Source organism: Dasypus novemcinctus, chromosome 24 (assembly GCF_030445035.2).
Source record: "Dasypus novemcinctus isolate mDasNov1 chromosome 24, mDasNov1.1.hap2, whole genome shotgun sequence".
NCBI lineage: Eukaryota > Metazoa > Chordata > Mammalia > Cingulata > Dasypodidae > Dasypus > Dasypus novemcinctus.
In genome coordinates, this window is record NC_080696.1 from 66255184 (window position 1) to 66323330 (window position 68147).

The 68147-nt window shown below is 65.1% G+C and overlaps 1 protein-coding gene and 1 long non-coding RNA gene across 2 annotated transcripts; one reads left to right on the forward strand and one right to left on the reverse strand.

The window, feature by feature from the left end:
- The first annotated feature begins 10573 nt into the window (after positions 1-10573).
- NTSR1 (neurotensin receptor 1) lies at positions 10574-53011 on the forward strand. The gene is made up of 4 exons (XM_058287295.2): positions 10574-11650; positions 44573-44774; positions 48587-48677; positions 50934-53011. The coding sequence occupies exons 1-4, from the start codon at positions 10937-10939 to the stop codon at positions 51181-51183; spliced, it is 1257 nt and encodes a 418-aa protein (XP_058143278.1). The 5' UTR covers positions 10574-10936; the 3' UTR covers positions 51184-53011.
- Positions 29780-55276, reverse strand: LOC131275806 (uncharacterized). The gene is made up of 3 exons (XR_009183291.2): positions 55040-55276; positions 31134-31304; positions 29780-30016 (listed from the first exon to the last, which is right to left on the reverse strand). It is a non-coding gene; the product is annotated as an uncharacterized lncRNA (long non-coding RNA).
- Positions 55277-68147: the final 12871 nt, after the last annotated feature.

Here is a 68147-nt window from a genome sequence, read left to right on the forward strand (position 1 = left end):
CCCGGCCTTGGAAAGGAGTGCGGCTGCCACTCGGCCGGGAGCCCCGAGGCTGGGACGAGACCGCCTTCAGGCCGCGCTGGGCCCCCTTGCCGAGCCCGGCTGACCCCCAAGGCACCCCAGGACCCCCAGCGGGCACCGCCAGCCCTGGCCCCTCCTGACTGGGCTCTGCTGCCCTTGCCATTAAGGAAGGTGCTCTAACTACTTCAATTCAAACTGCGGAAGAATTAGATTCATTTATGACAATGTAACAAATGAATTGTTAATCCAAAGGAACATATGTAGTGAAATTATGTCTGGATTAGATGCTTTAGAAGCTGCAGGTATGTGGATGGGACAAGGACAAGAAATTTGAGCTGTACAAATCAAGTTGTCATGTGATTATAACTTTCCTCATAATTGTTCAATGCCCCTTTCACACGGTTTATTGAATAAAACCTGGAAAACTTTCCAGCATAAACTTAAAAAAAAAAAAAAAAAAGGAAGGTGCCGGAAGCGCCCTCCAGCTCCCAGGTGAGAACGACGCTGGGGCCCTTCCAAGGTTTGCCTCGTGGAACCAGCCTGAGCCACTGCATTTGCCGTGGAAATACTTCTGAGCAACCAGAGCTCTGGGTTAGCCAAGGGGAGCGCGCTTAGGCGCTCAGGAGAGCGTGCTAGAACTTGGGGGTCGCGTGTCCCTCGCGCCCGTGGGGGAGGGAATTCCAGATACAAGGAGGGGCGTGCGGGTGGGCAAGGAAGAGGCCAGGGAAGGCTCCGGCGCGGGGGGGGGGGGGGGGGGGGGCTCCTGGCCCTGCGGCGGGCGGGAACACACATTCTGGGGCCCGAGAACGTCCCGCTTGAGTTCCTCTTCTCTCTTGAAACGGGAACTCCTCACCGAGACCCAGAAAGCGCGGGTTCATCGCGTTTGGCCCGATTCAAAATAAAGCCCACCTGCCCCACACCCGCCCCTGGAGACGACAAGCCCTCGACCAGTGGGCAGGAGCAGCTCACTTCCTTTTGAAATCCTTGGCCTCCCCAGAAGCTCAAAGCTGCTTCCACCTTTGCGAGGGAGCCGCTTCCTTCCAGGAAGCCCCGGTGTCCCGAATGAAAGGCCGTGGCTGCGAACTCGACTCCGGTTTGCCTCTTGACACTGATATTAGCCAAAGGTGGCCCCGTTAGCGCTAAATCAGCGCGTGCGCTCACAAGTACCTGACCCGCCAGCTGTGTATGTGTAAGAGGCACGAACGCCGCCTTCCCCCAAGAGCAGAGGGGCAAACGCTGCTGTCCTGTGACTTGGACACGGGACGGTTGGTCCCCCGGTCGGAAGTGCCGTTTAGCGCGGTTTGTCTTCTGCAAGAGCGGCCCTCGAGAGAACCCGCCCTCCCCTGGGGGTGGCAGTTAGGGGGTCCTTCCAGCCCGGCCGGGGAGGAGGAAGAAGCGGGCAGGGAGTCATCAATTTCAGCAGGGCCAAAACCTGATCCAGAGAAGTCGGGGTACACCCAGGAAGGAAGTTGTAATAACCGTCCTCCTGCTGATCAGCCTGGCGTGAACGCCTTCGAAAACCCCATCGCAATCGCCATGGCAAACGCCACCGCAATCGCCATTGCAAACGCTTCCGAGAGAACGTCCGGGCGCTGAGCAGCGGCGCGGCGGGCTGGTGGCCGCGGCTTTGCTCTTCCTGTGGGCGATGAGCTCTGTGAACAGGACGCTTCCCTCCAGGCACCAGCTTTCCTCGCACGCCTTTTTATGCTCAAGTCTTTGGTGTCCCAGATGGATTTCGCCTTTGCTCAACTCCACCCGTTAGGCGGGAGCTTTGCTGCCCGAGCGCCCTTGGCCGTCCCTCTCCAAGCGGCTCTCCCCACAGGTCTCAGGAAAACGTGCCTGCGGCTCGCGAGGTTTGCTTCCGCGAGGGCGAAATGGCCCCTGAGGCGTGGAGCCGCATCCCCGCATCCCCGCGTCCCCCTGTCCCGCATCCTGCATCCCCGCGTCCCCGTGTCCTGCGTCCCGATGTCCCCACATCCCTGCGTCCGGGCAGGGCCTGCTCTGCCTCCTGGAGCCCACCTTCCCCTGGACCTCCGGCCCGCCCTCTGCCCCCTCCACAGGCCGCCTCGATGCTGGCCCCCTCCCCGGCCGTCACCCCGAGCTGGCCCGGCTGAGCATCCCACCCCATCCCGGCCTCCAGCCCCGTCCCTCTCCCCCTGCCTGTCCCTCCAGCTCTGAAACACTTGTCACTTTTAAAAACACTGTCTAAAACCTGCCATTTGGCAGCTCTGTGTCCTCCACGGGGCAGTGAGCTCCTGGAGCAGTGGCCTTCCCTGTCCCCCGGAGCGCAATCAGGGAATGCTGGACAGAGGGCAGGACGGACAGACAGATGGGAAGTCCTGGAGGAAATGAGGCGTACCCCTGGGGTACCCAGCAGCAGCTGAAGGGCCAGGAAGCTGCTCCTTGCTTATTTTAGTCTGCAAAGGGGCGTGTGAATTGAACCAGATTTTGTACCGCGAAAGGACAGGGGTCTGTGGTCTGAGGACCCCAGAGAAGGGCATCTTGTTACGGCCATCCCAGGGACGGCGCACCCACCTCTCCGCGCAGAGCCCGCACTGGGCGCCACGTCTCAACACCCGCTTCTCTCCAGGAGATCGTCAGCCTGGCACTGCCATCCAGCCAGCAGGCTGTGAACAGGTTGTGGGAGAAAGGGGCTGGGGGTAGTCAGAGGAAGGGAAGGGGCTGGGTGGAGGGGAAGGGAGGGGATGCAAGGGGGGGAGATGGGCGGAGGAGGAGGGGAGGGGGGGCTGGGAGGAGCAGGGATAGGAAGGGGGAGCTGAGGCGCAGGATGGTGGAGAGGAGGGGCGTGGCTGCATGGCACGCTCGCTTACAGTGCTCCCCCCCCCCACCCCGGTCTGGGTCCCACTGCCCGGCGCCCACCTGCTCTTGCCCCAGGCAATGGCGACAGCAGGGGGACTCACTGTACTGGAGCAAGAAACTCGGGTTTTGAGCCTGGCGGCCTCGTGGTCTGCAGGGGCCCAGCCGGGGCTCAGAGTGTGCTGCCCCCACCCCCACGCGTCTCCAGGGCTCCTCCGAGGGGGCCCCAACACGCCGGGCGGGGGCGGCTCAGCACTGAACACTGTGCCTCCTGCGCTGCTGCCACGTAAACGCAGGGGCCGAGGACAGTCACATCCGTCTTCTCTAGAGTCGCACGTGCGTCATCCTGGCGCAGCGCGGGGTCTCGGCAGGGCCTCTTCCAGCACTAGCGGCGCCTGCCCCGGGCCCTGCCGCCCTCCATCCCCGGTCCACAGCCGGTCGGGTCCCTCTCCCGGCCTTCGGGCCTTCTACCTGGAGGTCGCCTGGTGGGCAGCCTTAGCTCCCCTTTGCCACGTGGCCTGACCTCGCAGGACGGTCCTCGACATCCAGGGCGTTGGCGTCTGGGGGGGCTGGGCCCACCCCATCGTCTCAAGGACCCCGACAGTCAGCACAACTGATATCCATGTCGGACAGGAGAGGACCCCAAGGTGCAGGGCCACCCAAGGCTGAACACCTTGAGGTGGCAGAGCCAAGACTTGAAGCCACTGAGTGTCCACCTCGGACAAGAGCCACGCCCCGGCCACAAGTGGGTGGGAGAGGATGGCGGGTGGGGATGCCCCGAGAACCTAACAGCAGGTGGGCGGGCGCTGCTCCCTGCCAGGGGCTTCCCCGCGGAGCCCTTGCCCAGCCCTGGGGAGCAGCGAGGCCTTGGGGGCCTCGGGCGGGGGCCCCGCTCACGGAGGGTCTCTGAGCCCCTGTGCCTCGGCACCCAACACGTGTGTGCTTGCACACCACCTGCTTGCACATGCCTGCACACAGGCCCACGCCCACATCTGCACACATGCACACACATGCACACGTACTTGGCAGTACACATGCTTACACACGTGCTCGCACATGCTTGTGTACAGGCCTGCTTCCACACGGCTGCACTTGCACGTGCCTGCACACACGTGCTTGCACACATGCTTGTACATGCCTGCACACAGGCATGCTTCCACTCACGTGCACTTGCACACACAGTGCTTGCACATGTGCACTTGCACGCACACCTGCTCACATGTGCTCTTGTTTGCATATGCCCATACATGCACACACTCGCCCACATGTGACCACACACACACACGGACCCTGTGAGGCAGGGGCTCCCCAGTGGACCTGGGGCGCTGGCACCAGAAGGAGAGCACTGGCTGTTCCCTCCAGGAACGCAAGCCGCTCGACGCCACTTGCTCGCACCCACTGGGTACCGGCCTGTTCCTGCGGGAACCGCTCAGGGGAGGGGGCTGGGGCGGGAAACCTGGCGCGCAGGCGAAGGCAGTGGAGCTGCCCGCTGGGCGCATGCCCGGGGTAGAGCCGGAAGGGAGTAGGGGGCTGCCTCCTGGGGTCCCCGCAGCGGCGGAGCTGGGAGGGCAGGTGTGACTGGAGCGGGCTCGTGGTGCGCGGTCAGGGCTCCGACTAGAACGTCTCAGCCTTCCAGCCACAGCCGGTGAAGACGGCCACAAGGAGGGAGAACGGCCCGTGGAGGGCCAGGAGGCCCAGCAGCGCACCCCGAGCCCCACGGCCCAGCAGCCCAATTTATAGAGAAGATGGGGGAAGGGCCGGGGGGCGCAGGGGGCTGGGCCGGGGTCCTGGCAGAGGAGCCCCGGCAAGCCCGGAGAGAGCTGGAAGGCAAGCCGGCCACTTGCAGGAGACCTGGCTGCAGAGGCAGCAGAGCCCGTCGGGAGTGCCAAGTCCCAGGCCCCCAGGACCCCAGACCCCTGGACCCCCAGCCCCCACCCCAAGCACAGCGCGACTCCCTTGCTCCTGGGCAGCCCGCAGGCCGGTTTGCTCACGGAGCCTGCCCTGCCTGTGTCTGCCGTGTCCACGGGACCCACGGGTGCCCTTGGACCTGGGGTGAGAGTGACCGAGAGGCCAGGCAGCTGCGGGTGGCCTCCAGGTGCTGCGCTGGCCACACGGCCGTCCTCTGGGCATCCCCCCAGCCTCTTCAGCCACCTGGGCATGTGTGCACTGAGCCTGCGGGTCTGCAGCCGCCGTGGACGGAGCCACGAGGCTTGGGCGAGCCGTGCCCGCTTCAGAGACTGGGGACCCGGCGGTGTCGGGGCCACCATTTGCGTTTACAGGTGAGGAAACAGGACCCCTTGGGCAGGGTGGGGCAGAGCCAGGGCTCAAATCCCCCCCGTAGCCCAGCGCGACACCCCCCTGGCCCCACGCACTCTCCCTCGTGGCCCTGCCGTGGCCTGCCCGCCTCTGGAGCCCCTCGAGAACACGTCTCATTTCCAGGAAGCTGTGCGAGGGCCCTGGGGCGCCCTGGGGAGACGAGGGAAGGGGAGGCTGGACGGGCCCTGAGCTCAGCCTCCGGGGTCTGCCAAGAGCCCCCAATACGCTGGAAGCAGCCGGCATCCAGGCCGGGGGCCCCGGTAGCCCTCCCCGCGGCCCGCTGGCACGCTCTGCAGCATGCATCCGTGTGTCGCTCTATTTTTAAAAAGCCTCCTTGGAAGCCGTTCGTTCTGGAACACGTGCAATCTCCATGCTGAGGAGGGAGGCTGCCCGTCAAGCCCACAAATGGTGTATGAATGAATCTCCCTTTCTCTCCCTCCGGCCCTGGGAGGAAACCACGGCTCCCCGGCCTTCCCTGCGCTCCTGGGTCCCAAGCCTTGGACTTGGCCCTGCTGTTCGCTGGGGCAGGGACATCCGCGTCTCGTGTTGGCTTTCATTTCTTTAGACTGATTGGGGCTCGCTGCCCACTCTCTCTGGGTTGTCCTGAGACACAGCATCAGGCCCACAAGCTCCTGCAGGTGAACTCGCACTCGGACGTGTCCTTCCGGTTGGGAAGACGCTAGAAGGGGCCTGGCGGAGGTGGCCAGAGTCTCCGTTCCGTGGATATAAGCAACAGAAAGCCTCGTCGGGAACTCGAGCCAGTGGGCATTTGTTGGGCGGTTCCCTCAGAGCTTCCAGAATCCTCTGCAGGCCAGAGAAGCAGGCTTGGGGGGTGGCGAGTGGCAGGAGCCGTCTGGGGCTGAGGTTGGCCACCGCCTCTCTGAGCCCGGGGCACGGGAAGGGAGGGTCCGCTCGGCCCAGCTGCTGGGGGTGCCCGCGGTGGGGGCGACGTCCAGAGAAAGAGCAGAAGCCGGGGCCAGCGTGGGGGCAAGAGGCCAGGGCAGCAGCTGGATGCTCTGAGCCCAAGAGATGCCCGGGAGGGTCCAGTCTTCAGCCCCACAGCTTTCGCCCCAGGCCAGGGCTGGGGAGCCACTGGCCGTGGGCGCAGAGGTGGGAGCTTGGCAGGTCCACGCCCACTTCTCTTCCTCCAGGGCTCCCAGGAGATGAAGGAAAGAAAGAGAAGCTTTGGGAAGAAGGAAGGGAGGAGAAGCAGGAAGCCGTCCCGACAGACGTCCCATCCCGCAGGTGCCGCACGACCCTGGGAAACGACTGTAGGGAGGGGTGGCGCTTCCAGAGGCATGTTCCCTTTCTCTTCGTTGGAACTCTTAACAAAAGCAGTGCGGGCAGGGCAGCGGCTGTGGCGCCATCAGCTGGGCTCCCGTCTACCACATGGGAGGCCGGGGTTCGCGGCCCGGGGCCTCCTTGTGAGGGCCGCCTTACCCGCATGCCGCGGAGCGCCACCTGCTCACAAGCGCCACAGAGCGCCGCCGGCCCACAGGCACCACGGAGAGCCGACTCAGCAAGGTGACACAACAAAAAGGGAGACAAGTGAAAACACAGAAGAGCGCGCAGCAAATGTACAGAGAGCAGACAGCAAGCAAGCCACAAGAGGGGGGAGGAAGTAAAAATGTTTTTTTACGGACTTGGCCCAGTGGTTAGGGCGTCCGTCTACCACATGGGAGGTCCGCGGTTCAAACCCCGGCCTCCTTGACCCATGTGGAGCTGGCCCATGCGCAGTGCTGATGTGCGCAAGAGTGCCCTGCCATGCAGGGGTGTCCCCCACGTAGGGGAGCCCCATGCGCAAGGAGTGCGCCCCGTAAGGAGAACCATCCAGCGTGGAAGAAAGTGCAGCCTGCCCAGGAATGGCGCTCACTGCACACATGGAGAGCTGACACAACACAATGACGCAACAAAAAGAAACACAGATTCCTGGTGCCGCTGGTAAGGATAGAAGCAGTCACAGAGGAACACACAGTGAATGGACACAGAGAGCAGACAATTGGGGGGGGAAGGAAGAGAAATAAATTTAAAAAAATTTTTTTAAGTGCAGTCAGGGGCTGCGGCGGCTCTCACACGGCGCCAGTGACCCCGCGTGGGGGTGGCTGCATTTAGCAATGTGCTTCTTGGGGACAGGACACGGAGGTGGGCGGGTGCCACCTCCTGGAGCAGCTTACAAAGAGACCGTGGCTCCCATCGGGCGCGGCCGGGCCCCCTCCCGCTCGCTGGTTCTGCAGGAACCCAGGGGCCACAGGGCGAGCGGCTCTCTGAAGGCGTCCAGACGGCAGGAGCTGCGCTGGCCCCTGCCCCGCTGCCCTCAAAGAACCGCATGAGCGAGCCCGGGGGCCACTGCCCTCGGCCGCACCCTCGGGTGAGACTGCAGCCTGGTGCCTTGAGCCGAGGCACCGCGGAAGCCAGACGACCCTGCGGACTTGTTGTGTTACCCACTGAGCTTTGGGGTATTTTGCTACATGGCAACAGATAATTGATGCAGGTAATACTGTGAATTTAATATCTGTGCATTTAGTCAGGAGCCTCGTGCCAGCAAGTTGCCCGACACGGGTGTGGAGCCGAGGAAGGAGAGGACCCCTGGGAACCCAGGGCGCAAGCCTTGTCACCACAAAGGGAAAGCTCTTCACCACCCTCCTCCCTTCCCCAGACCCACAGCCTCCTTCTCCGGAGGCAGATAGAAGCTCTCCCCCCTCGCCTCCTCCCACCGCAGTCACAGGCTTTGGGGGGGGTACACCTTGGGCCAGCCCAAGAGGGTCTTAAAACATCCCACTGACCTTGGAAGTCCCCGAAAAACCCAGACGAGCACAAACAAGAATCCTGGCCTCGGGGCTTCCGCCCCATTTCTCGTCTGATGACTCACTTGAACTTGGCTTTCACTCCGGGGCGCGTGTAATTACCCTGTTTTGCAGCGAGAACGCTGCCTCACCTCGCCACACAGGGAGCTCGCGGGGGCTGGCGCCTCCCTCGGCGTGTGCGCGCTTTCTCAGCCGACGAGCAGACCCTCCTGCGAGCTCCGGGACCTCCCTGCACCCGGGCACGGGCCAGGCCCTCGTGGTGGCAGCTTTTGGAGGCTTGGGGTCGGGACAGCAGGTCCCCGAGTCCCCAAAGCAGGCCTGGAGCAAATGTCTCAGGCCGCGGCTCTCCGCCCCCAGCTTCCCTCAAGCTGGCGGTGCCGGGGGCGGTGGGCTTCGGCCGGGGGCGGCAGGTCCCAAGGGGCACAGCCGGGCCCGCCCACACCGCAGCGCCTTGGCCGGGTCTCATCTGGTGAAGGCTCTCGAGCGCTTAGGAGGCTCACGTCTGCAGAAACAAGGAAGAGACAGGCGGCGTGGGGTGCACACGTCCGGCTGCTGAGCCGTCCCAGGTGCTCCATCCGGGGCAGGGGGACGACGCGGACCGGCCCAGCGAGGCCACCGGGGACCCCGCCAAGGGCTGCGCCCACGTTTTGTAGCACGAGGTCTTGCCGGTGACATTTTCCTCGCTGTTCTTAAGCAAACGCCTTGTCATAATATTTGTGATGAGCTGCCTCTAAGCCCCTCGGCTGGCTCGGAAGGGATCTGAGCGAAAAGGGCAGCTTAGCCAAAAGGTCAGGGGGTGAAAACCAAACAGGGCGCCCCGCGGCGGCCCAGCACAAGCTTCCGCTGTCTTACGGCGCAGCTTCTGCTGCTGGCGGGTGGGGTTGACCCCGCGGCCACCAGCTGTCGCCGTCCCGGGGCAAGCAGGCGGCAGGGTCCAGCGTCAGCCCCAGGGCCTCGTCGGCCGTGAGCTCTGGGGTCTCGTAGGAGGGGACGTGGGTCGCAGCCCACAGACCTGGTCCCTTGGCAGGGGCCTCTTCTCCCAGAGAGCGAACCCTGCTGGCTGGCGCGGCTCTAAGGCCACCTGCACCGGCGCCTCCTGCACGCCCCCTCGAAGTCGGCTGACATGCTCGGCGTCCCTCAGGCCTCTCCCATTTCACGGACGGGTCAGTGGAGGCAGCGGGCGGTCAGAACACGCGCATGAGCCCTGAGCAGAGAGCAGGCCTCACCACGCTGGCCTTGAGCCCACAGGGGTGTTTCAAGCACAGGTTTAAGCACGTGAGCCAAGACCCCCCCGGCAGGAACAGCAGGTTTCCGTGGACCAGAGCGGAATGAGCCCAGAAGGGCACGTGGGTGGCGTGGCCCACTGGCCTGCGTGGCTCCCTGCGGCCTCCTCCGCTGCCCCATGTCCAGGCCGCGGCCCCGCCGCCAAGTGAACCCACCGAGAGCGGCCACATCCCACCCCTCGGCCTCTGGCGGGCAGAGCCAGGTGTCTGGGGCCACCTGGGGAGGCAGCGCCGTGGCCTCCTCCCACTGCCACTCAGTGGGTGATGGGGAGGGGGGCAGGGAGGGAAGAGGGCCCGGGGGGAGGGCAGTGCCCCCATCCTCAGGATTACAGCTTCTCCAAATTTCCCTGTCTGCAAATAATTCCCTGGAAGCCCCAGGGCAGCCCAGAGAGGGGGCGGCCCGTGGGTGCTGGGGCATCTTTCCCAGGCCCCCGGCCCGGAAAACACCAGGATGCTATCCCCACGCAGCGCCCAGGTGGGGCCAAGGGCAGCAGAGGCTGGCAAGAAGGACCCAGACACCCCAGACTGCCCCGCCCCAAACGTGCCCTGCCAGGGGCTCGGAGGGGACACCTGGTGACCGCGTGGTGACCGTGGCCTGAAGCCAGGGCAGGACTGTGGCCAGGGTGGGAGCAGAGTCCGGCTCCCCCTCCTCGGGTGAAGGCTGCCCCAGGCTGGCGCCCGCAGGAATCCCGCTGGGCGGGGAGGCCCAGTGCTTTGTTCTGCTTCCCCTCCCCCCACCCCCCACGGCCTTAGGCGGCTGCAGCCCCCCTGGGCGCGCCTCTGGCACCCCGTGGCTCCTCACTGCTTGGGGACGTGGAGGAGAGGGGCCTTCGCCAGCTGTGCAGGGCAGCCAGCCCAGGGGAGCCTCCTCCTGCCCCGCCCTCCCCATCAGCTCCTCTCCCGCCCCAGGGGGCAGCTCCCTTGGGGGAGGGGGGAGAAGCTCAGGAGACCAGAGGAGGCTGTGCCGTCGAGGGAGGGGGCTGGAAAGATCCGTGCCCCCAGGCCCGCGTCCCCACCGCCCTCCACCCACGATCCCGCTTCCCTGGGGCTCCCTCCCCAGCCCAGACTGGCCCGGAGGTGCACCCGGGCGGGGCAGGGACAGCGGGACTCCAGATTGCCGGGCGCAGTCGCTCAACCCACTGCTCAGCCCGAGGCGAGGCAGACCCGGAGGCTGGAGCGAGGTGGGAGCCGGGAGGGAGGGAGGGAGAGCGGGAGAAGGGGCGGGAGACAAGGGGGGCGGGGGAGCAGGGGGTGTGTGTGGGGGGGGAGCCGGGGAGCCAGGGGCGGGGCGCGAGGGCGGGGCGCGGGAGCGAGAGGCGGTGTGCGCGCGGGACCGGCTCGTGTGCGTGCGCTCTGCCCGGCGCCACAGGCTTCTCCGCCGCGCCAGGCTGCCGGGGGCTCCCCGCGGGGGATCGCGCTGCCGCCGGGGCGCCGAGGCGGAGGGAGCCCGGAGCCCTGAGAAAACGCGGAGCTGGGAGAGAGCCCGAAGCCCCGGGCGAACGGAAGCCCCCAGCGCTCCCCGGTGGCGCCGGCTGGGTCCGGCGCTTCCCGCTGGCCGGTGGGCCCCCCGGGCCTCCCCGCACCCTCCCTTCCTCTGCCCCTGCCAAGAGACCCGCCTCGTGCGTGCTCCGAGCCGCGGAGGCGCGGGGCAGAGCCTCAGATCCCGGCGAGCGCGGCGTCCCTGCCGGCGCACCCACCATGCGCCTCAATACCTCGGCGCCGGGTCCCCCGGGCGCGCCGGGCGCCGACCGCTCCCCGCTGCCGCCGTCGGGGCTGGAGGCGGCGCTCCGGGCCTGGAGCTGGGGCAACGGCTCCGGCAACGCGTCGGAGAGGGAGCGCGCGGCGCCCAGCAGAGACCTGGACGTGAACACGGACATCTACTCCAAGGCGCTGGTGACCGCCGTGTACCTGGCGCTCTTCGCGGTGGGCACGGTGGGCAACTCGGTGACGGCGCTGACGCTGGCGCGCAAGAAGCCGCTGCAGCACCTGCAGGGCACGGTGCACTACCACCTGGGCAGCCTGGCGCTGTCCGACCTGCTCATCCTGCTGCTGGCCATGCCCGTGGAGCTGTACAACTTCATCTGGGTGCACCACCCCTGGGCCTTCGGCGACGCCGGCTGCCGCGGCTACTACTTCCTGCGCGACGCCTGCACCTACGCCACGGCCCTCAACGTGGCCAGCCTGAGCGTGGAGCGCTACCTGGCCATCTGCCACCCCTTCAAGGCCAAGACCCTCATGTCGCGCAGCCGCACCAAGAAGCTCATCAGCGCCATCTGGCTGGCCTCGGCGCTGCTGGCCGTGCCCATGCTCTTCGCCATGGGCCAGGAGAACCGCAGCGCCGACGGCCAGCACCCCGGCGGCCTGGTGTGCACGCCCATCGTGGACGCGGCCACGGTCAAGGCCGTCATCCAGGTGAGCGGCCCTGCTCCTCGCCCCGAAGGGGGCCCCGAGTCTGTCCACCTGGGGGCCGTCCTGGGAAGGCTGGGGGGGGGGAGCGCGGCCAGACCCCACTGCCTCTGGCCGAAGGGGCCGGGGGCCTCCTAGGAGCCCACCCTCGGGCCTCGGGGGCCTCCAGATTCCCTGAGGTCATGGGTAAAATCGGGGTGCTGGAGCCAGGCTTTTCTGGCGAGTGGCCCTTCCGCCGGCATCTCGACACTTGGTGCCCCAAAGGTTGCACCCCGGCCCCACCCCACCCCCTGCTGGACCCCTCAGCCCCCACCTCCAGGGCCTCCCTGCTGCCCTGCCCGGCCCAAACCTGGGAGCCGGAGCCTCACCGGATGCCTTCTTGGGCCAGTTCTCTAACCCCTTTGAGCCTCAGTTTCCCCATTTGTAATGTGTGGGGGATCCCCTCACCCACCCCAGCAGGCCGGAGAGAGCTGGGCCCCCGGCGCACAGGGTGCGTTGGGGATGTCAGGGCGAGGTTGCTGCTGGGAGGCGGGAAGGCATTTGGGGGTGGGGGTGGGCGCCCGGGGCCCTGGAGGGTCCGAGCCCAGCGCCTCGGGCAGCCAGGAGGGTGGCCTGGGGGCGGCAGCGCTTGGCGGGCAGGTTCTGTGGCACCAAGGTGGGGTGGGCTCCATCAGTGGGCCCTGGCATTAGCGACACTTAGGACGGTGCCGTGGCCCGGAGACGCAGGGAGCCCCGGGGGGGGGTTCTTCCTCCCAGGTGAAGGAGGGGGGCTCCTGGGCCAAACTGAGGAGTGGGCGGGGGGCTGCCCGGGGCCAGCGCAGCCTCCGGCGCGGCTCCTGCTCCTGGCGCTGGAGACCGCTGTGCCCGGGCAGGCGCTGGCACCCACGGTCAGCTCCCAGGCTGCAACTGGCGCTGCAGGGCCCCCAGCGACGCGGTCGTGGAGAGGCCCCCCCCCCCGGCGGCCTCAGAGCCGGTTGCCCCCACCGCCCCAGCACTGCGCGGGGGCAGGAGCTGGCAGGACCCCCCTCGCTGCCTCCCTGAGGTCTGGTTGTCCTGGCCCAGGCTCTCGGGGGGCTGGCTCAGGGACCCCACCCACGTGGGGCGCCGCCCTTCTCCCTCCTCTTGGGGCACAAGCGACCCCGGCCATTCCTCAGGAGCAGGGTGACCTTTTGGGATCATCCAAAACAAGAGAAGAAAACGCGGAGGGGCCGTGTGTGCGCGGCCGCCTGGCGCAGCCCCGGAAGCCTTCCTCTCTCCCCACCCCCGCGGCCCTCTGCGGGCTCCGTGGAATTGGGCGGTTTCTGCGACATCGCTTGGCCTCCCCGAGCATCATTTATCTGAGGCTCGTTGCTCCGTGCGTCTGCTCTGTGCATCCGCTCCGTAGACGTCCCCTGAGCAGCTCCAACCAGGCCCAGTGCTGGCCCCGAGGCTGCTAGAAGCTCGTGGTCTTGGCCTTGGAAATGTCTTTTTCCTTAAAGGTCTCAGCCACGCGCGAGCCAGCGGCCCACGGCTGGTGAGGGGCTTTCCGCGGGCCCCGGCTGCCCATGTGTGCGGAGAACGCCTTAGCCAGGGGTGGCGGCCTCGCCAGCTGCCCTCCTTTGTGTGCCTCCATCACCATCCTCCACGCTAAGGGAGGTTTTCCTGGGAGGATTTCTCGCTCCCTGCGTGGGCTCCTGGCCACGGGGCAGAGCTGGGCGCCCTGGCACCGTGTTTATGCAGCCACATCGTCCCAGGAGGGGCCGGTGACCCTCGCCCACAGGTCTCCCCTTCGCCGACTGAGTTGGAAAGTGTCAAGGCTCTGGCCAGCCCGAGTGGCCCCCTGCTGAAGCAGAGCCTCTGGCCAGGCTGCCCCCGGCCTCTGGGATTCTATCCGGGCACTTGCAGACCGAGGCCGAGCTTAGAATTGAGGTTGTTGGTGATGGAATTTCTGAGCGAATTTGGTGACACGTGCACGTAGCTGCGCCTTTTCTGAGCGTGTCGCCTCAGGCAGGGTGGACGGATGGGCCGAGCCACACCGCGGTCAGGGCCGGGTGGTTCCCGTCACACTCAGCTCAGAGGCCCAGGACGCCGTACTTGTGCAAGAGGGACACGGCCAGGGGGCGGCTGGGCGGGGGCTGCCGGCTCTGGGGTGTCACTCCCTTCTCCCTGGGACCCTGGCGCCCCAGGAGTGACCCTCCCCCTCCCTGACCCTGTGTGTGACCAACTGCCGTTGACAGGGAGGGTTCTGCGGCTGCGGATCTGTGCTGGCCCCCAGCCAACTTCCTGTCATCACCTGGGGGACGTTAGGCAAAAGGCCAGGATGGTCCTGGTGGACAGCTCTGGCCACCCAATCCCTGTCCTGGGGCATGGCTGCACCCCTGCCCCCTCCCCAGGCACCGTCCCCTCCGCAGGCACCGTCTCTCCTCCCGGGGCTGGCGGCCCCCTCCATCCAGCACCACTGGGAGAGGCCCCTGGCAGGGGGCTGGGGGGGAACGACGCCCCGAGGGGGCCGAGAGCAGCAGCAGCGTCCACTCCAGGTCCGGCCTTGGCCAGGGCTTGTCCCGCCCAGGGACTGGCGCCACCCCTTGCTCTGAGCCCCAACTGGGGGCAGCCCAGGAGGACCCCACTCCGGGTTCTGGGCTGGGGCTGCCCAGCTGCACGGTCGAGGCGTCCAGACCTCGGCAGCCCCGTCACCAGGCGAGGGCACGGAGGGGCTGCGTGCCCAGGACCCTGCCGCACACACGCCCACGGCACATGGATGCAGAGCTGCACACGCCTGCACGCATGACGCATGCACAGTGCGCACTGGCACACAGACACACACGTGCACCGCGTGGGCTGGGAGTGATGCCGCACAGCCTTTCCTCGCTGTTGGCAACGGGGTCCGAGAGCGCTGCCTCCAACTCGCCTTGTCCCCCCAAAGCCTGGGAGCACCTGTGCTTCCCGGGGCCGCCCACCCGGGGCCAGCGCTGCGGTCAGCTGGGGAGGGGGTCCACATCCTGGGCGGCTCGAGTAAAGGTCGCTGCGGCCACACAGACCGCTGACGTCTGACGGATTCCGGGGCAGGCCGAGCCTGGAGTCCACAAAGTGCAAGAAAACACAGAATCCGGTCGCCGACACTTCTTAGCGTGCCCACCCGCTTCTCCCGGGGCTCCCGCGACACCTCCCGTGCGCCTCCTGACCCCGCCTCGGTCGCCCAGCGCTGGACTCCATAACCGCTTATCAAGAGGACACCTTGGACCGCGTGGTGTGGACCGACTCGGGCCAGAAGCCCCGGAGACGCTAAGGCGAGGAGTGAAAGCGTGACCGGTGACGGGCAGTACCCCGGGTTCTAAGGGCTTCCCTCGAGACACTGGGTCACCGCAAAGGGAAGCGGCCGCAGAGCCGGCGCCTCCAGCAACACTCTGCTGCACTCAGGACCCCAGTGGCATTCGCAGGACATTTCATCTCCAAGGCCACCAAGGCACAGCCTGAGAGGAACCGCCCAGTTCCTCGGAGCCGAATGGGGAAATTGAGGCCCCAAGCGTCCCCCCCCCACACACACACCCACCAGCCTCCCGAAGGCAACGGCCAGCTGGGCCTCAGGGCCTGGGGTCAAGGAGGTAGTGACCGAGTGGGTGGGACCTGGGCCAGCTCCGGGAGGGGCTGTGGTGAGCCGGCCCACCTGCTGCCCGCCCGCTCCGGGGACTGGACACAGCTGTGCGCCCTACGGCCGTGGCCTGCGCGGGGGCTGGCTGCCCAGGAGCGGGGAAGGAGGGGGCCAGCAGGGAGCGAGCCAAGTGCCGGGGAGCACAGGGGCCGGTTCCAATCCCAGCTTCCCCCGGCCAGCGGCCAGCCTTGGGCCAAGCCTGACCTCGCCGTGCCTCAGTTTCCTCTTCCACCACGTGGAGGTGACGGTGACTCTGTGGCTCCTGGGATGACAAGCTTCAGTCAGTGCAGGAGTCCCGGGAAGTGCTCGCCGCGGGCTCGTCCCGCTCGCCCCGGGGACACAGCGCAGGCTGAAGGCGGGGCCCACCCCCACGGTCCCTCCTCCCTCCAACTCCAGCCACGGTGCCGGGCAGGGTGGGTGCCGGGCAGGGTGGGTGCCGCGGCGACAGAACCAGCCAAGACGCCGGTGTCGTCGCACCCACGTCCCAGCGGAGACGGAAAAGAGCAAAATAAGTTACGCATCCGAATGGGGGATATTAGCGAGCGTGAGAGAGACGAGTAAGGGGCTCGGCAGACAGGCGGGCCCGGAGGCGGCTTGGGGGTCTTAGGGTCTCGACTTCGAGCAGCAGGTCCACTGGGGCCCGAGGCAGGGAGGGTCCCCAGAGGGTGGTGAGTGCAAAGGCCCCGAGGCAGGCAGGGGCCGGCGATGCTGGAGGCACCGTGCGGGGGCCAGTGCGGCCAGAGCCGTGAGCCAAGGGGCAGTGCAGGGCGTGGCGGGGCCTTTCGGACTGTGCTGTGGCTTTTATTAGGGGAGCAAATGGGTGGCCCATGACCGTCATCTCAAGGGCACTGTCTGGCCGCTTTGTGGGGGTGTGAGGGGGTCACTGCAGCAGTGCAGGTGGAGAACGCCGACAGTGGCTTGGCCCACCGTGGCACTGGGCGAGGTGACAAGGGGACTGGATATAAGTTCTTTCTTTTTTTGAAGTTGATTTTTTAATTTACTTACAGTGAAATTTGCTATTTTGTTTGCATCTGTGAGTTTTGGCAAATGCGCAGAGGTGTGTGGCCCTCGTCGCCAAAGACGGAGAACCGTCCCGTCCCCTGAAAGCCCTGTGGCCCTCGTGGCGTGGGTGCAGCACGCCGCCTCCGGCCCCTGCCCCCCGTGCCCTCCTCGGCCGGGGCTCGCCGTCCCCGGGGGCCGTCAGCCGGGCATCTCTCACGTGCACGCTGCGCTGGCTGGTCTGTCGATGGCTCGTCCCTCGTTCTGTGGACTGCACTCTGGGGGGGGGACGTGCCGTCATGGTTGATCCGTTCACCCGACGAAGGGCACTGGGGTTGTTTCCAGCTTGCGCAAGTGTCACGCACAGGGTTCCACGTGGACCTACGTCTTCCTTTCTCCGGGTCGGAACCTGTGAGTGGGTGGCCCTCCGGGGGCGGGGGTTTCACTGTACGGAAAACGACACCCTTCTCCAAAGCGGGGTGCCGTCGGGGCGCTCACCAGCACCCGCGCCCTGCCTGCTTTCTGTTTTGCTTTGCTTTGTTTTAATTAGCTGCCCTGGCAGGTGTCTAGTGGTGGCCCGTGGCTCTGATTTCCGTCTCCCCGCTGACACCATGATGTTCACAGCCGAGAAGTCTCCGCGTCTTCCTCGATGAAGTGACTGCTCTAGTCGTTTGCTCATTGTTTATTCCTTTTTCTGTTCCTTATTGTTGAGCTTTGAAATTCTATTTGTATTCCAATACAAGACCTTTGTCTGGTGTGTGACTTGCAAATATTTTCTCCCAGTCTGTAGCTTGTCTTTTCATTCTCCTAGCAATGTACTTCACATAGCAACATTTTGATCCGGATAAAATCCAACTTTTTTTTAATGGATTGTGCTTTCCATGTCATGTCTAAGAACCCAAGGCTACTCCAAGGTGACAAAGATTTTCTCCTATGTTTGCTTCTAAAGGGCTTTCAATTATAGCTCTTGTATTTATGTTTGTGATCCATTTTGCATTAATTTCCCCAGAGGGTGTGACATACACACATTTTTACGTATAGACAATCAATCATTCCAGCACCATTTGTTGAAATGACCATCCTTTCTCCATTGAATTTCTTTTGCACCTTTGTCAAAAATCGATGGGCCATTTGTGTGTGAACTCTCTTCTGTGCTTTCATCTCCGATCTGCGCTTCCTCCAGTACACACTCAATGCTGTAGCTTTCAAGGAGTGTGAGGCCTCCAGCTTTGTTCCTTTTCAAAGTTGTTTTGGCTACTCTAATCCTTTACTCTCCACATAAATTTTATACTCATCCTGTCGACATCGACCAAAAAAGCCTGCTAGGTTTGGGTTGCAATCGCCTTCGCCTTCACAGATGAGTTTTGGGGAGACTTGGCTCCTTCATGCCCCAGAGCCTTCCAACCGAGCATCTCGTTCGCTGGGTCTGCCGCGATTCCTTTCCAGCAGCAGCAGTTTCCAGCACTCAGACACGATACAGGTCTTGTTGGATTTGTACCTAAGTGTGGGCATTTTTGGTGCTATTGCAAATGATACTGTTTTTAAAAGTTCAGTTATCCACTTTTCAAACACCAATTTTATAAATGTGATTGATTTTTGTATATTGACCTCATTTCTTGCAACCACAAATAGCTCAGATGTTTAGTTCCAGGAGCGGTTTTGCAGGCTGCTTGGTCTCTGTGTGGACAGCTGAGCGCTCGGCCCTGTTTCCTTTCTTCCTTCCAACCTGGATGTCTTTTATTTCCTTCTCTTTCTAATTGTTCTGGCTCTGACTTCCATATGCTGAGTAGAAGTGGTGAGAGCAGACAGCCTTGCCTCGTACCCGATCTTAAGGGGAAGCCTTCATTTATTTATTTAAATATATTTTTATTAGGGGAGCTGTAGGTTTACAGAAAAATCATGCAGAAAATACAGAGTTCCCATATTCGGGCAAGACCTTTGGTCTCTCATTAGTATGATGTCAGCTGTTTGCTGGAGGTTTTTAGTAGGTACTGTCTGGTTAAGAAAGTTCCCTTCTACTCTTGGGTGCCTAAGATTTTCTTTTTATCATGAATGGATGTTGAATTTTGTTCATGGTTTTTCCCGTATCTGCTGGTATGATTCATGTGGTTTTTCTTCATTAGTCAGCTAGTGTGATTGATTTTGAGATGTTGAATCAGCCTTGTGTTCCCAGGATAAATCCCACTCAGCCATGTACTAACTTTTTTATCTATTACTAGATTTGATCTGCTAATTCTTTGTTGAGAATTTTTGCATCACTCTTCATGAAGGCCAGTGGTCTGTAGCTTTACTTTCTTGCACTGTCCTTGGTTTCGGCATCAAGATAATGTTGGCTTCGTAAAATGAGTTGGAAAGTACTTCTCATTGTTTTCTGGAAGAGATTGTGTAGGCTTGGTATTATTTTTTCTTCAAAGGTTTGTAGAATTCTCCAGCAAAATCTTCCAGGCCTGGAATTTTGTAAGATGGTTTCTAACAATGATTTCAATTCCTTTAATAAATATAGGACTATTTGGGTAATGCATTTCTTCTTGAGTATGTTTTTGTAGTTTGTGTCTTTGAAGGAATTGGTCTGTTTTGTCTAAGTTTGCAAATTGGGAGGCATAAGGTTGTTCATGGTTTTCCCTCATCACCCTTCTAATGCCTGCAGAGTCTGAACTAAGAGCCCTCTTCCATTCCTGATGTTGGTAATGGGTCTTCTCTCTTTTAGCTTGGATGGGAGTTTAGCAATATTAGCTGTTTTTTTAAGATCCCACTCTTGATTTCATTGATTTTCTTTGTCATCTTTTAGTTTTCAATTTTATTTACTTAGGCTCTTATTTTTATTTTTTTCTTTCCCTTGATTGTTTTGGGTTTAATTTGCTCTTGTTTTCCTCTGTTTCTTAATGTGGAGCCTTAGATTATTGATTGGAAACCTTTATTCTTTTCTAATATAAACATTCAATGCTATGGATGTCTCCTAAGCACTGCTTCACTGGCATCCAAACATTTTGAAGTGTTGCATTTTAATCCTTTCTTACTTTTCTTAAGACTCCTTTTTAACCCTTGGGTTATTTAGAAGTATGTTGTTTAATTTCCAAATGTTTGGCGATTTTCCAGGTATCGTTTTGTTATTCGCTTCTGCTATAATTGCATTATGTTTAGAGGACACGCTTGCATATTTCCATTCTTCACGTTGGTTAATGTTGGTTCTGTGGTCCAGGGGCCACAGTCTGGCAGTGAGGCTTGGCCAGTGTCTCAAACAATTGCCCAAAGCATTGTCTTCAATTTTATAGTTGTTTGTGACAGGAGAGAGAGTCCAGTGCCTGAGTGGAAGTCGACTGGATTTTAAACACTGCCTACTTTCCAAACTCTCTGGGGAAGCTTGTGATAAAAGACTTGGGTCCAAAGGAATTATTAAAACAATGTTGCCCAGGAGTAACCAAGAAGCAGAGTTATGCGCGAAGTGGAGCCGCCGTGTTGGTGTGTATCTTATGCTGAGGCTTATGAAAAAGACCGACATTATTTGGACTTAAACATTTTTAGCTCATTGTCTGTTAAAGGTGAATTATTGTAAATTTCAATAACTCTCCTCTGACATGGTTAAAGGTTAAGAGCATTCTTGAGGGGGTTGCACTCTCGTAACATGACAACGGTTCCTCTATTTTTAAAAAAACACAGCCCTTCCAACTTCGCAGCCATCTGCCGCGCGTCCAGGCCGCTCAGGGGCGCGCCCCAGTCGTCAGGCTGCACCCCAAAAGGGGGGCCGCTGCACCGGGGCCATCCCTTCCCGGTTGCTTGGCAGGAGCTCGAGCCCCCGGGGGTCCAGAAGGGGCCGAGGTGGGCCTGGGTCGCCCAGCTGGCCGTGCTTTTCAGGGCTGACCTCGGCCTCACCTGGAAGCCGTCCGGCCCGGGCCGTTTGCCCGCGGGCTGCGCGCAGTAGGAAGCGGCTGTCTAGAGGCCGCTATTTATTGTCCGGCCCGAGCCAAGGCTGGACGAGCCCGGCTTCCTCGGGGGCAGAGGCTCCTGCTGAGCAGGGGTCTCCCAGCCCAGGGGGTCCCTCTCTGAGACCGTCCCCAGCGAGAGGGTCCCCACAGCCTCCCACCTCCCTCGCCCCTCGGCAGCGACGGGCTGGGGGCAGGGCCCGGCCTCGGAGAGCACCTGGCTGCGTCCGCTCACCCGGCAGTGCGCTCATGAGGGCTCCTCTCTCCTGCCATGAGGCCCCCCAGAAGCACGGCCCCCCGGGGCAGGGCACAGGACCCCCGACAGCCTCAGGAAGGAGAGAGCCGCCCCCCGGGGCCCCTCTGCGCCCCACGGGGTGCCCACGGCCGAGCGGGCCCCGGTGCTGCCCGGGCCGAGGCCGTCTTGCTGCCGCCCGCTGGACGTCGGCTCGGCCTCAGGCCCAGAGGCACCTCCTGGGCCCCAGAACAAGACGCAGTGGGCACAGGGGGCAGGCGCCGCTCCCGCAGCCGAGGCCTGACCCCGGACCCCTGTGCTGCCCTGAAGGCCGAGGCCCCCGCCCCTGGGGTTCGGGCCGTCACGCCTTGGCCTGCGGCTGCGGCCCCTCCCATCAGTCTGTCTGGCTGGCTCAAACATCCTCCTCCGGGAGGACACAGGGTCCTGCCTCAGGGCCCAGCCCAGTCCCGTGTGGCCCCTTGTAACTAAAGTCTCCAGAGACCCCAGCCCGCTCAGGGCCGGCTCGCGGGATGGGGCGTGGGGCCGGGTCTTCTAGGGGCTCGGCTCCCCACCTAAGAGAGGACACGGGGCGTCGCCGTCCCCCAGGCCGCGGCCACGGGCGCCTGTCTCCGCCGGCGCCGCATCGGGAGCTTGTGTGGGCCGGGGGTGCCCTGGGGACCCCTGCCCGTTGCAGCGCACCCTGGAGGCCTTGCAGGGCCCAGGGGGACCCAGCCGTGCGGCACAGGCCCCACCAGGGCGGGCTGCGCTTCCTGCCGTTTGTTTCCCCGACAGCTTGTTTAGAAGCAGCGGCTCCAAAGTGCTGAACGTGCGCTCATGTCCCAGTGGGGTGCGAGCCGGGAGGTGCTCTGCTCCTGTTTCAATCCAGCAGGGCGGACACACACCTGGGGAAAGCCCAGCCCAGGTCCCTCTGCGGGGGTCCCGGGACCCCGTGTCTGCGTTGCTGGGGGACACCACGGCAGAGCAGCCCAGGCCGGCCTAGACCAAGGCGTCCCCTCCCCCATGGGCCAGAAGCCCAAATCCAGGTGCCGCCAGGGCTGGGGCGACAGCGAGGCTGGGGTCCCAGCCACTCCCGCCCTCAGGCCCGGGGCCCCCTTCGGGGCAGCCCACCACGCCACAGGTGGCCCCGATGGATGCTCTCAGGTCGCCATCAGCACCGGCTGTGCCGCGAGCCCAAGTTCAAACTCAGTTCCCGGTTCCACTGGGGAACCCAGGGTCCCTGAGGATCCCCCCAGCCTCTGGAGGACGTGCGACGCTCACAGCCGGTGGGGAGGGGCTGTCCGTCGCCCCCAGCCCCGCTCTGCTGCCCTCGCGCCTGCCCTCGGTGCGCCCCCAGCCTTACCCAGCCTCGGCCTTCCCCTGAGGGCCGCGTGGCCACACCTGCTTCGGGCCGTGGCTCCCAGGGGGGGTGTGGCGCAGAGCCAGCGGTCAAGAGGCCACCCTGGCTGAGCGAGACCAGGTGGGGGCCGCCAGCCGCTGCGGACTCGCTGCCTCGGGCAGGACCTGGAGCTGGCCTGGCCAGGGCAACGTTCGGCACAGGATTCCGGCGCTCCCTGCACGCCTCCTGCCGAGCGCGGATAGAATTCCCCGACCCCCCAGCGTGCTGTCCACACGAGGGGCATCCCAGGCCGACTGTCCTGGGAAGGGTCAGCTGGGGTCGCGTCTCGGGCGCCCCGACGGGCATGTGTCGGGCGAGGCAGAGCTTCCCCGGATGCTCCGGCCCCCAGGGCCTGGCAGTCCCCACGTCCCTGCGTAAACGTTACGGCACCCTCGAGTGGAACCCTCGTCTCGTTTCTCCTGCCCGAGAGGGTCCCAGTGGGAGAGCGAGGCCTGGGGCTGGGGTGGGGTGGGGGTCCCGCATGCTCTCTTTACGAAGCACCCAGGGTTCAGGTTCCAGTGGGCACCCGGAGGCCACTGTGCTCCCCATGTCCCCCCGACCCACTGCGTGCAGACCCTGGGAGCCACTAACCAGACGCACGCGCAGGCCTCCCGGGAACAAAGGCACTGCACAAACATCCGCGCGTTTCTTCGTCATGTCACAGGTTGGGGGCTCCAGTGGGGCTCCCCACCACTAACAAAGCTGGGGCCCCTGCGCTCCCCCCGTCACGCCAGGCCACGGCCGTGGGCTACTCCTCTGCCTCTGGCGAGTTTTGAGACCCTCGGGGCTGCCCTGCATCTGTCCCGCCACCTAATCGGGGCGCTGGCGCGAGGACAGCACCGAGGGGGCTGGGAGGGTCAGGCTGGAGTCGGCAGCGATGCCAGCGTTGCCCACAGGCCCCTGGAGCGCCCGAGACCGGGGCTGCGTCATCGCTCCCCACGGAGGAGCCCCCTCCCCAGGGGGCCCCCGGCCCCGCCCCTCAGCCCGGGACTCGGGCGGGGGGCTCTCCTGAGCATAGCACCTCCGTGCCTCTTGACCCTCAGCCGCACCGCGTGGCGCCTGCCAGGGGCCCTCCAAATCCCGTCCCCGTGTTGAGTCGCTCAATGACCAGTGCCAGGGTCCCCACCTGCCCGCCGTTCCCCCCGCCCCCCGGCCCGTGTCCGCGAGGACGGAGGGTGGGCTCCCCAGGGTCTGGTGACATTGGCCACGACAGCCAGGCCGGGTGGGAGGCCGGGTGGGCATGAGCTCCCGGAGAGGCGGGCAGGGAGTGGGCGCCAGGCACGCGAGGGGCGAGCAGTGTGCCCCTGCGTTGAGCTTCTTCCCTGGCCTGGCTGAGGCCCCATCCCCGGCGGAGCCGCTGCCCGAGGCCGCACGGGCGGCGCCCTGGGAGGAATTCTCACCAGCGGTCATCGTCCTCGGAGGTCCTGTGGCCGCCAGCCTGCGGCAAGACGGCCCGAGAGCTCCATCGCCTGCTGGATGCCAGAGCCACCGGCAGAGAGCCCGTCCCACCCAGGAGCCACCGGCGTACGGCGGCTTCGAGCTGGGCGACCGGGGCGCAGGCCTGTGTCCTTACTAGAGCCACCGCCTGAGGAGAGCCGCAGGCCAAAGGGCGCGGCCGCGGGGAGAGCCGCCACCTCCAGCTCCAGAGGCTGCCCCTTGGCAACCCCACAAACAGCCCCTTGAGAGCCAAGGGGAGAGGCCTTGGCTCATTCAGGGGGGCCTCCAGGGAGAGGCGCCCTGAGCCCGCCTTGAGGGCTGGGGGAGGGGGTGGGCCCAAGACGGGGTCTGTTCACAGATCCTCCCAGGTTCCCCCGGCACCCACGCTCTGACTGGCTGGGAGGGATGTTGAGCTGCTGGGGCAGGGGCCTCCACATTGCCCCAGACCCCGCCTCTCCCCACCGCTGCCTCGGCGCAGCCGTCAGCCCCACCCACCGCCAGGCTGTTCCCATCCACACCCTCAGTTAGTAACGAGGGCAAAGCTGGGTAAGCAGCGTCCAGTCAGCACCCGGCACGGCATTGGCACAGAGCCTGGCACAGCATTGGCATGGCATCAGCAGGCACCTGGCACAGCATTGGCACAGTGTCATCATGGCGTCGGCACAGCGCCCGGCAGGGTGTCGGCACAGCGCCCAGCACAGCGTCAGCACAGCGCCCAGCACGGTGTTGGCACGTGCCTGGCATGGCATTGGCGTGGCACCTGGCACAGTGCCTGGCATGGCATCGTCACAGTGTCACCAAGGCATCGGCACAGCATCAGCATCGTGCCCCGCATGGCATTGGCACAGCGCCTGGCACAACATCGGCATGGTGTCGGCACAGCCCCTGGAGCTCTTCTGGTGATCGGGCGCTAACAGCGCGTGAGCAGAGCCCCCGCCGTGGGTGTTTACCGTTCGGTCTCTAGCCGCGGCCGAGCTCGTTTCTCACCTTCCCTGAAAAGCCGTTTCTATTCCGCGGAAATCAAAGCCGCCTATGGCTGCAGCCGCCCGTGTCCTCGGGCCGTGAGTCCTCGGGGGTGGACAGGTGCTCCGCGGCGCCGTCGCCTGTGCAGTGAGACCTGATTTTCGTGCCTGAGCCTTGTGCAAAAAGGAGAGAAAAGAAAGACGAGCTGGGAAAGGAAGCGGCCCCAGAGGCTGCAGTGCCAGCGGGGGGAACGCCCTGCCCAGCGCCCTCCAGCTGCCCAGCGAGACAAGAGCTCTGCCAGACCCACCCCGGGAGCTCGGCCGCGGGACCCAACGCGCCGTCCCTTGCCCTGGGTGCAGGGCAGACAAGGGGCTTGGCTGGCTCTCGCCTGGGGGTGCAGACCGGGAGCAGCACCCCAGCCCTTCCGAGCACCCGTTCCTCCCCCACATCCCGGTAGCGCCAGGTGGCACCCGGCTGGCAGGGAGCCGGCCCCCGCCCCACGCACCACACACGACGCCCGAAGCCACCCCCCCGGCCGCTGCCCACAGACCACCCAGATCGGCTCCTCGGCTGGGCCTGCAGCCGTGGGGGAGGCCGCTGGAGGGGCCGTCCAAGTGGGGAGGCTTGGGGGAGGCCGCCCTCCGGGAGCCCCAGGAGCAGCCGGGCACGTGCAGGTCTGTGGCTCCTGGGCCCTGGCAAGAGGGTGCCCCAGCGAGGGAGCCCCGGAATCGTGCTCTGGCCGTGGGGGTGGGGTGGGGGGAGGGGCCGTGACCCGGGGTGGGGTGGGGGCGGAGGAGGGGGGAAGGGGCTGAGCCGGGGGCAGAGTCAAGCCTGGCCCCCCGGACCCCTCAGGCATCTCTGGGCAGAGCACGTGGCTCGGCGCAAACCAGGGACATGGGCTGGGGAGGGCGAGAGCGCAGCAGCCTCCACTGGTGGCAGCAGCCTCCACTGGTGGCAGCAGCCCATGCGCCGTGACGGCTCTGGGGCACCCAGCTCACCCCGTGTCCCTGCCGGCCCCACCCCGTTCCTGGCCCTGGGCGCCCCGCAGGCCGTGTCCTCGGGGGGCCTGGCCAGGGCGGGGCAGTGTCCGGGGGGAGCAGCCGTGGGCATCGGGGTCTTGGATCCGCAGGGAACTCAGCAGGGCCTGAGGAAGGCAGAGCCAGGCCCCTGGAGTCACCATCGGGGAAGGGACCCTGTGGCCGGGACCCCGCCCTCCTTGGCGCCGCCTGGGTCTGTGTCTGTGCACCCACCCTTCCCGGAATGCTCTCCTTTCCGCTGGCAGCGGGGCGGGGGCCCAGGGTGGGCACTGCGGGCAGCGGGGGTCTGGGTGGGAGGCTGAAGTGAGGGCGGCCGGGCGGCCAGCACCCCGTGGACGGGGCTCAGGGGGCTCCGGCCACAGCCGCGTCTCTTGGCTCCGCCCGTGGGCACCGTCTCAGGGCCTCGTCCTCGCTGTCCGCGAGCGGGGTGTGAAGTCTCGTTTGGGTGGGCCTCCCGGCATCGTTGTACGTGACAACCGCGAGCAAGTGAAAACCACGCGACGGAGGCCAGGCCGCTCCTCGCCGCACAGGGGTCTGGCCCGTCCCCTGGTGGCAGCCGCGGGACGAGGCTGCCCCACGCGGGGGGCAGGGGGCCCTCCCCCAACAAGGCTTCTCGCCAGTGAAAAAGCCCAGGGGACCGACAGGGGCGGCCCAGGCGGGGTGCTGGCGCGGTGCCCACTCGGCCTCGCCCACGGCCGGCCCTCCCCCGAGCAGCCCCTGGTCCCCCTGCACCGTGGGCGGGGCCACGCTGCCGGCAGGACATCTGTGGGCAGCAGGCGGAGGCCCGGGCGCCCTCCAGCCCTGCTCTCACCGGCTGGGTGACATCACCTCGGCCTCAGTTTCCCCATTTGAAAGGTGGAGGTTCAACTGCCCTTCTTGGGGGGCGGTAGGAGTGACTGAGTTGACCAAAGCAAGCAGCCACGCCAGCGTCTGTGGACTGAAGACCAGCTCTGGCTGGTGCCAGCGAGTCCAGACGTGTGGAGACCCCCAAGCCTCTGTCAGCCGTGGACCTTGGGAGCTAAACCGTTTAATCGGGAAGTTCATCCTCGCACCTAACCGCGGTCTCTCTTGCTTGGGTTCAGATGGAGCACGTTGAGCTCCCACACAGCCAGGCTCCTGCATCCTGGGGGCGTGTGCTTTTCACCCAGCATCCCCCAAACCGGAGGCGGACGGGGCCGTGGGAGCAGGTGAAGGGGCCCACAGGCAGCCCCGGGCCACGCCGCCACGGCAGCACGCAGCGCGCTCCCCGGCCCGCCCGTTCCAGGCGCCAGCTGTGGTCCCGGCAGGCTGTCCCCACGCGCCGAGCCTGGGACGGGGCAGCTGCCCGCGGTCACCGGCCCGGCCCGACCCCCGGGTGGGGCGAGGGCCCAAGAGTGCCCACCCGGCGCCAGGGCCGCCCCGAGGCTGCAGCAAGCACCATGAGGAGGCGCAGCCCCACCCCCTCGGCCCTCGCCCGCTTTTCCCTTCGCCCCTCACCCCCACCTCCCCTCCCTCCCCCCTCCCCTCCGTCCCCCACCCCTTCTCAACTCTCCGTCCCCCCACCTGTGGGGTCACAGCAGGTCACAGGGCCAAGGGGCAGCTGTCGTTTCCAGAGCTTTCTCTGGAAGTCTGCACGGGCGGTGGGCCTTGCCAGGACGATGGTGGCCCCCCCACACACCTCCTGGGCTTCCTCCCAGCCAACGCCATGAATATTCATGGCTGTATCGGACTTGCAAATTCCAAGTAATTTAAATGCCATGAACAGGGCCTGAGTGAGTTTCGCCAGAAGATCTGTCGGAGCCGATGGGTCTTGATCGCAGGCACGAGGGGCCTCTGGGGATGCCCCGGGGCCGCCTCTGTCCCCGCGTCGGCCAAGTCCCCGGCTGGGGCAGGCGAGAGCGAGCTCACTAGGAAAACCGCGGCCGCGACGCCCTCAGCCGGGGCCCGCGCCTCCTCGCGTCTCGCCGGCCAAGGAGCGGGTCTGCAGGGACGCCGTACCCGGGCGCCCGGGATGGAGAGGAAAGCACTGGAAGGCCGGGCTGCCGTGGACCCGCAGCCCAGGGAGAGCAGGCGGCGCTGCGGGGACGGCCGCGTGGGGGCCTCGCGTCTGCGGACGGTGCCGTTTTATCCATGATTCCAAATTTTCCTGCAGTGAAGGCCACGGAGCGGAAGGCGCTCTGGGGTTCCAGGGCTGGCCGTTTTATAGCCGTAAGAAGGAAGTGAGCATGCCTCCTGCTGATCGGACAAGGGTTGGGTCATCCTTTAGGGGCCCCGAGGTCAAAGGTCATGACCTAGGGGGAAGCGGATGCAGCCTGGGCGGCTGGGCTCCCGCCTACCACACGGGAGGTTGCTGGTTCGGATCCCAGTGCCTCCAAAGAAGATGCTGAGCTGGCACGACGGGGAGGTGCAGCGAGCTTACACAAGATGACGCAACAAGAGACTCAGGGAGGAGAAACATAATGAGGCATAACAAAGCAGCGAGGGGCGCGGCTCAAGCACTTAGACGCCTCCCTCCCACGTCAGCCGTCCCAGGTTCGGCTCCCGGTGCCTCCTAAAGAAACAAGGTAGACAGACATAGCAAGTCAAAACAAGGGGAATAAATAAAATAAATCTTTTAAAAAAAAAGGTCAGGAGCTAGGAGCTGCCTGAGGGGATTTCACATTTCAGAAGATAAAGGGGAAACTCCGGAGAATGTGGGGGGTTTAGCCCTGAGGGCACCCAGGGCTTGCTCTGTGCAGTTTTACCAGGTGGGGGGACGGCGCCCCCGCCCCGCTGCCTTGGGGTCTCGGGTTCTGAGTGGGCCGTGCACACCTCCCGGGAGGAGTCACCGCCGCGGCAAGTCCTTAACCCACGTCGGCTCGGGGCGTCCCTGCCGGCCGCTGGACAGCTGCTCGCGCTCATGGCCAAGCGCCGGCCCCGAGCCCCGTGCCCCGGCGGCCCGGCCCAGCCCACCCGGCCTCCCCCACCCCAGGGCCAGGGGCTGCTCTGCGGATGAGGGGATCGAGCCCCAGGAGGCCCTTGCTCAGGCGCGCACCGCCAGCCATCGAGTCTGTGCCGAGCCCCCAGCAGCGCCCCCACCCTGTCCTCGGGGCTCAGCTTGTGGGGTGACTTCATCCGAGATGAGGCTTGATGGGGGCGGGTGCCGAGGAGAGACGACCCTAAAACGTGGTTTCTGGACACGGGCGCACCCTGCCCTAGGGTGCAAACCCTCATCCCCCTGCAGGCTTCTGGCAGCCGCTCTGTATGCCGAGGCCTCGGTGGCTGTGGACACCTGGTGGCCTCGGGAAGGCGTGGAGGCCGCAGAGGCTGTTCCGGGGCCCACGAGGCACAGTCCACGGATGGCGGGAGCTCCAGGGAGCCTCTTTCCCCGGCCCCAGCCGGGTGCCTAACCTTCGAGGAGAGCTGCTTTCATGTTCAGAAATGACCTTGAGTCGGGCAGACTCCCCCACGTTCTATTTTAGGGGTGACCGGAGGCCCTGCTCTCCTGATCACGCTGACTACAGCGGAGACGAGATGGGGCCGGTGAGACCACGCCAGGGGCATGGCTGACAGATGCCGTGGCACCTGGCGGACACTGCCCCATGGGGCTCTAGGGAGACGCTAGAGCCTGCTGGCCACGGCAGCGGCCACGGCAGCGTCCACGGAGCCCTCGAAACGTGGCTGGTCCCCGTCAGGATGAGCCTTTCGTGACAATACATGCCAGATCACAGGGCTGGGGTGGAAGGAAGAACATAAAAGAGCCCCCGGGTGCTTCTTCTGTTAGTTAAACGTGGAAAGAACATTGTAGTGTACTGAGTTCTAAAACATGTAATTAAAGTCATTTCTACCTATTTCTTTTTGCCTTACGGACGTGGCTACTAGGAAATGTTCCAATGCCTCTGTGGTTCACACTCTCTTTGGATTGGACAGTTCTGGGGCAAAAGGGCCGATCCGTGCACACAAAAACCTCTTACATGTGCTGTGGGGGTTCTCAGGGCCTCCTGCAGGCCAGCACGCCCCCGTGCCTGTCCATCTGTCCATCTGCCTTGCAGTCATTCGTTTGCTGCTCAGCGAGTGTTGGGGTGACCCTGGGTGCCAGGCACTGGTCAGCTCTGGGGGTCCCTGTTGAGTGAATCAGACACGCCCGGGTCCCCGGGGAGCCAAGGAGGAAGCCAGTACACAGCTGTCACCGATGTGGCGCGCGGCCCAGGGGAGCCAGCTCCCCCTCCTGCCAGCGGCCGCAGCTCAGTGTCCAGGCCCGGGCAGGGCACGGGGGTCCCAGCCGCTCTGGGCCGGGCCAGGTGACCCCAGGTCACCGCCTGCTCTGCTGGGCCCGAGGTGGGGGTGGCGAGAGATACCCCGTGCCCGGTTGTGCAAATCGTCATAATTGCGGCTGGTGGAAGGGGCGGCCTCAGCTGCTTCGCTCAGGGGGCGGCGCTGGCGCTGCAGGAGTCCCACCCTGCACGCGGGAGACGCTCGAGCCGACGAAGGAACCCCGGATGTCTTAGCGACTGTATGAGTCAGCCAGAGGGCGCTGATGCAAGACACCAGAAACTGGGTGCTTTTCATAAAGGGTGTTTATTTGGGGTAGGAGCTTACAGATCCCAGGCCATAAAGCGTAAGTTCCTTCCCTCACCAAAGTCTGTTTGGAGCAAGATGGCTGCCGACGTCTGCAAGGGTTCAGGCTTCCTGGGCTCCTCCCTTCCAGGGTCTTGCTTCTCTCTGGGTTCGAGGTTCCTCTCTTCCTGGACTGGCTCCTCTTTCCTCTGGGTGCTGACTTCCCGGGTCCTCAGCATCAAACTCTAACATCAGAAAATCCCCAACTCTGTCCTTTGCCTTTTATCTGTGAGTCCCCACCCACCAAGGGGTGGGGACGCACGCCCTAATCATGACTCAGTCATGCCCAGGCACAGATCAGATTACAAGCATAATCCAATATTTCTTTTTGAAATTCATCAATATATCAAATTGCTCCAGTGACGCACTCGGGAGGGCAGCGAAGTCCTGGGGGAGGCAGACTGGCATGTGGGGGACGTGGCCGCAGCGAGCAGCCCATCGCCACGCCGCGTGGTGACCGCACTTGGCCCCCAGGTCCCGGCCGGCCAGTGGGCCCCACATGGGGGCGGGGAGAGCCAGCCGACTCCCCGCTCCGTCGCCCGCTGCGGGGCGCAGGGGCATCACCAGCCGATCCCCTGGGGGTCGTGAGCGTGTGTGAGGGGGGACAGGTGATGGGTGAGCCATCGGAGGAGGGCGCCCGGGGGCCGCCGTTTCCCTGTCACCACCCGCGAGGTCGGGGCGGCCCCCACCCCGAGGAGCTATTACACACTCACACAGGACTCTGTCACGCTCTCACACACTCACATCACTTAGTCGCACTCACATTCACACATGACGGGCACACTCACACGAGTCAGTCATGCTCTTGCACTCTTACACACACAGCTCAGTCTCACACCCATGCTATTACACACTCACACAGGACTCAATCACACTCACACACGCTCACACGCACTGACCCACTGCACCCCACTGCCAGCTCGAGCATGAACGGCTTTTCCTGGCAGTAGGTGCTTTGGCCTTTCTCACACCACAGGCGCCGGCCCGTGAGATCCGGGGGCGCCGGCCGCACCCCAGCTCAGCCGCCCTGGCTCGCCCGTTTGCTTCCACGCCCCGCGCTCTGCCCAGGTCTGACCCAGGAGCAAAGAGCTGGCTCGTCTCTTTCACGGTCTCATGACCCCTGGTTGGTTTTTCAACATGGCCAACCCAGAGGACAAAGTTGGCTCTAAACCTCCTTTCTGTGGGAAATAATAAAGCAAACTGACCCCCCCGCTCCTCTCACCGCGCCCCAGCCCCGGCTCTGCAGCTGGTGGGCACGGGCGGCCCCCAGCCCTCCTCCTAAAACCAGCCCCAGAGCCTCACCTCAGTCAGGGCGGGCGGGTTTGGGCGCAGGACGTCGTGTGGCTCGGAGCTGCGTTCTCAACGCTGACCGGTCCTGCGGTGCGGCCCCCTTGCGGCAGGAGCTTCTGACGCGGCGGCGTCAGCTCAGGTGTGGCCGCCCCGCTCAGGAGGGTCTCGATCCTGTGATGAGCCCTTGACGAGAGAATGAAACGAGGGAAAGACGGAGAGAGACGCAGAAGCGAGAAGCTGAGATCCGGAAAGCCCGCGAGGGAAGGGAGAGCCGCGGGCGCCGCCACGGGCCCTGCCACGGGCAGCCGGCCTTCGGGAGAAAGCGTCGCAGTGATGGCGCCTTGAGTCGGACATCTTCCGAGCCTCAAAACCACGCGCGGATGAATTCCCGTTGTCTAAGCGGAGCCGCGTCACGGCATCTGCTCTAAGAGCGCCGGGAACGGGAGCACATGTCTCGTCAGCTGCGCCGGGCGGCCCCCCGCCTTGCAGCCCCACTGCCTCTCTCCCGCCTTCTCAGGGCTTCTTCTCCACCCATGGAGGGATCGAGTTTTGTTTATGCAAGAGGTTTTCCAAAGAGATGCTTCGGTCAACTGTACCCCAAAAACATTTGAGTGGATTAAAACCACCCTGTGGGAGGTGGCTGGGAAACTAGCGAGCGGCCTTGTGACCCCGGGGCATGGCCTCTGTCCCCCCGGCTTCCTGCAGGCGCGGTACAGCCCCAGCTAGTCCCGCGGCCACCCGGGGTCGGCTGGCCTGGCTTGCGTCAGCGGCCCCCGCCCTCTCGGGCCTCTGGTGAGGAGAAGGGCGGGCGCGACAGTTGTTGGATGGAACGACTGGCACCTCCCCTTCTCAACAGCGTGAATTTACTTCATCCTCTCTACTGGTCAGCTAGAGAGGTGCTGGTGCAAAGTACCAGAAATCTGCTGGCTTTTGTACATTCATTTGGGGTAGACGCTTGCAGTCACAAGGCCATAAAGCGTAAATTACTCCCCTCGCCCGGCGCCACGTGTTGGAGCAAGAGGGCGGGCGACGTCTGCGAGGGTCCGGCCTTCCTCTCCCCGCAAGGCTCCGCGGCCCAGCTTCACCCCTTCTCAGCTGGAGTCTGGAGGGCGCCTCGCCTCCTGGGGCTGTTTCCTTGCGGGCTCGCTGCTCTGCTGTCTTCACAAGGTCGGCTGTGAACCTCAGTGCTCTCTCACACACACGCGTCGCCCCTGACGCTCCACTGCCTCCCCCAGCCTGGCCCCTGGCCCTGCCTGGGGCCCCCGCGGCTGAGCTCCTTAAATCCAAAGCATCTGCAAACCTGCGTAACACCCCCCACCCCCGCCAAGCAGCCCCTCGGCAGCCCCTGCGATGGGGCTCCTGTCCCCTTGCGCGCCTCACCCCCCCACTCTGCAGCGCTGCTGAGCCCACCCCTGTCAGGGCGCCTGGAGGCTCCGCACGCTGCTCGCCTGGTCCACGGCCCCCTCCCCTGGACGTCTCTGCGTAAAGGTCCCTCCTCCAGAAGATGGTGCCTCGTGCCCATCAGGCTGCGTCTCCAGCCCGCCTCTGCCGCGGCAGAGCCCGAGACCGCACACACACACGCATGCATACATGCACGCACACACGTGTGCAATGCACGCACGTTCACATGCATGCACATGCACACGGGCCCCACACACGCACAGCTCGCCCATCTCCCAGCAGCAGCGGAAGCCCCCCCACAGCAGACGCTTCGTAAATGCCCGGGGGGGCTAATGAAGGGGCTGGTGCACTCGCGCATTTAGAGGGAGCTGGAGGGCGGGTGTTGGGTGGACAGGAGGGGGTGCAGCCGGGAGGTGCTGGAGCACCCGGGAGGGGAGGCCAGTCTGGCAGCCAAGCGGTGGGCGCTGAGCCCAGGGCAGGTCCGGGTGGCCTCATTTCCCTCAATTGCCTCAGCGGCCGCTGAGTTCCCAAAAGAAAAAAGAACCTGCTGATGAGCGAGAAAATGTCAGAAAAACCTCCCAGCAAAGCCCGCCAGCCGCACATACTGGCTCATGGGATAACGAGGCGCCCCTTGGAGCCAGTCAGCCTCCCCCAGGCCCCGGGCTCCTTATGGCACCACCGGGCCGGCGTCCAGGGCCCTGACCACAGCCTGGCATGGGGGCTGGCGGGCAGGGCGGACAATGACCGGGGTGCGGCTCAGTGCGGCCCCGTGTGCTGCACACCTCGGTCCAGGCTGCCTCCGGCGCAGAGTCCACCAAGGTCAAGGTCTCGGGGCCACATCCAGGTGGACCGGTCCCCAGCCCTGTCCGGGGGAAGCCCAAGGCGGGTCCAAGTCCCTGGCCGCCTGCTGCCCTGGCGCACAGCCTCTCTGTCCCGCGCGTCCGGGTACAGGGCATGGCGAGTCCCACATGCTCTGTCCACCCGTGAGAAACAGAAGCCAGGACAGGTGGTTGTAAAGGAGGCAGGTGAGGAGCCACCCCCCGTGCAGCCAGGCTGGGGCTGGGGCCTGGCGGGGGAGGGGGGTGGGCTCTGAACCGGCCCCGGAGCCCTCCCTGGGCTGCCCTCCCTACACCTCTTAATTTACATATTGGTCCCCCGTCCGACAGGAAAGCCCAGCCAGGCTCACACGTCCCTGGGGGCTGGCGGTGGCCGCGGTCGGGATGGACTCCCACCATCCCGCCACCCTGACAGGGGAACTGGCCAAAGGAACACGGCGTCGCATCTCCCGGCGTGAAGCCCAAACGACGAGGTCCCCTCCAAGCCCAGGGCTGGCCGACCTGGGGAGAAATGGGGCCAAAGATCCGTGTTGGGGTGAGGCCCCCCACCCAGGGCTCCGGGCAGACGTGGGCGGCCGCTGCAGCCCCCCCCTCCAGCCGTCACCCCGGCCTCTTCTGGTGTGGGGGGCAGTCCGCTCTGTGTCCACCGTAATCAGATTCACCTATGCAGGGACGGAGCGCTGATTCCATTGGGAGGCGCCAAGCACTGTCCAGAGCCAGATGTCCCCACGGGAAGCGCAGCCACAGCTTTGCCTGGGGACGGTAATTAGGGATTGGGAGGGAACAGGATATTTGCTCAGCCGCCCACACAATTACACGGCAAGAGAACGCACTGAAAATCGCAAGGCTGGAGACGCGGCGGCCGGCGGGGGTGAAACGCTGGGCACCGGGCGGCGGGTGGGGTCGCCGGCGGGGGAGCGAAGGCCGAGCCGGGCCCCGGCCCCTCGTGCTGGAGGCTGGGGACACTCGGCCCCCTTTCTAACGCGCACTCCGAGACGTAGCGCCCCTTCCACTCGTACCCGTCCACTTCACCCTGCAGCCTCGTCCCTGGCTGTGCAGGACACCATCGCCCCAGGAGCGGCCGAGGGGCTGGCCGCGTCCTCTGGAACCCCTCCCCAGCTGCTCCCGGGCAATCAGGGCCAATCGCCGACGACCCCGCCCCCAGGACCCTGGCTTGGAACAGAGAACTGTGATGACTTTGGTCAAGGTCCCCTGCTAAGCCCCCCAAGCACCTCCCTGCTCGGCGAGTTGCACCACTTTGAATCTCTCAGTCAGATGAGTGCCCTAAATTTTACAAAAGGCTCAGTCACGCCGTTTCCTTTGGCTCCTGTTTAGGGACGAGCAGCAGCCAGTTGGCACCTGGGCTCTGCCGTGCTGGGGGCCATGCGGGCCAGGAGTCGGGCCTCGGCCTGTGAGGGGTCGTCCGCGTGCGCCCGCCTCCCCCCAGCCTCGTCTCCTTCTCTGGGACCCACCGCCGCCGGGAGGGGACCACGAACCCTTCCCGCTCCGACTCTGAGCGGCAGCACCACCTGCCGACAGGTGGGAACTCCATGCCACCGCCCCCCTGACGCTGCCGAGGGTTTAAGAGCCGCCGCCTGCTGCTCCTCGCCAGAGGCCCCGCCGACCTGAACCCTCTGATGGGCTTTTAGCCTCCAGATACAGGGGCCGGCCGCGTCTCCGAGGGGCACGGGCACGCCTGGCGAGCCATTTGCCGCCCTGCCTGCCACGCTCGCTCCCCCGGCCTGGCTCCCGGCCACCAGCGCGGGGGTGCCATGTCCTAATCCAATTGAGGCCGCTTGGTGCCGGCCCTGCTGCTGGGCCAGGGGCAGACAGGACGCGGCTCCCGAGGGGCTCCTGGCCCGGCTTGCCTCGCAGACACGGCCTCTGGCTCCACAGCTGGGGAGGCGCCGCCCGGGACGGGCTGAAACCTCCAGCCTTCCTGGGGCTCCGGCCTTCCCGGGACCCGGAGAATCCCAGGAAACCCAAACTGGAAAAGTCGCAGAGGGTCTGAGGTGGGGGAGAGTGGGAGTGAAGAGAGGAGAGAGATGGCTCGAGGCTGCCGGCGAGGTGCAGCCTGAGAGGTGACCGAGAAGGCGTGGGCTTTGGCCGAGAAGCCGTTCTCTGAAAGGTGCAGTTACGTAAAAATACAGTCCCCGGGAGGTGGGCCGGGTAGGCCCGGCAAAGCTTCCCTGGCAAGGAAGGGGACCCGAGGCCGGTCGGCCTGTAGCCTGTGCTCGACAGACCCCTGTTCTCCACCTGTGGGGTAGCCGTGCCGCGGGAAGCGAGAGCTCGGGCGGGTTCGCGGCTGTAAAGTGAGGGTGACACTAAGTCAGGGTGCACGGTCAGTGGTGAGCCTGGCGTCCGGCCCTGGCATCAGCTACCGGAGTAGAAAGAGGAGATCAAAGGCATCCAACCCACTGGATTTTATGTTGAGCCCGAATCTACACCCAGAGCTACCTGACGCTGCGTGGACCGCGATGAAGGAGCGAGTCCGTGTCCCGCAGCCACGCTGAGCCCGAAGCGCCCACAGCTGGTCTCGTCCCTCCTCCCCGAGTCGGCCTCCAGACATGCAGGGGCCCACCCGGCCCCGGCCCTCTCCTGCCCAGCTTACACCCCCCTCTTCACGAGCTCCCTCTCCAGCAGGTGTCGGGTACCCCCAAGATGCTGGGGCCGCTCAGACACGAGGACAGTTCCCCTGGGGGACAGAAGGTCCACAGCCACGCAGGACCCCCGGAGGCGCACCGCTGCCCCCGGGGAAGCTCAGCCTGCTTGTGCACCCGCCCTGACCCCAAGCTCCTGGTCTGTTTTTTTGGGGGGTTTATTTTTTCATTTATTTCTCCCCCCCCCCATTGTCTGCTCTCTGTGTCCGTTCACTGTGTGTTCTTCTGCCTGGGTCCCGCCTGTTGTTGGGTCCCCTGCCTAAAGCCTCCTGGCGTGGGGAAGTGTGCAGAGCTGTCCCCTCCGCAGACCCGCCGGCAAGCCCGTGCTGGCCTGCCTTCCTCCCTCGCTGTGGGCCCCCTAGGGCCCCCTGCCTCCCCACTCGAGCTCCCTGCCGCTCCCCTGGGCCCCCTGCCTTTCTCCCTTGCTGTGGTCCTACTTCCCCACACACCCCCAGCCTCGTTCCGGAGGCTCAGAGCGTCCCGTGAGCACGTCAGCAGCCCGGGCAGCGGGCACTGATGTTCCCAAATGTTTGCAATTTCAAACAAGGCTGCGCCGAGTAAGCCAAACCCCCAGAGCTTCTCAAGGGAGCGCGTCAGGGAGGAAGGCAGCTGGGGGGGCCCAGGAGCTCACTCCCTGGGGTGGCATCTGCTGAGTCTGAGGGTTCTGTCGGTCCAAGTCCGCTGGGGAGGTGGGAGCCCCCCCAAGCTGCCCTGCTGGGGGCTGGGCATCCCCGACACCTGCTGGGAGCGCTTGGACTGTGAGCTCGCCCCCTGCCTCCCCCCTGGGGCCCCTGCCTCCCTCCTGGGGCCCCTGCCTCCCCCCTCAGCCCCCTGCCTCCCCCCTGGACCCCCTGCCTCCCCCCTGGGGCCCCCTGCCTCCCCCCCGATGCCCCCTGCCTCCCCCCGAGCCCCCTGCCTCTCCCCTGGGCCCCCTGCCTCTCCCCTGGGCCCCCTGCCCCTCCTCTGGACCCCCTGCCTCCCTCCTCGGGCCCCCTGCCTTCCCCCTGGGGCCTCCTGCCTCCCCCTGGGGCCCCCTGCCTCTCCTCTGGACCCCCTGCCTCCCTCCTAGGGCCCCCTGCCTCCCCCCTGGACCCCCTGTCTCCCCCCTAGGGCCCCCTACCTCCCCCCTGGGCCCCCTGCCTCCCCCCTAGGGCCCCCTGCCTCCCCCCTAGGGCCCCCTGCCTCCCCCCTGGACCCCCTGCCTCCCCCCTGGGCCCCCTGCCTCCCCCCTAGGGCCCCCTGCCTCCCCCCTGGACCCCCTGCCTCCCCCCTGGGCCCCCTGCCTCCCCCCTAGGGCCCCCTGCCTCTCCCCTGGGTCCCCTGCCTCCCCCCTCAGGCTCCCTGCCCCTCCCCTCGACCCCCTGCCTCCCCCCTGGGGCCCCTTGCCCCCGCCTCGGGCTCCCTGCCTGCCCCCTCACGGCCCGGAAGCTGCTTTGGGAAGCCGCTGGCTTTGGCAGACGTCCGAGCAGTTGTCTGCTGGCTGTGGAGACCATCCAGGGCCGTCTCTTTGTCTAAATTCAATGGGATTAATTCGAGGGAAAAGGCCCCAGCACAAAACTAGCTGATTGTTGAAGAGGAGGTGCAGGGCAAGGGCCCCTCTGCTGTGGGCTCTCAGGAAGGGAGTGTGAGAACCGCGGGAGTGGGGCCGGGGCCTCGGGGTCAGGGGCCGGGGGCCAGAGGGCATGTTCCTGGGGCCCCTCGGGGTCGCCACCAGGTCCACCAGGCCTGGCCTTCCCTGTTCACCCGCATTTGGGTGCCTCACCCCCTTCCAGCGTAGGGGGCCCGGCAGGACGGAGTGAGCCCCAGAGCTCAGGCCTCGGCCCCAGGCAGGCCTCCGCCCAGCGCTGCCCCCCTCAGCTGCCCACGCTGCTTCTCGTTAAACGCTCTCCACCCTTGCCCCCCAAAATTGCACCTGCGTGCAGGGTGGAGGCCGAGCCCTGCCCTTCCTGGGGCCGAGCCCTCGGGACCAGCTGACCGCTGCCAGGGAGGGCCCGCTGAGCACCCCGGCCGGTGTCCCCCACGGAAGCCCCCCCGGCCACAGCTGGCCCCTTTGCCTCTTCCCTGTCCCCCCAAAGAGTAACCGAGCTGCCTTTGCGTCCTTGCGCCGGACCCCGAGGCAAGGGCCGTCCTTGGCCGTTTTAGAACAAGGACATTGGTGGTTGTGGTGACAATGAGCGGCTCGGAGACCGGCCTCAGGCCCAGAGCGCGGCCCTCGTTCTCCTCGTACAGAGCTGGAAACGCGGGTGGACGCCCACCCGCGAAACGGCTCCCAGGCTGCTCTGGGCGATCGCACAGAACTTCCCCCCAGAAGCATGGAGCGAGGCCCTGAGCAGCTGAGCTCCGTCTGCGTGTTATTTCCTGGAAACCTACCGCTGTGGCCGTGGCCAGGTCAGCGTGATGACCTGCCTTTCACGTCCGCGGCTTGTCGCCCACCCTCCATGGGCTCTGGACACGCACTTGGCATATCCAGCAGGTTCTTCTCCTTCTTGAGAGAAAACCGCAGACCGGCTCTCCCGCACCTCGGCAGAGCGACAGGGTTTCCACTGAACTACGTGTGCTTCGTCCTGGGGGAGAGGACCCTGGTGTGGCGTCTCACAGCTCCCGGGGCTCGCCCAGGGCCTCTGCAGCCCCCTCAGGCCAGAGCTGCGGCTCAGGAGGGGGACCCCAGGGCCAGGACGCCGCAATGCGGCCGCTGTGCCGGGGTCCTCCAGGACCCTCTGCTCGGCTGGGCCCACCCTCCACCAGCCCCACCGGCCCCGAGGCCCTCAGCCAGGCCCAGAGGGACCCAGCGGGACGGGGGGAGAGCCGCCTCCTCGCAGCACAGACTCTCCCGGCCCTTCTCCCTGTGGCTGCCACTGTAGGTGCAGACACGGACACCCAGACGGAGACAGACACAGAGACAGGCATATGGACACACACACACAGACAGACACACAGACACACATACAGAGACAGACTCGTGGACAGACATGGAGACAGACACACGGACACACACGGAGACAGACACACGGGCACACACACAGAGACCGACATGGAGACAGACACGGACACACACACAGAGACAGAGACAGACACACAGACACAGAGACGGACACGGAGACAGACACATGGACACGGAGACACACACAGACATGGAGACAGACACAAAGACGACACAGACATGGAGACACACATGAACACAGATACAGAGACAGACACATGGACATGGAGACAGACACATAGACATGGAGACACAGACATGGAGATGCACACACGGACACAAAGACACACAAACAGACACACAGAGACAGACACAGACATGGAGACAGCCACACAAACATGGAGACACACACACGGACACACATGGACACAGAGACACGCATAGATACACAGACAGGCCCGGAGCCACGCACCCGCTGCGCCGTGCTGCTTCCTGAGGCAAAGGAGGTGGCACTGAGCACCCCGCGCAGGCACGGCTGGCCCAGCGCCCTCCCGCCCAGCGCCCCCACTCTTGGCTGCTTCCCACCCCCACTGCCTGCATCCGTGGGTCAGGATGCCCCACGCTGGCCTGGGCGACCCACTCCCCTCTTTTCTTTAATATTCTGCGTATTATTTAAAAAGTGTATCACACCCACACCAGTGCATCCCCACAAGAACGATGTTTTTAAATGCATAAAATAAAATTACAAAGGAAATCAGTTACATGTCTTGAAACCCAGTTACTAAAATACAAATCCTGTCTCCACTCTGTAAAGGCACAGTAGAGGGAGACTGGCTCGGGGCGCCCGCCGGTCTGGGCCTTGGGGCTGGTTGGCTGTGCAGGACCGGGGAGGGGCAGGCGCCTGGGGCAAGTTGGAGAAGCCAGGTGCCCCCCCAGCAAGGCCCTGGGGTCTGGGGGCCTGGGCATGGGAGCCTGGAGGCACGGGTGGTCATGCTGGGAGCTGTGGAGGCTGAGCTGGGGCAGGAATTCCTCTGGGGGCTCCAAGAGTCAGTTATTCTGATAACTAAATTTTATGTCAACATTTTAAAGCAGTGCCTGACCTTTATTTTATAAAATTCAAACGGTATGAAAAATTTACAGAGTGAAAGGTAAAACTTCCTCATCTCATCCCAGTACTTCTATGGGCGTTGTTTGTATGTTTTCATCTTTGTTCCAAGTGGGATTTTCTTTGGTACAAGGTCTCTCTGTTTGGTACAAATGCCGGAAACTAGCTTAACTTGTATTAAGTGATAGGTACATGTAATGTTGATTTTGCTAAAAAAAGAAAAAACAACTACAAGCCCCAGAGTGATGCCTGCAGGCACGACTGGACCAAGGTGCCAGGTGAAGTCACGGGGTGTTGGGCTCTTCTTTCCCAGCGCTGGCTTCGTGCGAGGGAGAGGTGGCACAGAGTCTCCCAGCAGGCCCCAGCAAAGGGGGTGACCGTCCCCACCCGTCCAGCAAAAGGCTTGGGCTTCTCACTGGACAAAGGAGATGGAAGCAGGGATGGGCACGTGACCTGCACTGCCCAATGGGGACAGGCCAAGATCCTGTGGGATGTGCTGATTGGCCAGGCCGGGTCACGTGGCACTTGGGGCTGACGAGAGGGTCAGCCTGTCCCGTGGCACTTGGGGCTGACGAGGGGGTCAGCCTGGGCACGGGGGGTGGGGGCAGCCCTGGAAACCCAGGTACCACCAGGAGAGGAGAGGGGGACGCTGCACGGGCAGGAGCAGCGGAGCCCAGGGGCCCAGCCCCCGCCTCCCTGGCCGTCAGCCCGCCGCCCGGGGGTCCCACGCCGTGGCCCAGGCTGGCCCCGGCTGCCCGGTGCTGGGTGTGGCAGGAGCCTGGGGGGAATGTCCTGTCCCGCTGGCCTCGTGTCCAGTCGTTGGTCGGCTCCCAACTGTCTTCATTCGAGTAGCTCACGTGGTCCAGGTGCTCCCGGCCCCAGCTCCCATCACTCTTCCTTTCCAGAACTTTCCTGGCTGTTTTTAGACAGTCGTCTACTCAAAATAGGGACTAAATGTGTAGCCACGACACAAACGTGTATATGCCCGCGAGGACTTCTAGAAGGGAGCTTGTCTTCTCATTCACGCGCGCCTTCTTCACAGCCGTTTTCAGGTCTTACTTGTTGCTTATTAAACATTTTCATCTCTGCTTGTTCTGGGGGCAGAAGCCGCTCCGTGGTACCCATGTGGCAGGAAAGAGGAAAATTCCAGAAGTGGAGGGCAGAGTGCAAGAAAGGGGGGTGCAGGCTGAAGTCCTGGTTGTGCTACAAGCCTTGGCAAGAGAAGGGACCCCAAGGGCCAGGCACGTGCCCTCCCCTGAACCCCACAATCCAGCTTTGGTCTAGGTCTCCAGGCTGGAAGGACGAGGGGTGCCAGGGAAGGTACCGCACCTCAGGAGGCCAGTGCTGCCCTGGGCAGCCATCTCCAAGCACGTGGGCTGTGGGCGCCCTGGTCCAGGGGCACCTGCAGAGTCCAGGACCTTCTAGGGCCTTCCGGAGTCCCAAGATCAAGAGCCTGGGTGTCTGACTCGAGGCGATCTGAGGTCGAGCCCCAGGTCACTGCCTGCTCGGTGTCCCCAAGCAGATCCCTCAGTGTCTCTGGCCTCAGCGTCCCCGTCTCCAAAGTGGACCTGAGACCAGTTCCTTCCTCACAGGCCTGGCGAGGGCTCAGAGAGACACACGCAAGTGCCTGCACCGCTGGGACAGGACGCGCATCAGCCGTCATCGTCGGCCTCCCTGTCACCCTCGTCAGCGCAGTGTCAGCCCTGTCATCATGGCTTGTCATCGTGGTGGCCATCGCCATCCTTGCCGTCCTTGTCGACATCGTCCTTTCATCCTTGTCATCGTCTTCGTTGTTGTCATCTTCACCATCGTAGTTGTGTTTGCTGTTGTCACTGTTCCCGTCATGGTTATCTTCGTTGTCAGCGTCGTGGTCGTGTCATCATCACCATCCTTGTCCTCATTGTAGCTGCTGTCCTGTCATCAGCATCCTCGACCTCCTTGTCATCATTGCTGTCGTTTCTTTCATCGTCGTCGTCGTCGTCGAGTTCCTTCTGTCAGAACTCGGATTCGAGGCATCGAGGGGCAGCAAGGGGAGGCCAGGCGTCAGCGCGCCCGAAAGCAGGGTTTTGTGGCTGGGGGTCCCACCTAGGGCCACTGGAGCCCCTGACTCTGTTTCCCCCTCTCCTCTCCTGCTCCCGAGCCCCTCCTAGCAGAGACCCTCCCACCAAGGGCACCCTGCAGCCGGGCCACCCGCGGAGTCTGTGGGCCAGAGGGCGGGGGCGGCAGCAGCCGACGGGCTGGGGGCTGGCCCACGGGGGCGGGGAGGGCGGTCACTCAGCGGTGGGGTGTGTGGGGCGCCTCCTCCCAGCCGGCTCTGCCCCCCAGTGCAGCCGCCGCCTCCAGGGGAAATGGGCTCATCCGGCTCCAAACCAACGGGCCACCCGGGGCGCCGTGCCAGCGGTGAGCCCCGCCCCGGCCCCGCCTCCCACCTCCCTCCCAGCACGCAGCAGGTGCACCCCAGCTCGGGGCCCAGGCCCGGGGCGCCACGGCAGCCGGGGGCAGCACCCCCAACCCAAAGGCTGGGGCCCAGGGGGGATGGGAGCCCCCCCAAGAGTGAGGGAGCCCCCGGGAATGAGGGGAGCCCCCAGGAGTGAGGGCGCCCCCGGGAGTGAGGGCGCCCCCCGAGGATGAGGCGCGCCCGGCTCCTGAGGGTGCCTCAGGAACGTCGCCCTGACTCCTGCCCCCTCCCTCGGGGCTGCGCAAAGCATAGGGTGGGCGCCAGGCACTGCCGCACAGAAGCCTGGTGTGCGGCCCACGGTACATGTGTGCGCACATACACACGCGTGGATCGTGGCACACGCACAGGTATGCACATGGACTGCAGCGCGCGCACATGTGTACACATGGACCGCAGCATATGCTCGTGCACACAGCACATATGCGTGGCACACACATGTACACACGTGGACCGTGGCATGTGCACTCGTAAACCCTTGGGCACATGAGCCTGTGCACACACGTGTGCCGTATGCACACTTCCCTCCCTGGCACAAACGCTGGTCTAGCTGCCATGCCCCGTGTGCACGCTCACGCACAGCCCTTCTCTCCAGGCGGGTCCGGCTAACGACATTCACCCCCGCAAGGCCCCAAGCGCATTGCTTCCCCTGGATCGCGCCATCGAGCCGTCGGTGCGTCACCCCTTTACAGATGAGGAAACCGAGGGCCCTGGGAGGGGAGGCGCATCCCTCTCCGCAGGCGCATAGCTGGGATGTGGCTACACGGAGCTTCGCGCCCAGGCATCGTGTCTCGGCGCCACGCTGTCCCCAACCTGTGCGCCGAGGCCCAGCCGTCCCTGAGCCTGTGTTCCCCCCACGCCCAGGCCTGCTCCCACTCGTCAGGCCAGACGCGTCCTTCAGGTGTCCTCTTGGGAGGCAGCTGGCCCAGGGGCCGACCCCTGACCCTCAGACGTGCCAATGGTGGGGATCCCCGGGCTCCCCGGGCGGAGGGTGGGCTCGCAGTCGCTGGACCCTGCCTCACCGGGGCTCAGGGCAGCTGGCGTGAGATAGGGCTGTGCGGGCCATGTGAGGCCGCAGGAGCGGAGGATCGGCTGTGGCTGCGGCGGTCACATCATCCGTGCCACTGTCCTCCCTGTGCCGCTATAGCCAAAGCTCTGGCAGGACACGCGGCTCTGTCCAGGAGCTGGAGGGGAGGTGACCTCGGGCCAGCCCGGGGGCCCCCTGCCGATGCGCGGCAGCGTCTAGCTGAGTCGCAGTCGTGCCAGCACGGACGGATCCCCCAAATGCAGCCCAGAGCCCCTGCATCTGAATTCAAAGTGAGCGTTAAGCCTGGGGGGAGGGAAATCAGCAGCCTTCACCCCGTGGCGAGAGGGCAGCCCACGCTCCCTTGGGGGCAGGAAACGTTAAAACTCGGTCAAGGAGGAGAGCGTCCTGGAAGGACAGGAAGCCGAGGGCTCCTGGAGCCGGTCAGGGCCTCGCGCGGCAGTCACCAGCTCCACTGTCCAGGACTGGCCCTGCGCAGGCCCGTCTCCTGCCCGGCGCGGCGCCGCTCCTCTGTGCCCCCGCCCACCCCCGCCGTGCTCAGGGGCCCCCGTGTGCTGCCAGCCGCGGCTTGAGCAGGGGCGCGGCCACCCCCCTCTGGGAATGGGGCTGCCCCTGTCTGGGCACCTGAGAAGATGACCCCAGCCTGGCGCCGTCAGAGCATGCTGCGCTCACACGGGCCTGGGTTCAAATCCAGCACCAGCCCCTTCAGAGCTCAGTGTCCACTCCTGCAGGGTGGACGTGCTAGCCCAGCTGGGGGTGACATGGACAGAGGTGGGGCCGGCGCCCAGGTGCTGACGGGGGTCCCCCTCTTTTCACAGCTGAGGGGCAGCGGGGGGGGGGGGGAGCGTGTCAACCCTGCCCTGGCCTGTGGGTGGAGACCCGGGCTCGGCCGTCACGAGGGGCCTCGGGGCAGCGCTGCATGCTCAGGGCCGCGCTGGTGGGCGCGTTGTGCTGGGGCCGGACCCCTCCCGCCCCCAGGCCCGTCCGTGCCGACGAGCTGGGCGCCCACCCCTGGCCTCTCTCCCGCAGGTCAACGCCTTCGTCTCCTTCGTGCTCCCCATGGCGGTCATCTCCGTCCTCAACACCGTCATCGCCAACAAGCTGACCGCGATGGCCCGCCAGGCGGCCGAGCAGGGCCAAGTGTGCACCGTCGGGGGCCAGCCCGCCGCCTTCAGCATGTCCCTCGAGCCCGGCCGCGTCCCCGCCCTGAGGCACGGCGTCCGCGTCTTACGTGCGTAACCCCCCGGCCCCTGGGGGTGGGGTCAGCAAAGGCCGGTGCACCCCAACCCCACCGAGCCAGAGACGTGGGGACAGAGGTGTCACCAGGACCCGGGAGTGCGGGCCCCGGGTCGTCGTGCCCTTCGGCTCTGCCGTCCACTGCCACCCACCATCCCTCCTTCCATCCACCGTCATCCATCTACCCATCACCTACCCACCCATCCCTCCACCGTCCCTCTTTCCATCCGTCCCTCCATCCACTCACAATCCACCCATCCACCCATCATCCACCCATCCACTCATCCGTCCTTCCATCTCTCCACCCATCCCTCCATCTGTCCCTCCTTCCATCCATCCCTCCATCCACTCACAATCCACCCGCCACCCACCCATCCACCCATCCCTCCATCTGTCCTTCCTTCCACCCATCCCTCCATCCACCCATCATCCACCCATCATCCACCCATCCCTCCACCCCTCCATCTGTCCCTCCCCGCCCATCCTCCACCCATCCACTCCTCTGCTCCGGGAGATGAACGAGGTGGACGTGGGAACAGCGAGGGCAGCGTCAGGCGCCACATGAGGGAGCAAAGGCAGACACCAGCCGAGTTCAGTGACGCGCAGAGGAGGACGTGTAGGCGGAGCTGGGCTTGGCAGCCGCTGCGGGCAGAGGGCTCGCCCGTGCAAAGACCCTGAGGCCGGGGCAGGGGCGGAGCCCGGCCAGCGAGGGGCCCAGGCCCCGGGGTGCGCCCGTCAGGCCTGGGGGAGGCGGCCCCTCCAGGGGCGCTGAGCTCGGCGGCGCCCGAGGACGTCGTCCCTTCTGCGGCCCGCCCCGTGAGTTTCCACCTGCTCATGGGGTTGGCGTGACCCCTTCCGCCACCCCACACCCCCAGTCCTGTCGGCTAACGGGGCTCGCTCAGGTGACGGGGTGCACGCGCTGTGCTGCCGTCCCCGGGGTGGGGAGGCGTGCTGCCCTGAACGTCTGCCCCCTCAGCCACCCCCGCCTGCCACTGGCCGCCCGCTGCCCCCGCCCGGGGTCTCGGCTGGCCTCAGGCGAGGCGGGGGGAGGCGGCGCGGTCCTGGGGGGTGATGGCCGTGGGCGCAGAGGCCCGGGGCAGCTGTATGCCGAGAGTTGGCGTGTCCCGGGGCAGAGTGGGGGGCGGGTGTGGGGGCAGGAGCAGCTGCTGTGGCAAGTTCCCACCACCCGGGGCTGCCGACGACCGGGGGTCCCCAGCCAGTTTCTCCGGTGGAGGCCGGGCCGGGCAGGGTGCAGCCCGGGCTCCGGGCGTTTCCTGCCCCCCTGCAGCCCCCGGTGGCCTCGCTCGCCCTGCCTCGCCTCCCTCGGCCGCGTCCCTGTCGGAGGCGCCCCCCGCGGCTGCTCCTGTGAGGCCCCAAGGGCCAATCCCCGTCCCCCTGCAGAGCCCTTTCCCCAGCGAGGCCAGGTCCACGGTCAGAAACGAGGGCTGCCATCTTGGGGGCCATTTTCCTGTCTACCGCAGGGGACACAGCGACGGACAAACCCGCCAGAGGGGGCGGTCAGGGCAGAGGGGGCGGCAGACAGAGGGGGCGGCGGACAGAGGCGCCGACGCAGGGACCCCGACTCTGGTGGGTTTGGGGAGACCGAGGCAGGCCCCACGGGCCAAGTAGAGACAGGGGGGGGGCGTGGACCGAGGACATCCAGCCGTCCACGCCAAGGCGCGGGCACTTTCCGAAGACACAGGCCGGGCCAGCCGGGAGCGGAGACCCCAAGAGGGAGGCGGCCCCGCCCTCTGCGGAGCCCAAGTGGCCGCTCGGTCCAGCCGGCAGTGGACGTGTGGTGGCCTCTGCGGCAGGCCCTGCCCTGACCGGCGCCACGCGCTCCTGGAGCCCCTGCTGCGCGCGCAGCGACACGGGGCTGGCTGGGCCGGGAGGTTCCTACCCCTCACCAGCCCCCAGCCCTGGCCTGGGCTCCCTCCCTGGAAGCGGGGAGCAAGGAGCGGGGGAGCCAGGGCTCAGCGGGCAGGGGAAGTGGGGGAGCGGGGGCTCAGCCCATGGAGGGAGCAGGGGAGAACGGGGCTCAGCCCGTGGGGGGAGCAGGGGAGAGCGGGGCTCAGCCCGTGGGGGAAGCAGGGGAGAGCGGGGCTCAGCCCGTGGGGGGAGCAGGGGAGAGCGGGGCTCAGCCCGTGGGGGGAGCAGGGGAGAGCGGGGCTCAGCCCGTTGGGGGGAGCAGGGGAGAGCGGGGCTCAGCCCGTGGGGGGAGCAGGGGAGAGCGGGGCTCAGCCCGTGGGGGGAGCAGGGGAGAGCGGGGCTCAGCCCGTGGGGGGAACAGGGGAGAGCAGGGGCTCAGCCCGTGGGGGGAGCAGGGGAGAGCGGGGCTCAGCCCGTGGGGGGAGTGCGGGAAGTGGGGAGCAGGGTCTCAAGTGGGGGGAGTGGGGGAACCGGGTCTCAGCCCCTGGGGGAAGCAGCGGGGAGCAGGGGCTCAGCCGGCGGGGGGGAGCTGGGGGAGTGGGGGAGCAGGGGCCCAGATTGAAGGCCGGAAAGCCCCCCGTGGCCTCTCCTGGCGGCGGGAGGAGCGTGGAGCAGGAGGCGGGGCGGGGGCGCGAGGGAACAGGGCTCCTGGACATGGGGGGCTGGAGGAAGCGGAGGATTCTAGGCTGAGCTCCGAGGCCGTTTCCCGGTGGGTCCTGCTCACCGGACTGGAATGGTAAACCGGAAGAGCCCGGAGGGACCTCTGGATCTCAGGCTGCAAGGGAAACTGAGGCCCGGCCAGGGGCGAGCCCTGCCCAGCGTCACAGCCTGATTCGGCGGAGAACCGAGTCCGGCCCTGGAGCTCCCGCCACGGCTCCAAAGTGCCACCGCTGCCCGCCGCGGCCTCCCCATACCCTGGAGCGCCAGGGACCCCAAACCCAGGGCTCCCCCTGCACCCCCGAGCCAGGACCTCCCTCTCTGGGACGGCGCTCCCCTCCCTCGGGGCAGCGCTGCGGGCCACTGTACGTGGGAAGCCTCGAGGAAACCGCGGCGGCAGCACGCCGCCCAGGTCAGCAGAGCTCCCCCTGCGGCCGCCCCATGCCCCCTGGACCTCCCCGGCTGGCGGAGCCGCTGACCACACCCCCGCGGGAAGGGCCCCGGGCCGGGCCAGGGCACTGCATTGCTTCCTCCCCACAGCAAGCTCCCCAGGGGCACAGGTGGGGAAACTGAGTCTCAGAAGAGGAAGTGGGGAAGTGGACTTGGCCCAGTGGTTAGGGCGTCCGTCTACCACATGGGAGGTCCCTGGTTCAAACCCCGGGCCTCCTTGACCCGTGTGGAGCTGGCCCATGCGCAGTGCTGATGGGCGCAAGGAGTGCCCTGCCACGCAGGGGTGTCCCCGCGTAGGGGAGCCCCATGTGCAAGGAGTGCACCCCGTAAGGAGAGCCGCCCAGCGCAAAAGAAAGAGCAGCTTGCCCAGGAGTGGCACCGCGCACACGGAGAGCTGACACAAGATGACGCGACAAAAAGAAACATTCACATGCCCTGACAACAACAGAAGCGGACAAAAAGAAGAACGTGCAGCAAATGGACACAGAAAACAGACAACTGGGTGGGGAGGGAAAAGAAATAAATAAAATAAATCTTTAGAAAAGAAAAAAAAGAAGGGGAAGTGACCCCCCGAGACGACGCGGCTGCAGTTCAGGCCGTGCGAAGCCCTGCTGGGAAGGGAGGGGCAGGCTTCCCCGGAGAGGGGCCCCGCATCAACGTCCAGAACAGCAGGGCGGGTTTGGAGGGACGTCCTCCGACGCCCCCCAGGGCCGACTGGGGACCCCACCCCAGCGGGCCCCGTGCCTCCCTGAGCCGCCGCTCGTCCCCCAGGTGCGGTGGTGGTCGCCTTCGTGCTCTGCTGGCTGCCGTACCACGTGCGCCGCCTCATGTTCTGCTACGTCTCCGAGGATCAGTGGACCCCGTAAGTCCCGGGGGACTGGCAGAGGGGGCGGGGCCGAGGCCTGGACCAGGGGGCAGAGCGCGGGCAGGGGGCAGAGCCCAGGCAGGGGGCAGAACGCAGGCAGGGGGCAGAGCCCGGGCAGGGGGCAGAGCCCGGGCAGGGGGCAGAGCGCGGGCAGGGGGCAGAGCCCAGGCAGGGGGCAGAACGCAGGCAGGGGGCAGAGCCCGGGCAGGGGGCAGAGCCCGGGCAGGGGGCAGAGCGCGGGCAGGGGGCAGAGCATGGGCAGGGGGCAGAGCGCGGGCAGCGGCAGAGCGTGGGCAGGGGGCAGAGCCCGGGCAGGGGGCAGAGCGCGGGCAGGGGGCAGAGCCCAGGCAGGGGGCAGAACGCAGGCAGGGGGCAGAGCCCGGGCAGGGGGCAGAGCCCGGGCAGGGGGCAGAGCCCGGGCAGGGGGCAGAGTGCGGGCAGGGGGCAGAGCATGGGCAGGGGGCAGAGCGCGGGCAGCGGCAGAGCGTGGGCAGGGGGCAGAGCCCGGGCAGGGGGCAGAGCGCGGGCAGGGGGCAGAGAGCGGGCAGGGGGCAGAGCACAGGCAGCAGCAGAGCCCGGGCAGGGGGCAGAGCGCGGGCAGGGGGCTCCCCACCGCAGGTGCGCGGCCGGGAGGTTCCGGAGCTGCCTCTGAGAGGACCTGCCGGAGCAGGAGGGACAGGCCGCCCCCGGGGGCCTCTGGACGGGGGCCGAGCAGGTGGCGGTCCCCGGGGAAGGGGCTCAGCCGCGGCAGGGCTGGAGCAGGAGAGGAGAGGAGGGAGAAGAGCCCCCGCGCCCGTCCATGCCGGAGCAAACCCCAAGAGAGGCCGGGGGAGGGCCCGACGTGGGGACGGCGCGAGGGGCTCGCAGGCCGCTCACACGCTGGCAGCCGCGTCGGGGGCCAGACCCCCCGGGCCGGGTGCGTCACTAGCAGGACCCACGGGACTGAGCACTTGTTGCCCAGCTGGGAGGTGCAGCGGCGAGAGGGTCCCGAGCCAGCTGGGCGGAGGCCAGGCCTCCCCGGGGAGACACGCGGGACCCTGTGGGCAGCGCCAGCCAGGGACGCCCTGGGGAACCCCCTGGCCCTGCCACACCGGGCGCTCTGCCGGCTCAGGAGGAGAGCCGCATGGCTCAGACCACACCTGGGGCAGAGGCGAGGCGGGCCCCTCGTAGCGGGATGGCCGGGGTCCCAGGCGCCATCCAAGGCCCACCCGCGAGCAGGCCCCCGGAGGGCAGCGGCCTCGGGCCTGCTGGGTTGACCCTTCGCTGCAGAGCAGGGCAGGAAGTCCAAGGGTGCTGGTCCTTCAAGCTGAGGAAGGTCGATTGGGGCAGACATTTTAAGTGGGAGGGGGGCAGTTACAGGGAGGGAGAGGCAGCCTGAGATACGAATCATCTGGTGGGGAGGGAGTGAGCTGCCTGTTGGCGGAGGCAAACAAGCCAAGGGCGAGGTGCGCATCTGTCTGGGACACTTGGAGGGGGCTCCTGCCCTGGCCTTGGGTGCAGGCAGGGGACCAGCCAAGCCCAGCAGCCCAGGGCACTTAGTTTTGTGCAGAACGCTGAAGCTAGCAGACCAGGTGAGCTGCAGGGAGTGGTGGGGCCTGGGGCAGAGTGGAGCGGCCACACCCTGTCCAAGGAGGACAGCCGCAGCTCCGCTCAGCCAGCCTCTGCCCGCCAGACTCGCAGCTTCTCCAGGGCAGCCAGACCCTCGGGTTTACCAGGGAAGGTCCCCGGGAAAACGGTCACAAGTCGTTTTTTTGGTGTTATTGTTTTAAATTTTATTGTGGTAACGTACACCTGACACTTTCCATTTTAACTATGTTAAGTGCACAATTTGGTGGCCTTAGCCACGTGTGCAGTGTGTGCCGTCACCACCATCCAAACCATTTCCGTGCCCCCGGCGGGACCTCAGCTCCTGTTAAGCACACACGCCCCCCGCCCCGGCCCCGGGGCCCCGGCCTCCACGGCGCCGCCGGCCCCCCACTCCACGTGGGTGGAGTCACGGGCTTCTGCCCTCGGCGTCCGGCCCCTCTCCATGCGGAGCGTGTGTGGCGCCTCGGTCCTCGGCCAGCAGCACCGGCCACTCTCCGTGCCCCCCACGGTGCACACTGGGGTGGCTCCGGCGGTGGGGTGGGCGGCCTGGGCGCCCGCCCTCCGCTCTCGGGGGCCACTCCCGGGAGCGCTCGGCCCGCGGCCGCCGTGCGGAGCCCTGCAGAGCGCGCAGGCGCCGGCGCAGCCGCTGACCGCCCGTCCCCGCAGGTTCCTCTACGACTTCTACCACTACTTCTACATGCTGACCAACGCACTCTTCTACGTCAGCTCCACCGTCAACCCCGTCCTCTACAACCTCGTCTCGGCCAACTTCCGCCAGGTCTTCCTGAGCTCCCTGTCCTGCCTCTGCCCGCCGTGCTGGCGCTGGAGGCGGCGCCCCGTGCCCCCCAGCAAGGCCGGCAGCGTCTGCAGCAACCACACCTTCTCCAGCAACGCCACGCGGGAGACGCTGGACTAGGCTGGGCCGCGCGGCGCCCCCGCTGCTCCTCCCGCCCCCTCGGAAGCCAGAACGCGAGCGCGGCCGAGAAGCCAGTGTCCGTGCGCGGCGGCCGTCCTTGTCCCCAACCAGCGGGTGTCTAGAGAGGCGGGAAACGGAGGAACACGCGTCCCGGCTCTCGGGCAGCTGGCACGTGGGCGACGGTGTCCTGGGCCGGCCCAGGCGGGCGGGCGACCCCAAGTTGGCTCTGACGGGGCCGCCAAGGGGTCCATCCCCGGCCTGGCCCTGCCCAGTGGCCCAGGCTCAGCACAGGGCCCTCGGCGCCAGCTCGGGGGTGAGCCCAGGCGCAGCGGCCCCCACCCCCAAATGCTGCCACCTCCACCCGCCCGTCCAGCCTCTCGTGGCCGGGCCAGGGGCAATTCCAAGGAAGCGGCTGGGGGTGGAGGACGTGGGGCCAATCCTGGGGTGAGGGGCTCCCCACCCCACCACCCTCTCCCAGGCAACCATGACCAACAGGCCCTGGCGTGAGCCTCCGAGAAGGACCCCCGGGAGGAGGGGCTCGTGCCCCCAGCCTCGCGGTCTCCGTCGTGGCCTCTCGGCTCGGGAGGGGTTCTTCTGGTCCACGCCCGCGGAGGCAGGAGGGAGCCCCCGCACTCCACTCTGGCTGTGGCTGAGGCCCCGGAGCCGGGGCTGGGGGCTCGGGGCTAGCACCCCAGCAGGGGCATCGGCAGAGGGTGAGCCCGCTGACCTCCAGGCGAGACGCTGGGTTTGGGGGTCGGGGCCGCGGGTGAGGAAGAGGAGTCCAGGCTGCGCCCGGCTGAGACCCAGGCCAGCCCATCACCAGCCGGCAGGGTCCAGAAAGGCCGGCGCCTCCCTGGTTTCCAGGCAGCCCCAGCCCGGGGAAGGGGTCCCCAGCGCGAGCTGCCCTGGCACCGAGGGCCAGCGGAAGCTGGTGCAGTCCGTTTTCACTCGGCTCGGAGCACCGTTTACCCCGAAGGGAAGCTGAGGTCAGAGGGCAGGCGGCCTGAGGGTAGCACTGACCCACGGGCTCAGGCCGGGCTCCACAGTGCTTAGGACCTGGCCACCCTGACCTGGGTACTGGAACCCCACGATGTTCCTCTCCAGGCCCCACACCCTTCAGTCAGCGCAGGCAGGGCCCGGGAGCTCAGTCCCACTGCAAAGCTCCCGGAAGAACGCACCTCGGAGGAGCAGGACCCTCGGACCAGACCACCCCATCTCCACGCTCCCACGGGGGCTGCCGCCCCGAGGTCAGCGCAAGCCCCCGACACCCCCCCAGGAGTGGACCTCGGGGCTCAGCGAATCACTGCAGGCTTGCGGCGGCGTGCAGGCGCCGGGCGTGGGAACCGGGGCTGGGGGCTGGGCGGGGCAGCCCCCAGTTTCTCCGGGCCTCAGTTTCCCCATCCAAGAAATGGGCACGGCCATTCTGCCTCTCAGCCCGTTTCCCAGGACTGGGGCGTGGTTTCCGAGAGGCCCCACATGGAAAGGACGGAGGGGACGCGCCCCAAGTGGGGGAAAGCGGTCATCCGTGGGTCTGCAGAGATGGCCCCCCTCGCTCCCTGGGCAACCACGGGACACAGGGACTCGCTGCTTTGAGATACGCCGATGCCATAGAGCCGGCTGCACTGGCTGATGTCCCGCCTCCAGGGGCCAGCACCACAGCCCATGGCCGTGCCCGCTCCGGGGTGCCAAACCCAGGGTGGCCGCCCTGCAGCTGGGGAGGGCCACCATGTCATGTTGTGTTGTTCTGACATTGTCAAAGTCCTGGCCACGTGCCTACCCCGCCCCCCCACCCCCACTGTATCTTCAATAAAGAGCACCTGTGGGCCCTCAGCCGGACCGCATTGGGGTGGGTGCCTGCATCCCCCCACTCACTCCTTCGACAGGCGCTTGTTGGGCCCTTTCACAGAGACGTGGGCTCGGGGGCTAGCCTCGGCTCTCCCTGCTCTGGGGCTTCTGTACCCCGGGGCTCACTGGCAGGCTGGACCCTGCCCACCTGCCCAGAGAAAGACACTAATTTGGGGGACCCTGGGAGCCGCGGGGTCTCCCCAGGGACATGAGGGGTTCAAAGTGGCAGGAGGGGAGGGGCAGGTGCTGGGGGAAGAGGAGGGGGCTGAGAGGCAGGTCAGGGGCTCCTGGAGGCCTTGGGGGCCGGCAGAGGGGCTGGGGGTGCCGAGGACAGAGGTTGGGGCTGGGGCTTGGTGGGTGCTCAGGAGCCCCTGGGTCCCTGCTTGCTGCACGCCCCCGCCAGGTCGGAGTCCCCGTCCCAGGGTCCTGACGGCAAGGAGCACCCAGTTCTCTGCAGCCCATGCCCCCACCCACCCCTCCCTCGCGGCCTCCTCACGCCTCTGGAAGCACCCCGAGTTTGGGGAACCTTGAGCATCTTCCTGTTGCTCAGTGGGGTGGCCACGGGGCCAGGCAGGAGTCTGGGCTCAGGGGAGACAAAACACCCGGCCCGACAGCGGCAGAGGCTCCCAGCTCCACCGCCGGGACCCATCTCCTTTCCACCCCGCCCCCCGTCCCCAGACTCAGAGCCCACCCCCTGCAACCCCCACTCACCTGCCCCCCCCAGAGGGACCCAGCTCGGAACCACAGGCCCTGACCATCCCCTGCCCCTTCCCAGCTGCCCTTGCGTTCAGCCTGCCCTAATTCACGCTAAACTGTTAAGGACTATAGCCTTTCCTGGTGACGGGATGGGGATCCCGTGCCTGCGGCTGAAAGCCACCCAGGTGTGAGGTCTGCCCAGCTCGGGGGCGCAGTGTGGGGAGGGGGCTCCTGGGGCCCTGGCCCAGCACAGATAGGCCTCCCGGGGGTCCACCCAGCCCGACAGGCCCACGGAGGCCCCGCGCACCTGGGCGAGGTGGGGGCCGGGGTCTCCACGGAAGGAGGCGGGTGCCTGGGCCTCTGCCCACCTCTTCCTGGGAAGCGGGAGGGTCCCCAGCACGGTGGGCTCAGGGGAGGCCCTGCACAGGGGCCAGCCGCAAAGCCCCCTGGGAGAGGGACGCCACGCTGGGCGTCGTGGGCAGTCCTGCGTTCAAATCCCGGCTCCATGCTTGTTCGCTGAGGATCAGGGACAAGATGACACTCAGGAGACCCCCTGCGCAGCTGGGCACTGGGGAGGGGGCCGGCCCAGGGCTCTGAGCGCAGCGCCTGGCTCACGGCTGGCCCTGGTCACAGGCAGGAATTGGGGGCTGGGAGGTGGGAGGGGGCCGGGAGCAGAGGCAGGGACGCCGGAGTGGGGAGCCATTTGGGGTCCATGGACTCGCGTCTGGGGCGGGGGCGCCTCAAGGACCCCGGCCCCCCCAGCCCCCACTCGCCCCGCCTTCCACCCCTGCCGAGGCTCTTTCCAAGGCAAGTCAGCCTTAGCGTCTCCAAAGCTGTTTAAAAACTCAAAACAAGATCCCGGGACTGTAGACAACACAATTCCCCTTAAAGTAAGTCGGGGTTCAGGGCCAAGGAGAAGGGGTCACGTCTTGTGGCTGACGAGTGGGTGTGAGCAGCGCCCTAATGCCCGCAGGTGGCGTGTGTCCAGCCCTGGCACTTTCTTTCCAGGAAAGCCCAGATGTGCAGCCACAAGACACCGGCTGCCTGCTCCGACTCTCGGGAAGGTTTCAAACCAGTGACCGCTGGGCTGCGTCTGGCAGCGTCTCGCCTCCCCCGTCCCTCCGCCCCGGCCTTGACCCCGGCCCTCGTGCCCGGCCCCCATGCCTGTGTGCTAAAGACACGTCTCGGGCTCGTTTGTTTTCCCTTATCTCCCCACAAGCAGGACTGTGGGCAACGAGACCCGCAAGCCTTATTTTTGCCGCTTTACGGCCACGCAGGGAGCTCAGCACCGCACCCCACGCACAGTTCTCCTTACCAGTCGCGTTGCGCAGCAGCCCTGTCCCTTGGCTGCAATTGGCGAAACAGCGTTTTTATGGTTTTACTAACTCCCGTCCATCGCTTACACGCGGGGCCGCTCTGTGCTGTACGGTTCTCTGGGTGATTTTTACTTTTATTCCGGAAACATCCACACGACCTAGGATTCCCCGTTAACCACGTTCAAGCACACGACGTGGTGATAACACACTCGCGGTGTTGTGCTGTCACCCCCCTGCCCTGCCGGAACATTCCACCGGCCTTTGCTCCACCCCTTCTGGATTTTGTGTTGAGGACACTGAGAGCTGGACGCCCGGGGACAGGGAATGGACATTGGCCTTGTCCGGTGACATAATCCCCAGAGGCCGTTGGTGGCCACACGTGGCCTTAGAGCTGCCACATCCAGGGCCCCCACCCTTGGAACTAGGGGTCCGCTCTTGCCGGCCCTGCCGCTGCCTTCCTCCCACGGAGAGAGGGGCCCCGCGGCCCCCGGCCCAGCCCCGACCATCCTGGCAGGAAAAGAGCCGCCGTCTGAGGGCCTAGGACGGGCCCAGGCCTCGGCCCTGCCCACTGAGTCCCACAGCCGTGGACGCAGAGCCAGGGCCACGGTCAGCTCAGGGTGCCCGCGGCACCCGCACCTCTCACAGCTCCCCAGGGGGTTCCGGCGCTCGCCCGAGTCGGGGGCCCACGGGGCGGTGTCCCCCCCACTCATCCTCTCACCTGCCCAGTGTTCGCGGTCAGCGTGCGTGAGGCTGGCCAGCCGCCACGTGGGTTAGCACAGGGGTGGGGCTGAGGCTCCAGGGAGCACACACCCCAAAATCCACCTCTCTCGGCTTGGTCCCGTGGGGCGCGGGAGGCCCAAAGCGGCAGCTGCACCTGCTTAAGTGACCAGGGCCAGGCGGAGGGGTCCAGGTGGCTCGGCTGCCGTGACCCCTGGGAAGACGTGGAGGAGAAGTGGGCCATGATGGGACACGTTCCAGCTTTCTGGGTCGTGGGGAGTCCTTACACCTTGACAGGGGCGTGGGGCACACGTGTATGCGCTGGTGAAGATGCGTTGCTGGGGAAATGTGATTAAAATCAAAATCTCCCAATTCGGAAAACCTCTCCTCAAAGGTAGAAGAGAAAGAAAAGCAATTTTGTGGCCGAGTCTAGAATGTGATGCGTCATGGGCCACCGGCAAAGACGCGGCCGAGAAAGCGCACCCTCCCCCGTGGCCCGGCGCACGGCACCCGCGGCGCTCACGCGCTGGCAATCCCCCACGCCTTCAGGACGGTCGGGGCCCGGAGCCCCTGGAGCCCCGCTCATCCTCCTCCCAGGACACGGGAAGACGGGGCGAGAGGTTCTGGGAGCGCACACCAGGAAAGGGCTTCCCCCCTGGAGACCCCGGGGAGGGGCGGCTGGCGAGGGGCGCGGCTCATCTTCCAGACACGCCACCTGCCCCCGGGGCCCAGGAGAGTGGCGCTGAGGCGGAGGATAACGGGTGGCACCCCCCGGGCGTGTGCGTTTCCCGTCCCACAGACGTACCCGGAGGAACTGCAGGTAACGCTGCACTCCAGCCGAGGTTTGCCTGGCGTGGCAGGACACGGAATCCTGACACTGGTGCCCGTTTCCCAACAGCCGCAAATGAGGGGACATCCCGAAACAAGTGGGAGCCAGACCCCGGGTCCCTGGACAGGGGCCACTCAGACCCCAGGTCCCTGGACAGGGGCCACTCAGACCCCGGGTCACTGGACAAGAGTCACTGGGTCCCCGGGATGGGGCCGGGCCACAGGAGGCGTCCCACATGCCGAGAGTTTGCTGGCGTTGTCGAGTGGATTTAGGGTTCCCAGCTGACGGCCTGGGCCTCCACTTCCCTGCCAGGAAAATGGGCTCCTCGGGGCACCCCTCTCCGGGCTCTGAGCAACTCCCTGAGGCAGCGCACACGGAGGGGGGGGGGACCTGTGCAAGGAAAACGGTACGAGAAGGACCCCCGGTGTGGCTCACCAGGCCAGACAGCCCCTGGGTCCGCTGCCCCCCGACTCCCCACTCGGCATCCAGCATCGCCCATCACCCCACAGACCCTCACTGCGCACCCGTGACCCCAGACCCGCCAGGGCTCCCGCTCCCTCCTCGGCCCAGACCCCCAGACCCGCGAGGGCACCCGCTCCCTCCTCGGCCCAGGCCTGCTCCAGTTCTGCACTGGGGTCGCCACCTGTCAGCAGCGGGAGGCCCCAAGCGCCGGCCGCTTGGAGGAGTAAGGGGCTTGCTGATGCCCCCTCCAAGAGGCAGTCACATTTTACAGGAAGCGCCAAAGGAACAAAACTCTAATGGTGAAACTCCAGGCCAGGCACAGAGCACTTGGGAAGCAGTGGGCAGCCCACGCCGCAATGCCGGCCACTGTCCCCTCCCTGAAGCCCTGGACAAGCCGCTCCACCCCTCCGGGCAGGAGGACGACGGCCAGAAAGGAAGCCGAGCGCCCAGGAAGACACCGCCAGCTCCATCTGCCATTGCTAGGCAACAGGAGGGTTGGGAGAGAATCCTATACATTTTTAAATACGTTGGAAGGAAGCTAAATAAATACGACAGCCGCCCGCGCCTGAGTTTCTTCTGCAAGAAAATTCTGCTCCACCTCCTCCGGCTCCCGCCGCCCCTGCCGTGGCGTTTGAGTCCGCGTTTGATGAGAGCTCCATGGAAACCGCGTCCCGGCTGAAGTTACGACAGGGCTAACGGAGAGAGAAGGGGGCCGGGGGGCAGGCAGCCAGGGCGGAGGGGGCGCCGGGGAGGGGGCCATGAGCCCCTGCCCTCCACGGCAAGGGGGACCCTCCCCAGCACGCACACACACGCACGCACACCCATGCACGCATACAGAGGCCGCACACGGATGCGGGCGCACACCCGTGGATGCACACGCACATGGATGCAGATGCACGCACAGATGTGGATGCACACACACGATGCACACGCACACAGATGCACAGGCACACCCCCGCACACAGTGGCCAGGGCCTGCCCCCACCGTTGCGCGTCCCCCTGCTCCGGGGACTCACCTGCGGGTCCACCCCCGGCGCCGGGCGGCCTCGGGCCGAGCTGGGGCGTGCGCTGCCTTCCCAGCGCCCTCCGGGCCCACCTTCCACGCACACCTTCTGGCCGAGGACAAAGAAAGGTGGGCCTCCTGGGACTCCAGCAGCGCCCAGGAAACCCCCAGCCAGGCCCGGGCCGCAGCAAGCCCCCTCGGCACAGCCCCTGGCACCACCACAGGCTCATTCCAGGCCACCCCGGCTGTGTGGGTCCCCTGTGTGAGACGCGCATTTACCGCGTGCGTTCACAGCGCTTCCTCTACGCTTCTGGTTTATGTATGTTCGTGCACGGATGATACACTTCAATAAAAAGTGCTTTAGGAAGTCACCTTCAGCTGGGCTGGCCGCCAGCGCACGCAGGGGCCTCTCCACGGGCAAGCCACCAGGAGGGACGGGGCTGCTGGGGGGTCCAGAGCAGCACCTGCCCCCTCCCCGAGGACCCGAGCACCCGGTGCCCCCATGACATCAAGACGGGGAAGGGGCAGTGCAGGTGACAGCGGGGTGAGCACAGCAACTGGGCAGAACAGGGGGCAGGAGGGTGGGTGGGCCGTGGCGGGAGGGAAGGTGGGCGAGGAGAAGTAGGGAGGCTTCCTGGAGGAAGTGGCACCAAACCCAAGCCTGTGCCCCATGCAGACCATCAGGGCATGGAGGCAAGGGAGGGGGCCCGGGAGAAGAGACGGGGCGCCACCTGCGCAGGCTCAGTCTCAGAACTGGACGGATTCCCACGCTCGGGGACGTTGGCCCCACTGACCCGGGGAGGAGGTGCGAGCTGTGGATGTGGGGGTGTGTTTGGGGGTCTCGGGACAAGGGCCCCACTCCCAACAAGCCCGATGTGGGCGTCAAGAGCCCCCGGGGAGGGGCGAAGGTGGCTGAACCAGCGGGAGCCCGCGGGGGCCTGCAGAGACGCAGAGGGAAGGCCCGGCTGCTGGCGTCCCACCGGGGATGGACAGGCCCCTCGAGCCGTCCATCTGGGCCGTGGGGTCAACTCTTGCCTTTCCAGAGTCCTTTGCGTGGAGAGAGGGGTGGGAGCCGGGCTGGGGGAAGGGGGTGCAGAGGGCTTGGCTCAGGGCGATCCCAGGAGCAAAGCTTCCCCCCTTCCCTCTCTCCCCTCATCACCGAGAGCGGGAAAGGAGGGCACCGTGGGGGGCTCGCCAGGCCGCTCCTGGGTCCCCCTTCAGCAAGGTCAGTGCCAGGCACAGCGAGGGGCCGGGCCGGAGGGGGCGGGGCGGAGGTGGGGGCGCAGTGGGTGAGTGGGGGGCACAGCTCTGTGGCTGCGCCTTGAGCGCCCCCAGCCCCCGCCAGCTGTCTTGCTTCCTGCCTCCCTTACAGCTCACCTGACCCCTCTCCTACAGCTGTTACCCTCCCCATTTACAGACGGGAAACTGAGGCTCAGAATAAGATACCTGGCAAGCTCCACTCGGGAGCAGGTGAGCCAGGACTCAAACCTAGTGGACACTGCCACTGCCCCCACCCCCCACCCCGGGGTACTGCTGGGGGCAGGCGCTGGGGGCCATGGGAAGGCTCAGCCGCCCCCCTGCCTTGGGAGATGCGCAGGCTGAAGGAGTGCACCTGGCTCCAGGTCAGGGAGGCCTGCACCCCTTAAGTGGAGCTGAGGGGGGCCTCAAGGCAGGGAGCAGGAGCAGAGGCCACCCCCGCTGGCCCTCCAGGGGACTGTTGGGTCCTGCATCTGTCCCTGCCCAGGGGCTGGCGAAAACGCGAGGGGAGGAGGCTCGGGGCAGAACGCCCGCGGCCCACCCGCCCGGCACCTGCCTAGGGAGTGGCTTGGCCCCGTCCAGCACCTGCGGGGGCATGGCTTGGCCCCTCCCAGGGCCCGGGCAGCTCCCAAGAGCCTCACCTGCCCGCAGGCAGAGGGAGCCTTGGGAGACGGATCAGGCCCTACGGAAAGGGTTCTCCGTGGCGGCTGTTTCCTGAGAATCTGAGGCTCTGGGCGCCTTCTCGGGGGGTCACAGATTCGGACGCTCCAAAACCACGTCTGGGTGAAGGAGCGGGTGCTGTGAGGGCCACGGGGAAGGGGGCGCCCCAGCCCTCCCGCCTCCAGTGGCCCCCCCAGGACACCTCTGAAGGAACATCCCCAGCTCCCGGGGGTCCCCCGAGGCCTTGAGGGGCATGGCAGCGAGCGTCTCCCCCATGAGGGTCTTGTGTGCGAGGCTGCGCCCAAGCCCCCCCGGCAAGGGTGCGGGTGAACGCCCACGGCCTCCGCGGAGCGCTTCTCTTTCTGCCGGATCCCCTGGGTCGTGCTGGGAGTGACCGGGGGGCCAGGTGTCACACCGGGGTCCCGGGCCTCTCCCACCTGGCCACTCTGTCCCTCCTGCCTTAGCTGCTCTGCTCTGAGTCTAACTCCTGCCCATTGCCCCTGGACGTTTATGTAGCGCCTACTGAGTACCTGCCTCCTGGGGTACAGAGGCAGCCAGCCCCGCCCCCCGTACCCCGGGGACGAGCCGTCCTAGTCTCCCACCTGCCCCTGGACCCCGCCCCCGGCAGGTGCCCGCCTGGGCTCTTGCCCTGCCGTGCGGACACAGAACCCCGCGTGCAGCTGTCGAACGGGGTCCCCACGCCACAGGCTCCTGGCGCCTCCCTCGGGGTGAGACCCTGCAAGAGACAATCGGAGTCGAGTTCGCAGAGGAGGGCCTTTTGTTCGGGACCCGAAGTTCCGCCGCCCGGCAGGAAGCGAGCGCAGGTGAGGAGCAGCGGCCGCTTCCAGCGTCCCGGGGGCAAACGTTCTTACGGCCAGAAGAGCCAGCTTGCCTCCTGGTGGCCGGACAGGGACCCTGCCCTATGGGGAGGGGTGAGAGCGGGACGGGTCGGGGCAGGGGGCTTGACTGGCCCTGTGGGTGCCCTCAGTGGGGATTTCAAAAGGTCACAAGAGGGGGTTGCAGGGGAAGCGGCTGCGGGTCTTCTCGACGTGGTCTTCTCCACCCCCCGCCCGTGCTTTCTGGGGCCCGTGCCCCGCCCCCCAGCTCCTGACCCCAGGTACGGCCTTCAGGACCGGGGGGGCTGCTCTGCCAGTCCCACCTGCCCTGATGCTCCCAGCAAGCACTGGGGCCCATGGGGCCTGCAGGTAGGAGGGCCTGGGCCCCCCAGCCCCCGCCAGGTTACCCCAGAGCAGGAGCCTAGGCATACCTGGCACAGGTAGTTCATCTAAAGACCCAGCTGCTCTACCTGTCGGGTTCACTTCCTGCAGCACTGGGGGAAGGGGGCGCAGGCAGCGGGGCCTTTCCTGGAAACGCTACCTCGGTCCCCGATGGCGAGGGCACCCAGGGCTGGGCCGTCGGCCTCGAGGGGCCTCAGGGCCTCCCACACGTGAAACCCCGGCCCTTCGCACTCAGCCCCTCCCCGAGGCCGCCCGCGGCCCCCTGGGCCAGTCCATTGCTCAAACGGGCATTTCCTCGGGCACTGGCTGGGTGTAGGGCCCTGCCAGCAGGGGACACCGACCACCCGCCCCTGGATGCTCCCCCAGGGTGGGGGGACTTGGGGCGTAGAGTTGAGAACTCCAGCGGCCGCCAGTGCAGAGGAGGGCCCGTGGGGCGGGGCACTGAGTCCCCAAGTCCACGGCGGGGGGCAGGGGGGGCGGGACCCCACGAGGGCGTCGACCCCTCCGCGAGGTGCTTGGAAAGGAAGGGAAGCTGCACGGAGCCGTGCAGGCTGCTCTCGTGGGGGGCGCGGGGAGCCCCAGGCCCAGCAAGGCAGATCGCGTGGGCGGCTCCCTCCACGCCCCCAGTCTCCTGATGAGACAGTGGCCCGAGACCCACGGGGGCCGGGGAGGAATGGAGCTGGGCTCAGAGCCGGCTGCGCCAAGGCCCGGGCGGGACGCGCTCCGGGGGCCGCCGAGGTGGGGCCTGTGCTCGGGGAGCCCGTGTGCAGGACGGGGGCGCTGGCCGTTCGTGTGCACGTGAGACGTGCTGACGCTGACGAGGACACCCGGGCCGGGGCCCGGCACAGAGGAGCGACGTGAACTGGTGGCAAAGCCGAGACGGGCAATCGGGCCGCCCAGCCCGGGCCCCAGCGCCCACCGCCCTCGCCTGGGCCTCCCGCCTCCCTGCCAGGGAAGGGGACACCATCGGGGACAAGGGACCGTGGCCGCTGCCCCCCATGCCCTCCTTGGCCTGTCTGGGTTGCTGGGTCAACGCTTCAAAAGGGAAAACCTGTTTTTCTTTTTCTTTTAATCATAAAAGCCATCCGTCCTCTCATGAAGGACTTCAGTCACGTGAAGGAGTCAATGCTGAACCGTGACGGCCCCGATACTCACCCGAGGTCACCGCGCCAGCGAGCAGGCGCGCACTGCCCGGCGTCTCCCCACCCTGAGCAGCCGCCGCCTCCGCACACGCAGCGGGAAGGGGCACGTGGCCCGGCCCCCGCCGCGCCCTCCCTCTCGCTGCTGCACATTCTCAACAGCGGGTTTTTTTTAGACCCAGTTAAAATAATTTTCTGACATTTAGATGTTTCCAAACCCAAAATGGCATGGCTGGTGAGGTAGTGAGGTCCCCGTGTCCCCAGCATCCAAGCGGAGGACGCGATGCAGGGCCGGGTGCCGGGCGGGCTGCATGGGGGTCTCCGCGGCGGCTGCGGCCTCTGCTTCCAGGAGCGGCGGGGCTGGCCGCGCCTGTCCACTTGGCAGCGGCGCGAACCGAGCCGCAGCCCCCGAGGCGGGGAAAGACCCCTTCCCCGTGCTGGCCGGTGCTGCCCGGCAGAGGCCAGGGTTTGGGACAGTGTGGGGTCACATCGGGGCCAGCCATTTTACTGTCGCTAACGTTGCATTGTGGGAAATTCCAGACACACGCAGGAGCCCCGGGTCCCCCGCCAGCACCTCCGCGGCTGCTCACGGTGGCCTGTTCCCTCCCCAATCAATGATTCTGAAGTCCTCGGTGGCCACTGCCGATCGCGCCCCCGCGGAGTCGAATGAGACTGCCTGGGACTGGCCTGGCCAGTGCCTACAGTCTCGACTCCCAGGGCAGGTCTCAGCAGCGGGACTCGGCCACAAAGATGTCACTGCGCAGGGCGTGCCTGTGCCCTTACGAGAAGGGAGGGCAGGTGACGGTGGAGGCCAAAGGACAGAGGGCAGGTGACGGCGGAGGCCGGGGGGGGCAGGTGACAGCGGAGGCGGTGGGGGGGACAGGTGGCGGCAGAGGCAGGAGCGACGTGGCCCCAGCCAAGGAAGGCAGGGTGGCCAGCGCAGCCAGCAGCCAGCAGCCAACGTCAGGCCTGGGAGAGGAGACACCCCCGTCGCGGGCGCCGCCCTGGCTGGGTTGGCATGTGAGTGGCTCAGCTGCCCAGGAGGGCGGCGGCTGGTCCCACCTCATCCTCTACAGCTCCAAGGGGACAGCGCCCTTTGAACGGGCCACCCAGACCGCGTGGCGCACGAGGACGAGACCCTGGACCGCTGGCTCGGGGCCAGCCCAGCCGTCACTTTGCGCTCCCCGCCGCTCCTTGCAGGTCCACGGGCCTTGGAGACGCATGACGCCCCGGGGTGGGGGGGGACGGAGCTGTTACTCCCCGGGGCCCACGCCCAGTGCCCCGCCCCGCGGTTTAGGCGCAGGGACAGTGAAGACGAGGAGATCGAGGCGCCTCTTCCAGTCCCTGTGGGAAACTGTCAGGAAAACCCCAGGACCTGCCCGGAACCCCCAGGGAACAGTCCTAGGGGAGCGCTCTAGCGGCCAGCTCTCCTGGCAGGGGCGCCTGCTCCGGGGGCTCCTACCTGCTCCATGGGGCTTCTACCTGCTACCGGGGGGCTCCTACCTGCTCCGGGGGGGCTCCTACCTGCTCGGGGGGGCTCCTACCTGCTCCCAGGGGGCTTCTACCTGCTCGGTGGGGTCTCCTACCCACTCCAGGGGGGCCCCCTACGTGCTCAGGGGGGCTCCTACCTGCTCGGGGGGGCTCCTACCTGCTCCCGGGGGGCTTCTACCTGCTCGGTGGGGTCTCCTACCCACTCCAGGGGGGCCCCCTACGTGCTCAGGGGGGCTCCTACCTGCTCCAGGGGGGCTCCTACCTGCTCGGTGGGGGCTCCTACCCGCTCCCCGGGGGCTCCCACCCGCTCCCGGGGGCTCCTATGCTCGGGGGGCTCCCACCCGCCCCCTGGTCAGAGCTGTCTGGACACAGGAAACTTGGTGGGGCCAGGCCGGGCGCCCTTGGTGATGTCTGAGGTGTGTCCCCCAGCAGCAAGAGGGAGACTCGTGGGCTGGAGGTTTATCAAGGGGGTCCCAGGAGAGACCAGTGAGGGAGTGGGTGCAGGGCGGGGGGTGAGGCCAGCGCAGGGGCGTAAGTTGCAGCGCAGAGTTGTTGTCAAAGGGGCTTCCACCCTCCACAGGCACTGGCCGGGGGGTGCCCAGGGGGGTCCTGGAGATCCTGGATGGCAGCCAGGAGCAGGCCCTCGGGCGCACAAGGGGGTGGGAGGCGGGCAGAGCTGCAGGGCCCAGGTCTGGGCGCAGCACGGTGGGGGCGCTACAGGTGGGCACGTGCACGAGGCTTCTACCTGCAGCGTCCTGTGAGCCAGCAGGGCCAGCCCGGGACCCCAGCAGCCCCGCCCTGCAGGGGACCCCATCACCTCCCTCCACTTCCCTTAGCTCCGTGTCCTCGTGACGGTCAGTCCTGCTCCAGCCTCCTCCAAGACGACACCTGAGAATCCAGTTTCTCCTCCCGGAGCAGCCCGATCAGCACCCGGGCCCTGCAGGACATGTGGACGCAACCTCGGGTGGCCGCTGGGTGCTTGGCCAGATGGAGTCCTGTGGGTACAGCCTTGGGAGTGGCCCCTCCTGGTTTAGACCAGTCTCAGAGGAGAGCCCATAAGGGCAAGCATGGCTGCATGTATTAGGCACCTACTGTGTGCCTTGCACAAATAGCCAGAGGACAGTTTTGTGATTCTAACCTGGTTTTCAGGGTCATCCTTGAGGCCATTGTAGCAGTTTGATATGGTTATGAATTCAAAAAATAGATACTGGATTATGTTTGTGATCTGATCTGTACCTGGGCGTGATTGAGTTATGATTAGGGCTTTGGGCCACATCTTAGGGCGTTGAATCCCCACAGATAAAAGGCACGGCAAAGGACCAAGCTGAGGGTTTTCTGATGTTGGAGTTTGATGCTGAAGCCTTAAGCTGGAGCCCCAGGAAGGAAGCTCACAGAGGAAAGAGAAGCCAGCCCCAGGAAGAGGGGAACCCTGAGCCCAGAGAGAAGCAAGACCCTGGAAGGGAGGGACCCAGGAAGCCTGAACCCTCGCAGGCATCGGCAGCCATCTTGCTCCAACACGTGAAAATAGACTTTGGGGAGGGAAGTAACTTATGCTTTATGGCCTGGTATCTGTAAGCTCCTACCTCAGATAAATAACCTTTATAAAAACCAACCAATTTCTGGTATTTTGCATCAGGACCCCTTTGGCTGACTAAGACAGAATTTGATACCAGGAGTGGGGTAGGGTTTTTGCAATTACTATAAATGCTGGAACAGTTTTATAAATGGGTAAGGGGTATTTTTTGGAGGTATTGTGAGCTGCTTGATGGAAAAGGCCTAAATTGCTTTGCAGAGACTGTTGGTAACAATATGGAGCCTAAAGTTATTTTTGATAAGGGTTTAGAAGGAAATAATTGTGAGACAATTGCTAAAGAGACTTTTTATGATGCCTTAAAAGTTAGTGATGAAACTATTATAGGAAACTGGAGGAGAGGCAATCCATGGTTTACAGTTGCAGAGAACTTAGCAATATTAACTCCTGCTTTATGGAAGGCAGAATTTGAAAATGACAAGCCTGGGCATTTAGCAGAAGAAATTTCCAAAGTAAACCCAGAGACTGTGGCTTGACTTATACTTGCAGCTTATAGCAAAATGCTAGATGAGAGAGATATACGGAGGACTGAACTGTCAGGCACAAAGAAAAGAAAAACTAATTCTGTGAAGTCCAAGCATCAGGAAATCAAGCTCCCAGGTGAATGTTCCCCATTGGAGGACTTAATTAAACTTGGCACTTGTAAATCAGGATTGAAGATTCAGTTATCTCAGCAAGACTTGTGGAAAGTCTTACTGTCTGATGGCTTGGACCCCTGCTTCTTGCATGCTAAACCAACAAGGGTTTTGAGAGAGCTGTAGGAACAAAACCACTGTCAGCTTGGACAAAAAGGGACATGGAAAGGAGAGATTGAAGGAGAAACAGCTTTAAGAGGAAAACCATGGAAGCTGAGATCTGGAATTAGGACATCTCCTTGGGCCAAGAGAGGAACTCCACCCATGTGTACAGACAGGGTGAGTTTGCCTGAGTAGTTGAAGAGGAGGGATGTTCCCACCCAATGTTTGGGAAGAGTTTTGCCACCCCAGGGTATAGAGAGGGTGGAGCACACTCCTCAAGGATTAGGGTGGCTAACATCAGCACCCCATAGGTCTGAGAGGGGTGGGCCTGTCCCTCATGGGTTAGGAAAGACCAGGTGGTCAACTTGTTGCCCTGAGAGGGATGAGCCTGTACGCTGAAGTTTAGGGGGAATGTTGTCTTCATGTCCTTGTACCGGGGGGTTAAGTCTCCAACCCAAAGGTTGGGTAAAGTGTGGCAATCACCCCAACACTCTTGGAGGTTGAGGTCTGGATCTTGGTCGACACCCAAATGCTTGATGAGGGTGGAACCAAGAAAATGGCCATTGGGAAAGCCTGTGGAAAGGGTGGGTTCCCATAAGGCACCAAGGAGAAGAAACCATCTTGACCCGCGTGGAGCTGGCCCACGCACAGTGCTGATGCGCGCAAGGAGTGCCGTGCCATGCAGGGGTGTCCCCCTCATAGGGGAGCCCGATGCACAAGGAGTGCGCCCCATAAGGAGAGCCACCCAGCGTGAAAGAAAGTGCAGCCTGCCCAGGAATGGCGCCGCACACATGGAGAGCTGACACAACAAGATGACACAAAAAAAAGAAACACAGATTCCTGTGCTGCTGACAACAACAGCAGACAAAGAACACGCAGCATATAGACACAGAGAACAGACAACTGGGGTGTGGGGGGGGAGAAGGGGAGAGAAATAAATAAATCTTAAAAAAAAAAAAAAAAAGAATGATTCTCAGACTGAAATCAAATGAAAGATGCCCTGCAGGTTTACTGAACTGGAGAGGACCTGTGACTCATGTTTCCCTCCCAATTTCTCCTTGTTAATGAAAATGTTTATCCTTTGTCCATTTGTGTATTAGAAACGGATACAATGTTTTTTAAATTTCAGTGGTCTATAGCAGACAGGACTTTGCTCCAAGACAAATTGTATTTCTTTAAATTGATTGTGATATGATTTAGTACTTGCATTGTTACTGATTTAAGGTTTTCTCAAATATTGTAATGTCTATTTGGAATTCAGAGGGTGGAGTGTTTCAGTTTGATATGGTTATGAATTCCAAAAATAGATATTGGATTGTGTTTGTAATCTGGTCTGTACCTGGGCATGATTAAGTTGTGATTAGGGCTTTGATTGGGCCATGTCACTAGAGTGTTGTGTCCCCACCCATTGGTGGGGGGGAACTCACAAATAAAAGGCATGGCAAAGGACAGAGTTGAGGGTTTTTGATGTTGGAGTTTGATGTTGAAACCTTAAGCTGGAGCCCTGGGAAGTAAACTCACAGAGGAAAGAGAAGCAAGACCCTGGAAGGGAGGAACCCAGGAAGCCTGAACCCTCGCAGACATCGGCAGCCATCTTGCTCCAAACAGACTTTGGTGACAGAAGTAAATTATGCTTTATGGTCTGGTATCTGTAAGCTCCTACCCCAAATAAATACCCTTTATAAATACCAACCAATTTCTGGTATTTTGCCTCGGCACCCCTTTGGCTGACTAATACAGCCATCATTTGCTCTGGTCAAGGGAGGCACAACCCCAGGTCCCATGGTCCCCGTGTCCTGGTCGAGGTATCCCAGAGGGTAGCCAGGAGAGGGTTCTCAGGGCTCAAGGAAACACAAGAGAAATTGCAGCTAAGCCATCAAAACGTTTTCTCCTCAGAACATTCTTGTCATGTTGCACTGGGTCACCCAGACAATCCAGGCTCATCTCCATCTCGAGGGCCTTTTCCAGGGAACCTAACATGTT

Excerpts from the sequence above, each read along its gene's own strand:
- NTSR1 (XM_058287295.2), top strand. The coding sequence starts at position 10,937 with ATGCGCCTCAATACCTCGGCGCCGGGTCCCCCGGGCGCGCCGGGCGCC. Across the intron at positions 44,775-48,586 it reads GCACGGCGTCCGCGTCTTAC|GTGCGGTGGTGGTCGCCTTC; the intron begins GTGCGTAACCCC and ends CTCGTCCCCCAG. Across the intron at positions 48,678-50,933 it reads TCCGAGGATCAGTGGACCCC|GTTCCTCTACGACTTCTACC; the intron begins GTAAGTCCCGGG and ends CCGTCCCCGCAG.